This window comes from Daktulosphaira vitifoliae, unplaced genomic scaffold (assembly GCF_025091365.1).
Source record: "Daktulosphaira vitifoliae isolate Bord-2020 unplaced genomic scaffold, ASM2509136v1 Scaffold_5, whole genome shotgun sequence".
NCBI lineage: Eukaryota > Metazoa > Arthropoda > Insecta > Hemiptera > Phylloxeridae > Daktulosphaira > Daktulosphaira vitifoliae.
In genome coordinates, this window is record NW_026099576.1 from 24,476,899 (window position 1) to 24,535,691 (window position 58,793).

Consider the following 58,793-nt stretch of genomic DNA (forward strand, 5'->3'; position numbering starts at 1 on the left):
CTAGTTTTAAAGCTTATTTTTAATTTTTAGTAAAAAATGAATAAATATGATATTTTTAAATTTTCAATATTGCTATTATTAGCCCATTTCTTATAAAAAATATTTATAGGTCGATAACAATGTTAGGAAAGTACTCATTGAGTTATGAGCATTTTAATATATATATAATGAGTATATGTATAAAAAATTGACTACTAGGAAAAGATAGAGTATATCCTTTTATTTGCCTTATGTCTTAATTTATTATGTAATAGTAAATTATTTATAAACACATGCATAGAAATCACTAAAGCGTATGTGTCAAATTGGTAAATGAACTTTATTTTTATTAAGATTTTGTAAAAGGTGAACAAGAATAAATCGAAGTAAGGAGATTACATTTCTATTTCTAATAATTATATACCATTGCATCAATGTTAAAAAATGAATAATAATCTTGCTTAATTTATTATAAAAAGATAATAACGATATATATATACACATATATATAAATTCACCAATAAATAACTTAAATTAAATTTTATGTTATAATTAAAATGTAGAAATAATATATTTACCTGTATTTTTATTTAAATGTTTTGCTCTTTATTAATTTTGTTTAAAATATTAAAATTATTTGTTTCTTTAATTTTAGTATATAAGAAAATATTGGTAATTAAACTTTTGTATAGTTCATTATATAGTATTTAACCGTGTCGGGGTCGATACTCATATGCTCTCAAGACTAGTTTTGAAGGTATATAATTTGTTATAAGTTTTGCACTACAATTTAAAAATAATCTATATATCTATGTATAAATATAAATATATTACAGTTAAAAAACTGAGTCTAAAAATACAACTGATTTGTTATTTTAAATTATTTTAAATTATTTTTCCAATTATGCTATAGAAATTTAAACTTTCAGAGTAGTTTTTATACTAGTAAATTGCTGATTTTACACTCTCTCTATAACTATTTTTATTTTAGTTAAAATAACGAATTTTTTTTATAAGAATATTTTTATATAAGTTTTACGAATTGAAATTTTACACTTTTTAAGCTTTATTTACACAAATTTGAGATCAAAATTTCAGAAATATTGGTAGTGTTTAGAGACAAAGTAAAAATTATATTAACACAAAAAAATTATCTTTAAATTCATTTCTATGAATGTGTTTACTACATCAAAATACTAATACTTTAAGAATAAAGGTGAACTACGTAACGTGCCCAAAATATTAGCATGCAGCTAAAACCATAGATACATATAAAAATGTTCCTAAAAAAATATTCTTTCCGTGAAACATGAAATATTAGTAACAATTTTGAAAGCTTAAATTTAATGATATCAAAAGTAAAAAATGAGATTTAAAAAAAAAAATCAGTTTAAAATATTTAAAAGACCAGGTAGTTTGAATGATCATTTTTGTTTTTAATTTCAGGTATGTTAATATGTATCTAATGGTTCTTCCGTATTATAATTCATTCAAATATATCTTGAAAATACAAAGATTTAAGATCTTTGAACCTAAATACCAAGTTAATATTTTTATAAGTTCAAAATCGTTGTATGACTTTATAATCTAAATCTAATCTAAGAATAATGTTTTATTATTTGAAATTAAAACATAATATAATATTGTAATCCTTTTAACTACAATACCTACTATAAAACAACTATAATATTTTCAAATGAAATTATGAATCCTGAGATAATAAGATTATAAGTGTGAATAGCCCAAAGCTATATATAATTCAAATAATTTTTCTGGAAGTTAAAATAAATTTAAAGTCTTAAATTTCTTGTCTATTTTTGAGCATGAAAATGATATCTTTTAATTAATTTAGTATGTGAATGCGCTCATGTTCAATTATCCTTCATCATTCTCTGAATACATTTATAATTTACAATAAGTTACGGATTTAATTATAAAAAAACAAACTAAAGATAGGTCTCCCTCGAATTGACAATCAAAAAATAAGTGTCTAATAGTGATTATAAAGTAATTTTTTCGAGTATGGCGTTTTTAAGTCCATTGATGATTTAAGCAAAAGCTAAAAAAATCAAAATTATTTAAAACAATAATAATAGGTAAATATTTATTAAATCTAAAAGATCAACATATTATAGACGAAAAAATATACTAATTTTTATGTATATGAACTATATTTTCTTATAATTTTATTAACATGTTCGTTAGTTTAATATAGAATTCATTTTTTTAAATATATTTTCTCGTTGTATAAATAATAAATAATTCATGTAATACACATTTATAAAATAGAACAACATAACAATTTCACGACTAGAATGAATAGTCGGTGATTGGATAAAATACATAATTAGATAAAAATTTGTTCTTAAGTAAAGTTAAACCACATATTATTTGTTAAATATTTTTATTATTAATTGCATAAACCAAGGGGCTTAACACGAGGTGATCTAGTTATCCAGTAAACTTAAAGTGTTTTTCCTCATTCCGTTTACATTAGGTATATTTAGATCAGCATATATTAGTTGGTTTGACATTGAATCGTCTATGTAATGCAATTTTTTTTGTATTTTATCTATAGTCATTCATTCTATCCTAGTTTAAAAAGAAAATAAAAATGTTTTATTGCAAGTTAATTATAAATATCGTTGAAAGTATTCAGTTGACATGGACTAGTTTTTTTAATTATTAAATAATTTCTACCCTAGATAATTGTATTATCAACAGAAATACAGATAACAGATTTGTTAATTAAAAAGAATGTAATTTCACTATTACACTGATGATTTAATCCTTATAAATTTCAGGTTCTCAGTTTTAATAATTAAAGTTATATTTATGATGAATATTATGTTTTATAATAAAACTAGAAAAAAAAGGAATAAATCAATTTTTTTTATAATTTTTTTACATTGCACTATTTTTCCAAGAAATTAATTGAAAAGAAAATTTTTTAATTTTTTTTCTTCTAATATTAAGTATTAGTCTTACATTTTGTATATATTAGCAGAGTATAAGCCAGATTTTTTAGTCTATTAATCTATTAAATTTTCAAATATTATAAATAAATGTAACAAGTAAATTTTATTATGATTCCAATTTTATTTTAGTATAAAGTTTACATAATCTGAGAATAACAAAATTAGTTCATTGGTGTATAGGTAAACGGACACTAATTAATTTTGACAATTATTGTCTCCGATCAATTTTACAGATTATATGTATTGTACTAACTACTTGTATTATGCTAATCAAACAGTACAACATTTTTATTACCAATTTTTTTGTTTTACGGAATATCTAAAAATTAAACTTCAACAACAACTGTTTGAAACTATACAAACTATCTTAGTAAATTTAGAATAGTATGCAAGTACATTATTTTTTGAACATAAATAAAATACTTGCGATAAATTGTTGATAATAAATAGAGAATAAATATTGTGCACGTCATCCTTAAACTGGAAATCATTGCAAAAAGGTCTGCAATTTTCAAACATGCGACGATTTTACAATTATGACCAAAAGTATACTCAAATTTTGTACCACGACAAATTTCATAAGCAAATTAAAGTTAAACTTTTTTAAGTGGTATATTCTCATTAACTTTTAAAATTGACATTGACAAAATCAAACATACTATGACTTCAAAATTTTGCTCTAAAATATGCATTTTTAAATAGTAAATATAAGAATAATATAATATTTTACTTTGGTTGTATGATATTAAAAAGTAATTACTAATAGTTTTTGTGCTCTTTTGACTCTTGTAAGAAATAATCCAAAACTTCCCATACGTCAGCATGATATTTTTTATATACACGTTAGATTTACACACAACTAGTGTAATTTTAACATAAAGTATCGAAAATTTATGCACAAATATATTACTTTTATAACTAATTATCAAAGTTTTCCCTTACATTTATGCATTAAAAACTTCCAATAAATATTTGTGAAAATTTAAACACATTTTCAAGAGTGTGTCCATTTTAACTCATTATTCAGACTTCTAAATGTAATTCTGTTAATATTTTTATCATAAATCAAATTAACATATTTCTATAACTTTTTTTGATTAACACATAGTTATGAATTTATAGTCAATGAATAGGAAATATCTAAAAGTTTTCTTGTTATGATAATCGTAATATAATTAATTAATGAAATAATTTTAAGCAGTGAAAATTATTTAGAATTTTAAAAATTAGTTGGTAGTAGTAAAGACGTTTTATTAAAATTAATTTGACATAATAAATTCTAAAGAGGAATTCATTACAAACTTGTCAAAAATAATACCAAAAAATATGTAGTACTTTTAGTATTCAGAAGAAAAAATTATTAAAAGAAACTTGAAAGGTACTATTTTAACACAATCGGAAAATAAATATTGTTAGATTGCCAATTATTGTGCAATCGATTGAAAAAATGTTTACACACAGACTTAGCATTCAAATTCCATAAGTAATTATGAACCCACTATATAATTTTATGGATTATTATTAAGTTCAAATTACAAAAAAACTACTTTAATTTTTGGAGATAAATGAACTGAAGTAATTGTGTACAATTATGTAATTAATTTGTTATGAATAAAATATTAGCTAATATTATGAAAATTATAAATTGCATGTATTATTACTTTAATTTATATGAAATTCATCAGTGAAAATATGCTCTGGTATTTTTTAGCTTATAGAAAAATTTAANTTAGCTAATATTATGAAAATTATAAATTGCATGTATTATTACTTTAATTTATATGAAATTCATCAGTGAAAATATGCTCTGGTTTTTTTTAGCTTATAGACAAATTTAATATCATAGTACTATCAGTGATTACATTTTTTTTAAATTTTTAAAAGGGTATGCGCTTAAGAGTGTTGAGCGGTTTGCGCTATCAGACAAAATCAGTGAATTATGTTAAAATCTGTCTACCTGTTGTATACAAGCAATTCTTTGGAAAACTGCTCTCAAACCTTATTTCTTTTTTAGACTTAATTATTATTTTTTTTTTAAATGTCTAGACATTATTCCCTTGAAATAAAAAAACAGGATTTTTATAAAATGATAGGGTATTAGATAATTTTTTAGATGCTTTGGAATATTCTAAACATTTTTTGTTGCGGTGGTTATAAATGATTGAAATTAAATGAAAACAGATTTAATGAGATTTTTTGTTTTAATAACTATCGCATGTTGTACTAAAATTATGAAGTTGGTTTGTAATTCAATGTCTTTGTATAACGTAAATAATTATAGTGATACTCTTAAGATTAAATTGTAGAATAATTAAGAATAAGATATAGAAATTATTTAAAACTCTATGAATGTAGTAACTTGCATAATAATATAATCTAAACGAAACACTTGGCGTTTAGCATTGTACAAATAAAGCAAAATAAGATATAAAATGGTTTTATTAGTATTAGCATGATACGTGTATTATAAGAGAAATATATATATATGTATTTTTACAACAGAAGAGTAATTTAATTTTATGTAAATAAGCGATTTTTTTTTTTAATTAAAAAAAAATCGAACTACTCCTATTCACTGGCACATTTACTTATTGAACACCCAAATTATCAATAGAGGAAAATTGTCACCTTGAATTGAAAAATAATTCAAAATTGATTTCTAATTTATGTAAAATTTTGATCTAGGCGTAATGTTCTTTAATCATTGCAAAATAATTATTCATTTGTATAATATTACACTATTTTGATACAATGAAAAATAGTATTACAATACTTAAATAAATTTAGTAAAGGATTTTGAAGTTTAGATTGTTCTTGATTTAATGGATAATACAGTTTATGTGACAGCTATGAGTCACAGCCAATGTTTTTTGACAATACCGCACATTGTCCCTGAAAAAAAATTGTTCTTTATTTGATATTATACCATTTATCAATAATTCCGTGTTTGTTTGTAATTTAATATTTCTTAATAAACTCAAAAATATACTATTAAAGAACAATTGATTCATCAATATATTTTTTTTGAAATACCACCACCGTAAAACCTTCGAAGCTCTTATTGCGAGTTACTTTACACTTGAACAAATCTATTATAGGAAGATATTAATTCAAATTAATTAAATTATTTTTACCAAAATGAAGTAATAGCAAGTGTAAATTTAAGTAATTATTCCTTACATTTGTAGTAATAGTCTTATAAAAACAATATTATTAGTTTTAATGATAATTTATTGTACAAGGTTAATAGATATTACATTGATTAAGAATAAAATTTCACAATTTTATTAATTCTTAACTTACAGTTCAATAATGTTTTTCCCTTTATTTTTCAATACTTCAAAAATTTTTCCAATGAAATCATTAATCATTTTAAACACTTGTCAGCTGGTCAACAAAATAATACTTTCCAAAGCTAATTTTTTGCGCCGATTTTAAATCTACAATTGTATTTATTCTATCATCTCTAGTTTTTAAAGCGATTAAATTAACTAATCAAAAACAACAAATAATTACACGGAATAAAAATGAAATGTATAGTTTTTGTTAAATTATCATTGATTTTTTATTTAACTTCTGGTTTGTAACATAAGCTTTAATTTATCACAAGTTTGAAGCTCGGAATATTTCCGGAACATTTTCAAAAATTAAATTGAAATGATATATTTTTTAAATAATAGTTACTATAGTGAATATTCCCATTTAAATATTATTATTATTTAAATAATAAACCGTTTATCCGTTGCAGTATTTCAATAGACTGAGTTGGTAGGAAACGTTTCTGGAGTGTTTAATTTTTGTAAAATCTATTTAAAAAAACTAAAAAAAATAGGTTTAACATAATATTTTGGAAAGAATTTCGCACAGAGAACTATTAACATATTGAAAATCAAAATTAATAATTATACGAAATTTTATTATTATTAATATTATTATGTGTACCATGATAAAATTATAAATATTGTTTTCACTAATTATAAATCCTTTCAAAAACTAAAGTGTATTTCTTATTTTTTTTTTTATGAGAAGATTTATTTCTTAATAATTTAAAAATATTTATATATTTCTACAAACAAAATTTACAAACTTGTAACCTTTTTAAGATAACTCACACAAAATGTATAATTCATAAAATTCCGTTACTTAATTATGATAAAATGATAAACATATTTTTAACATTTAATAATTTTATCGATTATCATTTTGTATTTTGTATTTTTATAATGACATGTTCTATGATTAAATAATCATATATCACGTAGTCGGAAAATCATCAAACTCATTGATAGATTTTTCATTAATAAATGAATGTTAGTCTTGCTACATTTGAGATAACTATTATGTTTTTACGGAACGCTGAACGTTTTAAACCGAATTCGTTTTGAAATAAAAACAATAGAATATCATGTAAACATTTTGAAAACAAAACTTCATCTTTAAGTAATTATGAGACTGTGTTAATTATTTATGTGAACAGTGATCAATTGATGATCATTTAACCTAATTTTATTTAAAACGTTTTATGTTATACTTCATACAAAAACGGTATTGAGAATTTGCACATAAATGCTGAATTTCTATATTTCTTTTAACCGTTTTGAATTATTTTGAAACGTTTTAGTTGTACAATATAAACATAGTAAATATTTCTGAATTTATTATGAGTAGCATAACTAATGAGTTGTATAATACCTGTATAGTATACGTTTGAGTTACAACGAATAAATAGAGTTGTTCACTCGTTAAACAACTCAATCTTATGTGAGTAAAGTCACGTAGTATTTTTACTGAAACATGTATTGAAATTTCATTAATTTTTATGCAAAAATACATTAATTATAAAACTTTAAGTGGTATATATAATGTAAGTTTCTTTAATTTTTTTTTAACATCTCTAAACATATAAATATCGGGAAATGATCTAAAGTAATCTATTCGACAAATCCATCACTAGTTTCCTGTTCAAAATTAAATAAACAAAAACCACGTGATTGGAGATAAAAATAAATGATTAAATAAATAAAGACAGAAAACATATGATAGTATATTTTAAACATGTTTAGTCTAGAAAGCATTAATACAAAGCTTGTAAATCATAAAGTATTTTTTTTCTCAAATTCTCTAAGTCTTTACTTTGAAATATTTTCGTTATAAAAATCACAGAATCAATTACTAATTTTGATTAATAATATGCTATTTTTTTGCAAATTCTAAAGACATTCATGACGTAAATACGTGATAGACTTTCGATCACAACAGATTAAATCGTTTTGACCAGCATGTCTTTTCTAAACATTTTAGGTTTCGACTTACCAACTTTTTTCTATAAACTACCCCATTTTCCTTAATTTCACTTGGGAACTTTAGGAAAATGATGTGAAGGCTGGTAAAATATAACAGAATGATAATCAAACTTGTTTATTTCTATTTTACCTAGTAAAAAGTACTAACTTTGTCATAAAAAACAGATGAAATACTTAACAGTTATGACGATATCTTATTGACATCTTAGACTACAGCCATCACATATTTAATGTTAAATAAAAACACGGCATGTGTGAACTATACATGATTTTAAGCGCGACAAATTTAAATAAATACTTACAATTTACTACTTTGCTTAAAGCTTATATTTTTTTAATTTATTTGAAAAAGTAATGAAGTACAGTTGTTGTGTATCGTTCGAATCATGTATTCCAACTAAATATTCCTCCCGTAATATGGTTAACCTAAAAATTATTTTTAAAACCGGTTGTTAGCTACTTTTTAATAAATGAAATTTAGTTGTACGTTGTGTAAAAATTAGGGTACATGAGTATATATAAATAGAAAAATCAAACAGTAGTAAAAGTAATTTTATTTTATACATGTAAATTTAACACTTGCATCGAATATTCGTTATGAAAAATCTGGATTATATTTGTCAAAATACTGTGAATCATTCTATTATAAGAATTACTTAAACCAAAATATTCGACAACATTATGGTGAAGTTAAACTGGTTAATACACTGTTCCATGGAAAGATATATTTTAAGTCATTAGTTGAACGTCGATCATTATCAATTTATAGATTAACTATTAAAATATACAACCATAATAAACATATTTTGATAGATAAATGTTTCTATCTTGACAATGTAAACAAATTCATTTTAATTTACGAAAATAAAATATTAATAATTAGTGTTTTTTTCGCTAAAAGAATATCCTGTGTTATGCTTCGGAAAAAAATTAATATAAACTATTATTATTATTTATCATTGAATTTCGTTCCTTGTTCTATTAAAACTATAAGATGAAAAATAAATTATCTGTATTATTGTTGTCTAACTCATAATTCATATCATTTTTGATCCAATAATCATATTACTGCAATTTTTTTTTAACAATTTTTCATTTTTAGAGTAGATTAAAAGCTCATTTTCTATTATTTGCCTCTATAGAAAAAATAATAGTGAAAACATTATTTTAATTTTATAAATATCAAAATGCCCATTAAAAAAAATTAAAGAATAGTTTACAACTTTAGGAGTAGCAGTTTTTGAGTTAAAAATATTTTAATACATTGAGTTGGTATGTAGTGTGGATACAGATTATACAGTCGTGTATTTATAATGCATACACTGTTCGTGTTACATTCTAATTCTATGTATTTTTTGTAAGAAAAAAGCTAAAAAATGGGCATTTAAAAAGTGTATATATTATTATTTTTTTATTAGAGAGAAATAATAAAAAAATATGCTATTAACGTAGCCTAAGAACGCGAACATGGTTAAAAATACATTACGTGAAATAATTATTGGATCAAAAGTTGTTAATTAGATCTGTTTTCCATGTATATACACAATAAAAAAATTTAGTAGCATGTGGAACATTTAATTCAATTTATTTCATTAATTTTTTCAATAATAGAAGCAACAGTTTATTGTAATCATCTGACACTTGTACAGTTTAGTTATAATATAATTTATATATATACTTTATATGTTTATAAAATTGTATATTATTTATCATAAGAACGGAATTAATAGGTTTTCGTCAATTTAATTCATATCTGAGTTCTATATTATATATGTTTTAGTTATTAAATATATGAGCAAAGATACAGTTATACAATAAGACATAATAGTTCATTGTGCATACTCTATACCAAATTTTGTAATAAAAATCGGTTTTTCACTAAAATTAAATGTGTTTAGTTATTAAAGTATTCAATTTGGTTATTTTACTCGCGTGTTTAGTAGTTTAGATTTATTTCCTTAAAACTAATTGATTATTCACCATAAAGTATCCCAAATTTAATGTGGTACATCATTAGTGTTCCTCTATTACTATGGTTCATAATTTGACGTCTCATTTTTAACATAAAGGCTTTAAATTATCCAACAATGTTCCTTGTTTTTACGTTCATGGTTTTACAGAATTTTCTTAATTGGGTCTCTGATTTTAATATGATAATTTCTACTTGAGGTATATCCATCTGGTTTTACTTAGAGTCAAGTTATTTCCACCATAGCAATGTTTGGTACTGTGGCAAGTATATAAAGAGTGATCTATTTAGAAAAAGATACTCATTTATTTAGAAATTTACAAAATATAAAATAAACGCAAAAAAAAATTGTTAATTCCAAAAACTCTACAATAATATGTAGTTAAATAATCTAAATCTTTAAATGATTTTAAAATGCAAAAAGTTTGTCGGATAAAAAATTAAACCGAAAATTGGGGTTCCCAATCAAAATAATTAAAGTTCATGTTTTGATTCCTGAGAGAATGAAAAAACTATTTAACTACATATTATTGATAATTTGTTTGATAAAACAATATTTTTATTAAAAAAAATTGAAATTGTTCAATAGTTTTTTAGAAAATTGGTATCTTCACCTTAATTGATCACTCTGTTTACTGTATGGTGTACTGTGTGTTTAGAGGTGCCCGAAGGTCAACTTCAACTCTTAGTATATTACCCTGATGGCATGTCTATTTCACTTGTAATGGAATATTGAGGACCTATTTGCTGTTTGCAATCATGTTTAATAGTCTCAAATATTGGAAATGACTAGCTGTGTGATCAATGCATCAAAATGATGCATGTTTCCACCATTAAATAACTTGAATCCACAGGGTTATCATTCCTGTGATCACCGAGTTTCCCTAGCAGTAATTACACTGTAATATAATGTAATTCAAAATAATGTAATAATTCTAATCAATCTCAACGTTGTTCAGTTTGTCTTTAAAATTAATACTTATAAACTACATTGATTTCATATTATAGACTTGTACTTGAATAATTTATGATTATAATTAAAATTAAACTAGCTTACTTTTTCAAATCTAACGGATTACCAACAAACGAACTTTGTTCAACCGTCCTTAAGGACACACTATGTATATTTAATAATCATCTTTATTCATAAGTTCATTTGCATGTAAAATTATATTAATTTAATAATTTCCTAAATGTATAATGTAAAATACGATTAATTCATTTTCTTTGTTAGATTTGTGTATTTTAATTATTGATAAGTATGTTATGACGTAAGGAAACTTAAGTTTATAATAGACCGCTTAATTTTCATTTAATAAAGTTGTTTTATTTTTAATGATCAATAATAATAAACATTAACAACAAAAATTGTATTAAATATACGATTCCTATCTCTCTCTCTTAGGAAAATATTATCAATATTATAAGTTCGTAATTAAATAAGTTATTCACATTAATAAGTGGTATTATATATCTTTCTCTTTGGTCTACATTTTTGATATAATGGTAATTCTGTTGTACGTATTGTATGTAGATATTAAAGTCGGTAACTGTGTCTATTTAGTAGTCCAGTCAGTGTGATTATTAAATATCTTCTTATGCTTTAAGATTACTTAAGTAACAAATTGAGTCTTAAAAACATTAGTATATGTGAATAATTAATTAAATTTATAATACAGATGTGTTAGTAATTATGACTGGGTTAATGTTTGATAACTTATAATTTTTTTTTAAGTTTAGGACTATGTAAACTTTAGTTAACAACCAATTGTGATGAAGTGTCGAGTATTGTTGATTTATATTGCTCTTTGTACTGAGAGTTATAGAATTGGCAGTCGCTAAAATGCCATGTGATAATCCAGCCAAAAATGACAAGCAGAACATTTGAGTATTTAAAGTGTCAACTGCTATGCAACACTATGACTCTTATTTATTACTGTCTCTTTAGATGAAAATGTTGGATGCGGTTAAAATATCTTTAAATGTTTTTAGATTTCTAACGTATATGTCAAAACAATACGTAAATAAGATTTGTAACATTAGACACGAATTTTGCAACATTTATTTTATATTTGTTTATAATAATTAATTTAAAATTATAATTTTTTACTGTTGTTTTTACAGGAGCACTCTCGAAAAAAATGGTAGGATAGACAAAATTTATTTTCCGTTCAAATGTTAGAAGTTAGTGAGTGAGAAGGGAAATTTTAGAATTATAACTCCTAAGATAAAAAATTATTCCTTAAAAAAAAAACAAATCAGAAAATGATATGTAATTTTGATAAGGGTAATAAAGCCTAGTTAAGCTTATATACTAGGCTTTATACAAACTAGGCCCACACCTACCTTGTTTCTATATTAATGTAAATTTCGAGGAAGAAAAAATTTAATTTAGTGTCTCGAAATATTTGTGCAGTTTAAAGTTGAGGTCGATTATAAAATTTTTTGTAGACTATCATTCATATAAATTATTATTAAACAATAATTTTAAATGGCTTTGAAATTATTTATAGCTCGCAATACTATGAATAGTTTAACTATTTACATTCACATTTACATCTAAATGTTTTATGATAGAGATATTATTATACACTTTTTATCACTCTTATGGTCCTGGCTGTATTGAATTTATTATTATTACGCTTAAAATTATAATTATAAATGTCCAAGTAAAAATATTTGTACTATTATATTATATTATTTTATTTTATTTTATTTATATATATAAATTATATTTATATTTTTTTTATAAATCAAAATTATCCACCTTATAGTAAAAAATAATAAACATTACTTGAATACGTTTTTTTTAACTGTGAATTTAAATCATTTAAATTTTAAGTTATTAAAAGCTTCCGGCGATTAGTAACTTTTGTTACTATTGAACACAACCCATGAGAATAAACCTTAATTTTTTCGCAGTATACAATAAAAAAAAAAATCAATTCAAATTTCTCAGCTTTACACTGAAGCTAAATAATCCAAATCAAAACTCATAGTGTTTAATTAAAATGATTTTTCACGGATCTTTTTACATGATCATTATAATGAAAATACGTTGAATACTCAGCTGTTTAGTAATCATTGTTTTCAGTAATAGGATAATTCTTACGCCATGAACTACAATATGTTACGTAAAAACATTTTAAAAATCATAAAAGTTTTGATTACCTAGTGCAGAGTTATAATTCAAGGTCTTAGGATGGCGGTTGGCATGCACATTATGTATCTATATTTATTTAACGTTACTTTATAACACATGTAAGTGTATAAATGTGTATTATTTACATGAAACTAACAATCTCTGAGTACCAGAACTGATCATATCAACGAGCTAAATAAACATTTCTGCAGCTAATTGCAAATATTTTTTTTAATATATCTACTTGTAATTAAGATTATAATGATAAATGCAACGGTTTGAATTCTAAAATAAGGTTATAAAACTAGTAGGTAGTATTGATAATCTAAATAGATTATTAATATTATTTCATAAAAGTAGTATTGTATTGTAAAATCAACCATGATCATTAGTGTCTTTAAGTTTCTCAAGGTTATTTATGCAAACACTACTTACTAACCAAAAAAACTTGCATTTATTAATTGCAGATCTCGAATGGTTACGAGTAAATGAGCTAATAGTACTTCCCAGAATGAGAAATAATCATAACGGTTTTGACTGTGTGCGTTAGTTGAAATTTTCATTTTTACCGTATACCACGTGTATGTATCATATTTAATAGATACATTATTACCTATTAGTCAGTTTAGCCATGAAAATTTTACACATACACGCGAATTAAAATTTCAAAAATGATTTAAACCTCTCACATCAAAGCCATAACGCCGTTCGACCGCACACGCTGGTTATTTTGTTATTATGAGAGTTTCAATTATATAACAATGTCTGATTAGTGTTTGAGGTCAATAATAGCATTTACTGATCCTATTGAACTGCCAAACAAACATTACCGTGATCCCTGTACAATGATTAAATTCTGGGTTTTATTGTTCTTGTACAAAACAACATAATTTTCTTAAACAAATAAATAATGTAACACAGTGATAAAGCTATCCATTAGCAAACATTAGAAGCAAGGATTTTCACAGGTATTTGTGTAATTATTCTTAGGCTTAGTTGAGTGTTGTGCAATTCATGGTTGAGAAAATTAACGTGTATTTGGAAGTTCCTTTGTCTTAATAGCTATATGTTTACTCGTTTGACATCAACAGCTTGACAATCAAAACGTGATGTAGTTGAAAAGCGTAATATTATAATATCATTTATTTTGTTTTTGTCACTTTTTAATTATTAAAATCGGAAATAACTATTTATACAGTTGTCGACAGACATAATTCATTAATCTCAATATGTAAATATGAGCAACGGTTTTTTTTCAAACCGGTGTGCTTACATAAATTATGTTTTTTAATAATCGTGAATCCGTGATTCACGTCATAGGTAAACGACCAAAAGTGTTGTACGAAAATTTTACAAAGAAATAATAATACTACGTACTTTTTGATTACCGCAGCTTTTTATTTTTTATCTTGAAATGGACATTTTCAAGTTAAGGAATTAATATCTTATTGGTATAAGAGTAGCTTGTTCAACGTTATCCATTCAATTTCTCTTAAAATAAGTTTTTGGACATTTTTTTTTTTGATATTGTTAGTTACTTAATAACTCCATTTATCTGTTATAAAATCATTTTTAGGTCCATACCTTACATTTCTATAGAGGTATCGATTTAATTTTTTTAAATAAAATACCTATGAAATTAGATAATAAAATAGAAAATGATCTATTTAATAAAATCGCTGGTCAATAACAACTTTTTAGACCAGTGCTACGTATGTTATTACCATTTTAAATTATAGATTGAAGTGAAGGTCGGATGCTGCTTTTTTCATCATTAGTCATTTTTCGGCAACACTCCTTCTTCCGCTCAGGTACAAAAATGTGAATGTCTTTCGAAGTACTGATCAAAAAGTTGTTATCGACCAGTGATTTTCATAATTAGATAATTTTCTATTTTATTAGCTAATGTCATACGTATCTTATTAAAAACAAGTAAATCGATACACCTGTAGGATATAAGAGATGAACCTAAAAATTATTTTCTAACAGCTAAAGTTACAAAGTAACAAACAAAAAAAAAATGTCAAAAGGCAATCGATTAGCCAACATTAAAAGAACTACTGTATATTGAGAAATGATACTAAAAAAGTCAATAAAGATACACCTAAAAATTTTTATATTGTATAATTTTCATAAAATTGACAATATTTTATTTTTATACTGTGAAAAATATTTCATAAAATTGGAACTCTATGTTATTTAATAAATTGAGTCATGGACCACACAAAAAATGTATAATGAAGTAAATAAATATTAACTACTATATATGTTTAATGCATTATTATTTTAACAAAAAAACGTAGCTCGTAAAGATTTTAATTAGAGTTTTTATTTTAATAAATTTATAGAGTAATGCTTGCTTTAATCATTAAAAATGAATTTATTGAAAAAATTTGTATCTTCTCTCATTGAAAATTTATACCACAGACGACTATACGACTGTATATCATTCTTATCACAATGTTTTCAATACCTTACTCAAAGAGTTAACTTCTAAATTAATTATATTATTATGATATAATTTGTAATAACTATTGGGAAAAGGATAATAATTAGTTGAAATTTTCATCACAAAATATCGCCTAATGATGTATTAAAATACTTAATTTAAAAAACGAAATTATGACTGTTGATTACAACAGGTAATTTATCATTCATCTAAAAGCCGTGATTTTATTAAATATATGCAGAGTCATGAATAAGAATTAAACAAAATAGATACCTACAATTTTAAATTGAATACAAAATGTAATCATGTGGATATTTAAAAGCAATGTGGATTTTTTTATAATTTACCTGGAATTGAGGGTCAATGACAAATAAATTGTACAGTAATGATGACGTGTACCATTTACTATAGTTTTATTATTTACTTTGAAAGTATCTTAAAAAAAAAACATGTTAAAATATAACGAATTATTTCATAAGCCAATTTATATTCTTTTAATACAGGCAACGAATTGTTGGAATTTTTTTTTTTTAACTTTGTACATAATCATTTTAAAAATAAGACCATAAGAATCATTCTATGATTTTAAATATTTCATACATTTTATTATTATATTTTATTGTAATAATAATACCATAGAAGTGATTTAAAAAGAATAGACGTTGTATCAGATAATATTATTATAGTTAAAAACTATATATTTTTTTTATAATAATTACAATAATAACATTTGATAAAATTATGTTAAATTTTTGACTTTCATTAAACTGTATAATAAATTTATTGTATATTTACTGCCTCAAAGTTATAATTATAGTATTAAACAATTCAAATTATTATTTAATAGCTGTAGATTTTTAATCATCAAAACACATATGTTTTCTTAAATTATTGGTTAGTTTTATTTTATAGTAATATATAAATTTAACAGAATAGTTAAAAGCTATTTTGTATGAATATCGATCAATTAAGGAACGATCACTTTGGGATGCACTTAATTTCTTTAAAAGTTTAATGAAATTAAAGGATGTTAAATTGTAATTTTTAATACATGATAATCTTATGTGTCACATAATCCATGAAATTATAAGATAAAATATAATTATTTCTTTTTACAATTTTTTAATCTACACAATTCAATTAAAATACAAAAATCTAGTTCTACCTCAGCTTTTTTTCTTTTAAAATTGATTATAAATGTATTTAACTACCTATCAAATTAAGAAATAATCTAACTAAAAAATTACCATTGAATCATTATTTCAAAAGTTATTAACAATTAAAAATAATAGTTCAAAAGTTTTATCTAAAAGTCAATTTCAAGCAAACAAGTATGTTTCTGTTTAGAAAACTAACGACAACACAAACTTAAGAGAAATTAAAAGAAAATTAATATAATTTTTTTCATTTATTAAAGTATCACAATGTAATAGTAATATTAATACGTTTAGTTTAATTTATTATTTTTCTAATTACTTCATATAAAATGATCCAAAACTTGTTTTTAACTTAATAAAAGTCCATTCTATAGCTAAATAATTAATAATAATTTTTTTGTCCTATTATGTGACATATTATTTGTTTATTTACTATGTTGATATTTAGAAAAAACATCGATTACAAATCCAACCCATCAAAAACAAATAAATTAATATAATTTACATTAATACATTGTTATGTTACCTAAACTAAAAGATTTAAAAACTTTAATGATACTTGAGTAGAATTCGCTCATATGTTACGAAATAAATAAGAACCATATAAAGTTTTACAACCGTGTGAAAAGGTTATCTAACTGTAGGTTTGAAAAAATTCTACATATAAAACTTTTGTATATTAATATATTTGTGTTTTAGTTCACTACAATTATTATTTATTTATATTTGTATTAATAATTTTTTTTAACGTGCATTTAGTTAGAATTTTTAGCTTCGATGCGAAGCTGAGAAGGTATTAGTTTTACTATAACGTGTTTTTTATTTGTGTCTGTTACCACTTTTTCTCAGCTCTCACTGGACCGATTTCTTTCAACAATACGTCAAAAGATCACAAATCGTATTTAGTGGAAGACATTACCCTCAAAATTTTCCCTAGTTCCCCGTAAATGGAGGAGACCTCCAAAAAAATTACAAATTTAAAAATTGCCAATTTTCGAAATTTTTTCAATTCTTGTTACTTAAAACTGCCATAACTTTATCAAAAATGATCAAATCAATATAATTTTTTTTTATAGATACATGAGATATCATTTACCTCTAATTTGATATATTTTTTTTATAAATCTTTCCCATTACCTGCCAACCGGGGGGAATTTAAAATGACAACCTTTTCACAAAAAATTTACTTTTTCAACTTAACTTTTGAAAGTGTTCCAGAAAGTCTGATACTTTTATATATATCTTAAATTAAAGCTAATGTAATGTACTTTATTATGGAAAAAAAAATTTTCGGACTTTATTTTGTTTTCACGGTGAAAATGGCTACCGAATGCTATTTTTGTGTGAAAATTCTCGATTTCATAATTTACACTTTTTACTTTATAATGCTATAACTTATTGAAAAGTGTAAGGATCAACACAATTTTTTAATGAGAAATAATATTTTTTAATAATCCCTTTTTCATTCGACATACTTTATCTTAATCAAGATATTAATAAGGAACTAGCAGATCATGTAGCTTTTGGAATAATACACCAATTTTTTTTAAATTAAACATTATCTAAAGATTTGTATCAAAGCGTTTTATATGATAGTGATTTTAAATACTGTAAGATATCATTATACTTGATCCAACTATGCCACGTCACCACTGTGCCGCGACCCCCTTGTGCTGGGTTTTTTTAAATTATATCAATAATCCAACGTTAATATCTATTCAAAATAATAGATATTTACATACTTTTTAATTGAAAAATGTCTAGTTTAACTATAATCCAAAAATATAAAAATTATCAATAAAATTAATCAAGATAAAATTGTTCCTTCTATTGAAAGGAAATACATAGTAATCAATTTTAGGAAAGACACTAATATTTTCAAAAATTATTGAAAATTTTAGACGTTTGAGAAAAATGATTTGGTCAAAAAACTCTACAACATTTTATAGACAGTTAATTTACTTTCCACCCCTTCGTTAGTAAAAACGTTAACTTTAATTTGCTTAAATTAAAACCCTTGTTTATAATTTAATAATATGATAAAAAAAAAAAAAAATCTAACACAATTTTGTTCTTACAATTTGTTTTATTCGATATATTGTTTACGTGTTTAGATAGATTGCAAATTTGTATTTAAAGTAAAAGTTAAATAATTTGGTTTTCTTATAATCCGAGACAGCAATAATCTGATTTAATAGGCCATAAATTATTTCTTATAGTAGTCATCAATAAAGATTTGCTACACCAGTCATCGCATTATACGATATTAAAATGTGTTAAATATAAGAGTATGCAAGTATTAATAGATGTAAATTATTAAAGATAATATTTCTGTATGTTCAATAATACTTTGGTGAATAAAAACTGGTTTATGTGACAAAACAAATAAATGCACACTTCTGTTATAGTAACAATGAAATATCCATTAACAAAGTACTAAACAAAAACTCTCTCTCTATGTATGATAAATCGAATAAGCGAAATTGATTGTCATTTTTTGACTATCATGAAACCAAGTTAAAATAGAAGATCCCATTTTAGAAAATTAATATCAAGTTGATTTAGTCCCGAAGGAAAGAAAAAAAATGATTGAATACATAATTTTGTAGAGTATTTTAAACTAAATAATTTTCCACTAAAAAAAATTAAAAATTTTCAAACAATTCTGAAAAAATGTGTATCTTATCCTAAATCGATCTCCCTGTATTTCATTCCTCATCCATTATTCAAATTTGTTTTAAAAAAAGTTGTATAAATATATTTAAAATTTAAATCATATGGGATAGTTTACTATGTAAATTACATTATACAAATTCGATCTAGTTTTACAAGAAGTTACTCTACTTTAAATGTAAATCTTAAAATCAAGTTTTGAGACATTTATTAACAATGAAGCAAAATAATTAGACTAATTACTACTTAATAATCGTATAGATTCTTATAATTCATTGTAATTGGAAACATTTATGTACAAAAATATTGGTATATAGATAGAATAACAGAATAGTATAACAAATAAATAGAATAATAAAAAACTTATTAAACTTAAAAGAGGAGTAATATTTTTTCTTAATTGAACTCAACATTTTTGAACCACGAATCTCTGATTACATTGATGTACATCATTTTACTATTAATTTTAAGCAAATGCCATTGTGTACAAAAAATTTAAAATGACAGTAATCTACACACTATATTAGCCTTCGCGAAATCTAGTTGTCATATTATACATGTGTGAGATTATTATATCATTTATTGTTTTTAATGGTAATAATTTATGTGCGTACGTGACAAATTGAAATCTTCGGATCAGCCAATAGTAAAAAAGCCAAGGCCCAATTATATTTGAATTTAAGATCCAATAATTGGGATCTGATGTTCAAGGTTGTCCAATAGAACACGCATAAACCAAATATCCCAGATATTTACACCAGATGATGTTAAATTTGTGAGTTTTATTCATATCTGACAATGAGTAAACAACTTAAAATTTTTTTTTTTTCAATTTTATAACTAAAATAATGTCGTGTTAAGATAACAATACATTTTGTGTATGAGTTAAAAGAATTCCGGATAGAAAGTAAACTGTGTCATTACCGTGCATCATATAGCTACAAGGACAGCGCGGTGGTTACTAATTGTTTGTTGTATCTGCTTCTGATCTAATAAGAACCGACAATAATTTGATTATAATGATTTTAATAGTTACTTGTACTATTTTGTTGTCATGCATACAGTAAACACATTGCAATCTTATTGATTTATTTTATACAGAATCTAATATTTGACGTCAATCGCTTTTTTTGATCTTCATCTCCATTAGCAGAACATAGCTGTCGGCAAATATCTCTAATCAGGATGAACACTGACCTCAATCAAGGCCACCGTCTACATCCCCGACTCGTTTTTATACTTTTTTGAATTTTTGTAATTCTGTTTGAAGTAATATCAAGGCCATGTTGGGGCGTCTCCAATCGGTGTTACAATTAATGATATGTTCTCACTAAGAGTATAAATGCATTACAAAGCTGATTAGATAGGATATGATGATTAAGAGGGAATACACAGAACTTTTCAAATGTGTTGGATTACTAAAAAGAATATATATATAAGTAAAATTTACAGTTGCTTTATAAAAAGAGTATGATTACTTTGTATTCAAATCTATGATGTGATGATTATTTGATTTGAATTATGATTGTTCAACTGCACTTTTAACAAATAATTTTATATAGCTTAATATATTATGTCGATGCAATAAAAATTTAAAACTAAATTCTATAAGTTTCTAAAATCGTTAAAAATATATTGTTTAAGTAAAAACTTACTTTCACCCAATATTAACTTAATATATTACCGTTATTTATTAACAGTAACACATTATATTTAGAAAAATTGATAAATAGACCCACCTATATTTTTGAATACTATATTAATATAAAGCATCACATTTTTTTTATAGTAAATAAATTAATCGGTCAAAATAGTTCTTCATAACTGCATAAAATTTAATAGCGAATTAACAGCTTGCAGTGATTATAGGTTGATCGTATTTAACGTTCTCTCAGCAAAAATAAAACTGTTTCATTACACTTCGACGAAAACAATTTGATTTGATTCATCATTAATTTGTTTAGTGTATATTAAAAAAACATCATTTAGTTCTCTGTATTATACTTCTTCGTATAATAAATGTCATCAATAAATAAATGGAAATTAAAAGCAATGATTTATTACCGCTTTGCTGCTATTTAAAGTATATGTTACAAGTAAATTAGTTTCTTATCCTTAATCAATCACCCTGTAGAATGGAGATAAAGCACGTTTAAGACTGTTTTTATCATTAGACATTTCGGCACTCATTTCACTTAGGTATACAACTATTAATAACTACTGAGTTAACTATTAATAAGTACTGATCATTAAGTTGTTATCGATATTGCCATTAAAAAAAATCTTTAAAACCCCTACAAGTTATAAGGGATAACGTTAAAAAGTAATTTATAGCTGATAAATCAAATAATATTTGTAACTTTTTCAATATTGTATTAATTTTTCGAATTTTATTGAATGGATTCAATATAAAATAAATAATATAAATAAATGCATTATTATGTATCATGGTTTATGGTAAATTGATTAATCTGTGTGTGCAAGGAAAACGACTGCACAAAATTTTATTTTAATTACAATTGTGATTTAACTCAATCACAGTTTTAAAACAGTGGATGCTTAAACAAATGATTTATGTGACTGCATTATAAAGACAAGCACAATAAATCAAGACATCAAGTAAACTTATTTTCTGTTAAAAGTAAAGAAAAAGTTATTGAAACGAATATTTTTGCACTGCTGAATATGAAAATTTTATGAAAAAAATATTTAAATAGTTAAATTAAATTTAAATAAACCAACTTAATTTAATGATGTTAATATATATTTTATAAACATGTGTTTTTTATAACTGAGTCACCTTGTAATTTAATACACTTATACTCAAGTTATGATGAAGCTTGCATTACTCATATTAAAATCGCTTAAGACTTATGTTATACATTTGAAATATTAACCAATTACAAAAACAACCTTGTAAAGCTTTATAGGCATATTCCGTGAATTTGCAAACTTTGTGCTATTGCTTTTTTGTGTATAGGATATCCGCATTTAAATGTTTCAATAGTTAAGACTAATTATTTTTGTATGTTATTGTATAATATTCCATAACAAAACATGTTATGATACTGCTATGCCAATATAAATATAACTTCAAATGTTCCATAAATAACATAATAGTAGTATTATGATTTATTTAATGGATACGTAGGTAAAATTTTGCAAGGCCAAGGTCTTTAAAAAATGATAGTACGTACATTAAAACTGAATTCAATTGGTTGAATAAAAATTCTCATAATAATCAATAATTACGAAAATCAATATTGTATTATTCATTTAACGTATTTGATTTTCTATGTATATTTAAGTTAATATTTCCGGTTTTTTTTCATGAAGTTAAATCAAAAATGTGAATTATTATATATATAGTTAAATACGTGAACTTTTTATTTTTGTGTACAGACACACAGGACGAAATGGGACAGCTCGTTTTTTCCAATGCTCTTAATGTCCTGCTAATTAAACATTTTGTCCTTTGTTATAGTAATTGATAGCCCTAAGTTTGTTCACACGATTATAAAGTAATATAAATACAAATTATGTGAAATAATTATTCAGTTATTACAGCGTATTAGAAATGACATTGATTGATAAAATCTATTCATTTTTATTTTAATTAGAAGCTGATACGATTATTCATTGTAAATTATTAAATATATTTTTGTAATTAAACACACAGGACTGATTCATAAAACGATAAAAATAATAGAAGAACGAAGGCTTTTGCTGTAAAAATGTTTTCTCGAATGAAGATAATAGTGCACGTTTTATGAAGTTGTCCTTTTCGTTTACATACCGTCTCGACTTTAACTCGTTGCTCAGTGTTGTAAGGATAATTATTGCTGACTAGTAGAGGTTATAAAATCAAATAATGGACCAGGATAGTTTATCATATGCCTTGACCTAAATAGTCTACTCATATAGTATTAGCCCAAAATTTGTTTTGAACTTGATTGCTAAATATACTTCCGTGAAATTAAAATGTGTTAATAAATAAATGTTCCACAATTTTTTAATTATATAACGTATGTTTTATTTTATTTTTTATAAGTGCAAAAAAAATTAATGATGTGCTGTTAGTCGATAGCTAAATGAATCAATTCTTAAAAAATTATTCAATCGTGTTTAAAATATATAAATTAAGGATGTGGTTTCCTAATTCTAAGTGAATTATTTTGAATGAAGTCGATGAAAAAAAAATGAATGTACTTTATGTTGTTGGTGACACTTAAAATTGAATAAAAGTATTCAAAAAAGATTGTTTGAATTTTAAACATACCGCATTCATTACTGTGGTTTTCATTATTTATCAACTTCATTAATGATTCATTTAATAATTGAAATGAAATGTTTAAAAAAAGCTTTACTTTTGATGTGTATACATACTATAAACAATTTTTGAATAAATAATATTTTATTTATCATCGAGAAAGAGAAAATGATTAAATTCTTTTATAGATAGTTTATCACTATCTAACACTAACAGTTTAACAACAGTTTCTAATACATTTGAAATAAAAGTATGTAATAATAGTTTGGATAATTCTTTAATTGAAATATCTTAAATATAAAATAATCGTATTGAAACATTTTTTACATAGTAAATAATAATTTATTTGTTTGAAATAAAAAAATAAATAAATAACAGCGTATCAAATCTCAACAGAATAAAGACAAAAATTGAAATTTTATTGTGTATTTTAAGTGAATTAAGTATCCATAAAGATCGGGAGATAAGATTTTCAAGATTAGTTCAGTAAACACTAATTAGTCCAATCTTTACGATAATTCTATATTAAATATATTAGATTATTTAGTATCATTAAATATTTAGAAAATTAGTAATTTGATTTTCTAATTTACGTTAAATAATTATTTAATGATATACGTATAATTATGTATAAATCATGTGTTAATAGAGTTTATGATATTCTATTATTTATGAGGTTTGATCCGAAAAACATTTCTACGCTACTATGTAATCCTATGACAAAGTAGCACAAACTGGGCACTTAACAATCAAAATTTATTAAAGCATATAACTCCTAGCCTAAATAATAAAAAAAATTAATTATATCTTTATTTATTAAAATATGGCAAAGATTTTTTTCATTTATAGTTAATTATAGTTCAATTTGATAAAGAGAATAAGAAAACTTGTATAGCTTATTAAGTTAGATTATTTTAAAGTTTGTCACACAATGAACATAACCACGGTGACAATGTCATAGTTCTTTATTTCTGGAGTCATGAGTACTTTTTTTTTTTTTTATTTATCTCGTCTAAAATTAAAAAAATAAAATACAAATAATTATATTGCAATCTAAAAATAATTTTTTTTAATTTAATTATTATGCGTTATAATTTATACATACAATGTTTTTAATGCGCAAACAATACAGAGTAAGTTGTAATTATATAAAATGAAAAAAATTAATTATTTTTTAAGGTTCTAATTAGTGGCAAATATAATAATACACATAGTTACACCGGTTTTGCCGGCATTTACAGTATATTATTTGCATTTTAATTTTTACATACACATGATACAATTAACATTATGAAATTTAGCTATAAATACAAAAAAGTTATATAAGTTAGTAACAGAAACATACTAAAAGTGTCAAGTAAAGTGATAATACAAATATTTTCAATTATAATTAATAACAATTTGATATTTATAGTTTAGCGTTAATAATCTAATTATCACAATTCTGGCCTACAAGGTACAAGTTACATAACTTAATTTTATAAATTAATCATATATTGATAGTTGTTGGGAAACAATAATAATTATTAAAAGCTTAAAAAATATAATATATGAGTTTTGAAATCATTTTCCAAGCCAGATTGGGAACATGATTTTTTATCGCTTGAGGCATATTTAAATATATGTTGTCCCAAAATTTTTTTTTTTTGATTGACAAATAAAAACTTTCATTTGTTCATCACTTTAAAAATGAGGCACTAGAATATCAACAATTTTACAAATTCTTTGCAATGGTAGCAGAGGCTAATGTCTCCAGTATTTTATCCCACGGGTACTTATTAAAAATGTCTCTAATTTAACAAAATTATATTCGTTTTTCAATGATTGCGGATTTGAATTCAAATTGCATTTAAAGCACTCCGAATGAAATGCACCGCTAACATAAGCATGGAGTGTGTAGGAACGTGCGCAATACTTTAATCGTCAAATTAGACTTAACTAATTGTGATTAAAGAACGATATTCATGGTTAAGATTATAAGTACATTGTGTGTAGATAATTTTACCTCGGTAGTCAATTAAAACGGCATTAAACCTAATAAAAGTCCATGAAATATGACTGAGTGTATTGAGCATCAACTCTTTCGATGAGCCAAACGTTTCCGCCGTTTGTTATCTCATTTAATTATCTCTGCAATAAGTTATGTAATCCTAATGAGGTTGAGCAGCTCGAATATCGTAAAAACTTCTTCCACTTTTTTCCCCGTAAGAATTCATTATGAAAGAAATTAATAAAATGCATACAAGTGCAGACCAGTTAACGGATCCCGTAAAGACGGTAAAGTAAATTGAAGTATTGGTCTGTGAAAAAAAAATCGGACGTCATAACATACTCTCATGTGAATGACCTTTGGTTTGGGGAAATGACGGTAGTGTTTTGCGTCCAGGAACGGGCCCGTGCGTAATGAGGCGTGTCAAGGCCGCAGCAGTGCGGAATCGTGTGTTGTGTGACATTGGCCGTTCACGGCCGACTCTGCCGCCTGCGGTATACCGGCAATGCAAGTGACGGTTGCAACGCGTTTATCTGAACTTGGCCCGGTTTGGCTGGAGAGAACGTGCCTGCAAACGTGAGAGCTGACGCAGCCACCGACTCGAGACCAGGGAAGGTACACCGTGGACTCGAAGGTCCGAGACGCCAGCCACCACGGCCAACGGATCCCTCGTGCAAAATGACAGGCGCGAACAGGACATTGACGGCTGGCTATACTGTTGCCTATAATCTTATTTTTGTGTGGCGTGTCGGTTCAGTTGATTCATTGTTGTTGTTTGTTATTATTATTATTTGCAACACTTGTGTACTCAAACATTTATGAGCAAGCGCCTGGATGATAAAAAAACAATATAAAAGTTGCATGGATTCTCTGTCGGGGGGCTCAAGGAGTTTGCAATCATACTCTGAGGGGGGCACTTAAACGTAGTTCCTTATATATGGTTTCAAGGTGAGTACCCCGGAATATAAAATATTCAATAAGGTCTAAAGCTTTACAAAGATATTAAAAGAAGAGAGTTGCTTATATCCTAGTTATATATACTTATATCCTAATAAATACAAGTAAGTTGTCAACCAGCAAACTGTTTACTCTCCAATTAAAATACCAAGACATAATATTATTACGAAAGACCCTATAATAATAAGATCCTTACATTTTTATTAAAAGCATTTGTTCACTTATTATTTGTTCTGTATTCACCATGCGTAATAAATATACCTAGAGTTTGAGGAGCTAAGCCCTTCAAAAATAAAATTAGCCCCCTCCAAAAAAAAAAAAATCAAAGTAATAATATGTAACATAATATAAAATTATTTTTAGGGAAAAACAAAATTTAATTTACATTCCTTATAATAATTTTTCAAACTCCCTTTAAGTAATTAGATCACTCCGTCACACAAGAACAAAAAGATCCAAGAACAAAGAGTTCGAAAACAATTTTTTCTGAACCACAGTTATCAATATCTCTATGCCAATACTGTACAAAGAAATTTTATTTTAAAATGTCAACATTACAGAAATAAGCATTAATAATGCAGTTATTTATTTAAATGCACTTCAAATTCAGTAATATGGATCTCACAAATAAATCTCCAACTATACACTATTGATTAAAGTTTTGATTTAAAAATAGTATCCAATTAATACCACTGAATAATATTGCGTAAGATTTAATACATTGTTAAAATAACTGAGATAATCTGTCACGTAGTCAGAACTCAGCAGTGTAATTACCGAAAATCAATCGTTATTGTNGTAAGATTTAATACATTGTTAAAATAACTGAGATAATCTGTCACGTAGTCAGAACTCAGCAGTGTAATTACCGAAAATCAATCAATAGTATTGTAATGGCAACGATTTCAATGATACACGATATATAATTTAAAATAAAATGTATGAATTGATCTTATCAAATTGCGTAGGCATTGAACTGTGAACAAATTATTAATATGTCATTGTTAATAATTTTTTTCAACCAAAATTTACAATCAAGTTAATAATAAAAAGTTCATATGAGGTGTATTATTTTAAGAGAAAAAATGTTTGTATGAATGAATTAAAATGATAATAAACTAATAACTAAATACGTTTTTTTTTTTGTAATAAAAATAGAGTAATATTAAGAAATTATAAAAATATAGTATCCAAAACAATTAATTTAACTACTGACAAAACTTTATCTAATTGACTTTTTATTAGTATTTTATTTAAATTTTACAATTAAAAATACTACAAAACAAATTCCTTTGGATTTGCCTAAAAATGCCCAATCGTCAAATCCAAAACGACACTGGCATCCAGTACATTTCAGATTGAATCAAACAAAACTTCCACAACATACTTCAGAATTCAGAAGACGCAAAACATTTCCGACTTTGTGAATAAATCATTAATAGGCGTCTGAAGGCCCGTCTCCCACAGGACATCCTGTTGTCAGACTCCTCCAGCTAAGATTGAAACGAAAACTTGCACAATATATATTTTTATGTATACTTATACAAATAGGAATTATAAATTATAAAAAAAAAAAACTTAAATTATTTGTGTCATACTTGTAAAAACTTTAATTTGTTAAAACATTTTAATTTAATCAAATAAAAAAAAAATTAAAATTTTTCGGGTAAGTACCAATATGTTCTTCTCGGAAAGATGAATTTTAAAATTTAAACGATACAGCAATTACGTACACTCATGTATCACACACACTCATGTGTAATAAAAAACCCAGTACAGTCGGGAACCTATATAATCGATTCCGAATACTAAAATTTCGAAAACTGAGAGTGATTAACATAATTATTACTCTAAAACACTATTTCAATTGACTACATAGATGCGTACATGCGTTTTGTCATCAGTGCTATACAATTATTGACATTTGTTTTTTTAGCTTCTATGCAAATTTCAGAAGGTATTAATTTTACTATAATTTGATTTGTATTCGTGACAATCTTCACTTTATCTCAGCTTTCACCAGACCGATTTCTTTTAACGATACGTCAAAATATCACAAATTTAACTAGTTGAAGTCATTGCCCTTGAAAATGAAAAAATTTCATTCAGTCCCTGTAAACAGGAACTATACACGAAAAAATTACGGTTATTATATCGGAAATTGCAAATTTTTCTTAAAATCGTCAAAACTTTTTGAAAAATTAACCAATCAAACTAATTATTTTTATATAAATATTTTAGATATTTCTCATTTATTTTACATACATTTAAAAAAATTCTATTTATTTATCCACAGCGGAATACAGAATGGTAACTTTTACATGAATAGTTAACTTTTTAATTTTCAAAAGTTATAAAATATGTTAAATTAAAGCTTATATTACATACTAAGGGTTAAAAAAATATTCTATCCTGAATACTTATCTTCTATGAGCAAATTACTACTAAAATTGAACAAAAAATGTTATTTTGGCGTAAAAATCACAATTGTCGTGTTGTTCTAATTTTCTATTTCGATTAATTTATTTCTATTTTAAGTCAAACATTGAACTGATATGGAGAGGATAATTAACCCATTTATACCCCCTTTTACAAAAGAGAAAGTTATATTCATAATTTAAGTGGTTTAAATAACATATTTTATTTGAAAATAAATATTTTCAGGGAGAATTTTTGAAAATTTTAATGTTATTCCAATATGTAGATTAAAAGTAAGCGGCTACTCTTTTAAAATTAAATCTTTTAGCTACCAATGAATTATGATGAAGAGAGGTAACAACAAACAGGACGATCATTAAATAACCACTCTTAAGCACTAAATTTTTTTTTTTAATAATAATTATGTTAAGAAAATCATTTATACTTTTTTTTTTTATGTATTTGTGATTTATCGATTATACTAGTTTTTTTTATTTCATTCATTATATCTTATGAGGATGTCAACTTTATTTTATGGGGACAACATATATATTTATTAAGGAGATTGTTGGTGAGAGTATGAGTAGAATGCCAGTTATCTAGGAAACCTGGTGGTGGGATAAGGACGAACAAAAAATCATAGAGAATAAGAAAAAGCAGATTAAAGTATGTCAAAAGTGAAAAATAAGAGACTAAAAGAGTGACTAGAGAAGATAGGAAAAGGAACGAACATCTAATAGAGAGTATAGGTGTAATGTCAATCGTGGATAAGATGAGAAAAAGGAGACTTAGATGGTTTTGTCATATTATGAGGAAAGAAGATATAGAAGCGGTAAGAACAACTAAGAAAATAATTGTTATAAGAGGTAAAGGAAGATCAAAAATATTTTTAATCCCTTGTTCTCCGTAAATAGAGAAAATCCCCCCAAAAATTACAATTTTAATAATCGGTAGTTTTCGACATTTTATCAATTTGTTTTTATGGTGGAAATGGCTTCAGTATTCAAAAATATGTTATTTTTCTGTTAAAATTTTCGATTTTATATTTCTATAACTATTTTTTTATGAAAATACATCATTAAGTGTTTTACATAGTAATGAGTCAACTGATTTTTATAAAAGTCACATGAATCTAACTATAATCGGATATAAATTTTAATTTATATTTAATATTTTGCCTCCTACGTTACGAGAAACGACTTTGAATTTTTGAACTAACTTAAATTGTCCTTTTTATCTAGTAACGTGTTTGATGTACGATTGTCAAGTCAGTTAAGTCAAGTTACACTTCAGTCTTTCACGCTCGAGGCACTAGGTTCGTATTCCGCTCGACAAAATAATTTTTCTTATTTTTTTTTTTGTGTTTTCCAATAAAATTCAAAATTCTTTTAATTTTTACGTAGTTTAGATTGAATAACTTTAATGAATATCAAAGACCCCATCACTGTAATTTCCTCTTATTAGACGAAATTTCTTATTCCTATTAAAATCAATTTACAATGTGGTATTTGGTAACAATGGATTTTTGCAATTATAATCAATTTTTATAATACGCTTTATTCAATACATTTTTTTAACAACTTTATGTTTGTTTTTTATGTCTGTCCATAAAAATTCTCAGTTCTCACTGGTTCAATTTTGATGAACAATACGTATATAGAAAAGATTTTTATCAAGTTGAACTAACAGTCATCAAATATTGGAAAAAACCATTAATTTTAGAAATTTAGACAAATATCTATTGTAAAAAATTAACAATTTCAAACAAAACTTTTTTTAAATAAATATTTCAACAAATAATAAGAGTATAAAATTTTTTTTTATACAAAACTACACAATAAATCAACTCAACATTTTTTAATCAGCATAGACAAAAAAATACTTTGCTAAACCACGTTTTTACGATCATTTAAAATAGCATAAAAATGCAACTAGAGTTTTTCCATCATATTTTTTTTTTTTTGTTTATTAGTAATTTATAAAAACTAGTATTTACATTTAACAATTGTCTTTTAATATGTTAAATATAACCGTGTAACATTTTGATTTAAGATGTCATGTTAAAATTATTATGAGATTAAATAGTACCACTGAAATTTTTATCTTTTATTCTGAAAAATTATTATTAAAATTAATTTTAAAATCTAACAAACTGTAACTATAACTGAAAGTGATTAATTTACATGTGCCTATTCTAAAATCTATAGTGATTGATAAACCTAATTTTTTGGTTCTTTAAAAATGAATTGTATGAATGTTTATAATTTTTAAAATATTGAACTTTTAACCTTTTTTTAGTTCAACTTGCAAATTTATAGTTTATATCATTAAATAGAAAATGTTATGAAGATTTAAAAAACAGTTTTGTTAAAATTAATATATGTCCAGTTATACATTGTTATTCATAATATTAAGTTATACAATTTATGAAAAAAGGCCAAAATTTTTGTAAAAATCACTTACTATATATTTTCTATTTATATCGTAATACATAATTTCAATACAAATACTTAACATTTTTATGTAACACTTGGTGTTTAAAGAGATATTACAATTGAAATATTTAGAACTATATTCTGTATAGTTATATTCTATAATTTTTAACTAATTAGTCATAGTATCAAAAATTAGTGTATTGAAAAAGTTGAGTTTTGTGAAAAAGTTTCTATTTTAAAAATATTTTTTTACCTAATTAGTTTTCATGACAATTATATTATATTTAATATAAATCATTTATAATGTAAAAACAATATTTCGAAACATGAAATTATTTGATCGCTAAAACAAAACGCAAAAGTGTCTACAACACAAAAAATATAATTTTATTTTTATTTTTTAGTTATTAAATTTAATAATACATATTTTTAGTTTTACGCTTATAGGGTTTCGCGCTCTACCCGCAAGTTCAGCAACTACTTACCGCCCATATCGCATGGTCGGACTGAACTTTTCCTCCCTTCTCTTCCTTATCAATGTTAATGTTAGGTTAATTAAAAATGTTTAATCATTATTAATAAGTTTTTGTTTAATATTTTAAGAGCTTTCCAAGTCAATGTAAATAATGATCAAAAATTTTGATTTTATTATTATTTGTTAAAAAAGAGTATTAAGTTTTAGTAAAACACTTGACACTCCAGAAACTGCGATAGATTTTATTGTTTATGATCTGTTAGAACCACCTTGACTAGTAGGAATATAGTCAAGAAATTCAAAACTCTTTCGTAATTTATTCACGACAATGCTTCAAAACTGATAGTCGTATTACATTTTCATAAACTATAATTTTACCTAAACTTTTTTGTATGTTTCAGAGTGTTGGTCGGTTGACAAGAAAGTAGAGCAGAGAATGAGTGCAACAGAGATGATAATGCTCAGATGGATGAGTGGTGTGACTAGAGAAGATAAGATAAGGAACAAATTTATAAGAGGAGTATAGGTGTAGCGTCAATTGTGGATAAAATGAGAGAAAATAGACTTAGATGGTTTGGTCATGTTATGAGGAGAGAGGAATTGAGAGCTGTAAGATCGGTTATAGAAAAGAATGTTCAAGGAAGAAAAAATAGAGGAAGACCAAAACAGAGATAGAGGAAATTATTGAATGCAATATGAGGACAGCTGAAGTGAGCATTGATGTTGTTGAAGATCGTATCAAGTGGAAGTATGGCATAAGGATGGCCGACCCTAAGTAGTTGGGATTAAGGCGAGAGACAAAGAAGACTATTATAATGTAATACACAAATATTGACATAATTAAATGATTTGACCATTTATTGCAATATTTGTAGGTTTTATATTAGATAAGATATCACTTTTTGTTATTGTCTTACAAACTTTTACCAATAATTTTGTTAATTAAATAAATATTATGTTACTGTAATTCCAATTTCAATGTTTTTAATTGATTGTAATACTAATTTATCGTTCTATTCAACTCATGTATATAAACTTGAGACATAAATCAGAAATTTTATGTAAGTAATTCTTAAACATGATTTTAGTAATATAAACGAAATAATAAATCAACTTATACAAGTATAAACAGCTGAATAAATACTTAACAACTTAATTCTACAAAAATAAAATATGAAATTAAAAAAACACAAGTTTAAAAAATATGTTTTATGTTCATGAACAGCTAGATTATATAATATCCATGATTTTAAATGTATTTAAGTGGAAATTAATATTCCTTATATTATGAAACTTACATCTCTAATTAGAATACTGATTGAAAATTATTTTTCGACTATGGGGTTTTCATTTATTAATTCTATTTTATGGCTGTAAAATTTTAACCGTTATATAATAATTGAAATATTTTGGTAGATAATAGTTTTGATCTATCAAGAACTATTTGTTACATAGTAAATTAAAAACATAATAAACACATTTTAATAAACAAAAAAGTATCACTATGAAATAAATAATTCAGTTTATAAATCTTAAATATAATTATTAATTAGATGATTTATTTTATAATTGTAGTAATTATATTATGTAAGTGATTATAAAATGATTTTTTATAAAAATACCAACTTACAAATTGGGCGAAGCTGAGAAGGTATTTATTTAACTATGATATTTTTTTGTCTTTTACCACTTATTTTCAGTTCTCACTGGACTGATTTTGAAGAACAATATATCAAAAGATCACAAATTGTATCTAATCGAATACATTACCCTCAAAAATTGAAAACATTTCCATTGTTCCCTAGTAAATACGAGAAATCATCAAAAAAATTTTGCGATTTTAATTTTTGTAATTTTTAAAATCAGCAAATTTCGACATTTTTTTAGCTTTTTTTTCTTTAAACTACCATTAATTATTAAAATATGAATAAATCAAAATGATTTTTTGTTATATTAAAACTCTCATTTCATATAAATTTTTCGATAGTCTAACTCTTTACCTGTCGTCCTCAGGGTGGACACAAAATAGCAACTTCTACACAAAAATTTAACTTTTTCAACTCAAGTTTTCCAAATGTTCTAAAAATAGAACAAACTTCAAACATCAAATAAAACTTATCTTATATACTAGAAGTTCAAAAAAAAAAAAATTTTACTGACGACTTATCTTCTATGAACAAATGGTTGCCGTATTTAAAAAACATGCAATTTTTGTGTTAAAATTTACGATTTTATATTTTATTTTTTCAAATTTAAAATACTAAAACTTTTTAAAAATGTATAGATGAATATAATTTTTTGTTTTTCATAAGTACTTTAGTTTAAAGTTAAAATATTTTACTTTACTTCATTCATTCGACATACTTGTAAATCGGAGCATTTTCCTTTATACAAGGGGGAGTTAAAAACTTTAAAAATACCAGTAAAAAGTAGAACTTCTTCAACTTAACTTTTGAAAATGTTCCGAAAATACTCCAAACTTTTAATATAAGTCAAATTAAAGTTCATGGTAAATACTATTTGTTCAAAAAAAAATAAGTTGATCATTAATAACAAGTATATTCCGGTCTTGGCGAGTAGCCGAATCTACTTTTAAACAAAAAACTATCNTCCGAAAATACTCCAAACTTTTAATATAAGTCAAATTAAAGTTCATGGTAAATACTATTTGTTCAAAAAAAAAAAATTGTCTCGACACCTTTTCATCTATGAGTAAATGGCCGCTGTACAAAAAATGTAATTCTTATATACAAATCAAATTTTTATTATTATTCATAAATTTTAATATATATTGTGGTGCCCTAGTGTCATCATGGCTTAAGTGCATATTTATATATATTTTATTAATTTGTAATAAGTTGATCATTAATAACAAGTATATTCCGGTCTTGGCGAGTAGCCGAATCTACTTTTAAACAAAAAACTATTGAGTATATCAAACAAGTGGCTAAAATTAAAAGAATTACTCTGCAAGTAGAATTAAAATGTGTTTACAAACACAATAGCCTAATGGAAGGCTATACAATTATAAATTATTATCAAATATAATTTTCTAACATAATAGACATCATCTAGAAAATTTCGTGTGACGGATATTGTAGTAATGAGATTAGTGTACACTACTAATATCGGACGCTTATACATGACGTCACAACTAATATACAAAATGATTTTTTCACAATAACCTACTCATTTACAGAATAAAAGAAATTTTAATATTTTTTTTTTTTGTTAGCTTTTGTTACACATTATTCTTTAATTAATAACTTTGTAATACATTTTAAGTTCATTCTTTATTCCTTGTACGGGTGCCAACTTTGTTTTCTTAAATGGGAATACATATTTCGAATTTAATAAAATTTTTGAGTTTTTGATTTAATAGTAAATGACATTTGTAATTAAAATAACTTTATTCGTTTAATAGATATAAAATTTTAGTTTCAATTAGACTTGATATACATGTATAACACACGAGGGATTCCAAACATAGGAATCTAATTGGTTTTTGTGACGTCGCTATCAACATCACGGAGAGTTTATTGTCATATATTACAATCAATAAATATGCTTTCTGTATGGCCAGTTTGTGTATTTTTAAACTCACAACAATTTGCCTTGACTCAAACTACAATTAATAATAAAGGCTGCGCATCTGCGATTATCTACTGATTTGCATCCAAGCGTCTTTTGTGATGATAATTTTAATCACTGTCAAATAACAACTATACCTGTCGTATCTATATCACGTACCCACTATGCCACTGTGCTAGGTTTTTTAATAATTGACTTCTTGAACTATTATTTAATCGTGCTTTAATTTCTTTTTTAATTTTACTTTCTTAAAATTTTCGATTTTATATATATATATTTTTAATAATTGTGCATTATTGAGATTCATACATAAAATAAAAAAACAATAAAAAATTGTATTTGAATTCCTTGCAAAATATTCTATCTATTGATAGCCATTTCATTTTTATGAGATTGAATAGTTCCATTAAAATTTTTATCATTTTTCTGAAAATTATCATTAAACTTAAATTTTAAAATGTAACAAACTGTAACTGTAACTGAAAGTGATTAATTTACACGTGCATTTTCTCAAAATTGTAGTAATTGATAAAACACGAGTTATTTATCATTATTTAATTACTTTGTACAAGATATTATTTATTTATTTACACCTATACTTTCCAGATTCGCATTAAAGATGAAATTAAGAAAAAAATTATGTGTTAATTAAATTTAAAAAATCCCAAATAGAAAAATTAAAAAAAAAATATCATAAATTCTGTGTAAATAATTTTACTGAAAATAATTGGTTAGAAAAGTAAAATAAGTCTTTATAACCAAATAAGGGGAGTCTAGCGATCCCCAGAACAATCTTGAAAACTTTTTCAAAGGTTTATTATTCTAATTGTCTCTAACTATGAACTGTGCGTACTATGCACATTAATGTTTTCCGGTCTAAAAAGTAAGAAATGAATAATGATAGCAGTCAAAGAATTCAACAATAAATTTAAGACTCTAGTCTCACCTATGTATCAATATGATATAATAATGAGATTTTACACGTATTAAAGAGAAAAAAAAACGGTAGCACAGTGGGGTCGAGGCACAGTGTGGACGAGGCATAGATGGGACAAGTATAGATGATATCTGACAGTGATTAAAATCACTATCATAAGAAACGCTTCGATGCAAATCTGTAGATAGTGTTTCCTTTAGAGAAATTGGTGAAATATTTTAAAAGCAACATGAACTCTTATTTCTTTAATTATATCCTGATTAGTAGTTCTTTGATTTTAAAATATAATATATGAATAAATACTAATTATAGTTTTTAAATTTAGTATGAAATTGTGAGGCCAGCTATGATGTATGGTTAATAGTGTTGGGCGGTTGATAAGAAAGTAGAGCAGAGAATAAGTGTAGCAGAGATGAGAATGCTTAGTTGGATGAGTGGAGTGACTAGAGAAGATAGGATAAGGAACGAGCATATAAGAGGAAGTATAGGTGTTGCGTCAATCGTGGATAAGATGACAGAAAATAGACTTAGATTGTTTAGTCATGGTATGAGGAAAGAAGAATCGAAAGCTGTAAGAACAGTTATAGAAATGAATGTTGAAGGAAGAAGAGATAGAGGAAGACCAAAAAAGAGATGGAGGGATGCTATTGAATGCGATTTGAGGACAGCTGATGTGAGCGTAGAAGATGTGGGAGATCGTGTCAAGTGGAATCTTAGGATAAGGGTGCCCGACCCCAAGTAGTTGGGATTAAGGCAAAGAAAAAGAAAAATATTACCAGATATTCCGGTGGCAATTGACATAATATGATTGTTATTTCGGAATGTACAATTTAGCGTTTAGTTGGGTTTAAATAATATAGCGTCAAATCAATTACCTACTCTATCGGTTGTATCTCAATATACACTACACTTTAATGATACAATAAATAAATAAACTCACACATACACACATATGCATTTATAACATTGTGTCTAATGTAAGTATAACATGATAAAAAGTAACCGTAAAATGAAAAAAATGGAATATAAATTTTATTACTCATATTAAATGTAATGTAACTCGAAAAATATTTGTTTAAATGAAAAAATATAAGATTATATTTTTATTTATAATTGTCTTTTAAACAACTTTTGTGCGAAACTTTTTTTTGTAAGTTAAATATTTTTTTTTGAGAAAATTAAGAAAGCTCATATTTTTGAACTTTTGCGAGGATTTAAAAAAAAAGCTCAATTCCAATCTTGAGGACTATTAGTATGTCATTATACATATTTTAATTCAACTTTTAAAAAAACAAAATTTTTTCCGCAATTTTTCCTTTGTTGACTGGCCTAGATGTCAATTTTAAACTTGTAATTGAGCTAAAAGTTATGGTAATATATTCAATTTATTTTACTATAAACTTTCATAAATCTTTATCAAAAATTTTTCATCAACTTTAAAGAACCAAAAAAATAGGTTAAAATTGAAAATTTGGACTGATTATTTTTAACATATTAAAAATCAAATCAGTAATAATTTGAAAACAAATTTTTTTTTCTTTTAATTATTATTTTATATATATAATTAGTAATAATATAAAAAATTAGAAGTGATAGAAATAGTCTACTTGCAGATTTGAAAACAACGCGAAAAGTTGATTTAGAAAAGTATATTTTTGCTTCTGATGAAAGTTCCTTGTAGTCCAGTGCATTTTTTTATAGTAACAAACAGTTTTTATTGAAAATTATTGTATCAAGCCCTTTAAATTTTTATACACGTAAAAGTAAAGCAAAATATAACTTCTTTATTATTTTTATAATTTCTCCGTTTAAATTACAATATTAAATATCAATTTCATACTAAATTTAATAATTATAATTAGTATATATTCAAATATTATATTTTAAAATCAAAGAACTACTAATCATGATATAATTAAAGAAATAAGAGTTGATGTTGCTTTTGGAATAATCCACCAATTGCCTAATTAAAACAAAAAAAAAAAAAGTTTGTTGGGAATTTTTTCTGCTATTCTGCAAAATTACTCCTTCGTTGACTAGAATGAATCATTAAATAGAAAATTTTATGAGAATTAAAACAATGTTATTTTTAAGATTAATATGCAGTCAGAAAGTTTTATAATTATTATTTATTGTAAATTTATCAGAAAAACTCATTATTTTTTGCATTTTTATCGTAATAGAACACTTAAATAGAAATCATAGTAATCATTTCTAAGTAATTTTTGATATTTAAAAAGATTCTACTATTGAAATATCCAGAACTGAATTAATTTTAATGATTTACTTTAACTAAAAAAAAAAAAGTTAATATTTTGAATCCCTCTTGTGGGCAGGTAAAGGGTTAGATTTATAAAAAAAACCAAATGATAGATAAAGACATGCATCTAAATAAAAAAAAATATACTGATTTGGTCATTTTTGATAAAGTTATAACAATTAACAAAGTTATAAGTTTTATACACTGGACTACAAGGAACTTCCATCAGAAACAAAAATATACTATTCTAAATCAACTTTTCGCGATGTTTTAAAATGTGCAATTAGACTTTTTCTATAACTTCTAAGTTTTAATATTATTAAAAAATAGTTTTTACATATAAAAAAAAATAATTAAGAACAAAAAAAATTGTTTTAAATTAATACTGATTTGATATAATATTTAATATTAATTTGATTATTAATAAGTTAAAAATAAGGAAAATGACATATTTAACCAATTTTGTTAATCGTTTAAAGTTGATTGTTGTAAATGTTTATAAAAAAAAAAAAAAATTTATTTTACCATAACTTTTAGCTCAATTGGTAAGTTTGACATTGACATAATTAAATAGAAAATTTTATGACAATTAAAAAAATTGTATCGTTAAGATCAATATGCAGTCAGAAAGTTTTATAATTACTATTTATTGTAAATTTATCAGAAAAGCTCAATATTTTTTTGCATTTTTATGGTAATAGATAACTTAAATAGAAGTAATAGTAATAATTTCCTAGGAACTTTTGTTGTTTGTTGAAAAGATTCTATAATTGAAATATTGAGAACTTAATTAATTTTAATGATTTACTTTAACTAAATGTACCAATCAAAACAAAGTTGTTAAAAAGATTTACTCAATTGAGTTTATTATAAAATTTGATTATATTTGTAAAAATCAATTGTTAATTCAGGAGAAAAAACAATCATTTTTTTTAGAAATGATTTATATAGCAACACGTTAGAAAAAAATTTGAATATTATAGTCTAATAGTAGCACACACAAACAGAGTAATAAAATTATTAAATTACAAAGTAAAATGATTTAATTTTGTAGTTGAAACCTATCATATCAAACTTCATTCGTTAATAAATATTTTGAAAACATTAGAAATTAATGATTTTAATTGTCTTTATGGAGACGATGTAATAACTAACTGTTTAATTGATAAATTAGAATTTTTTTTTCAATTTTTGAGAGTAATATCTTCAACTAGATACGAATTGTAGTAATTTGACGTATTGTTGAAAAAAGTAGGTCAAGTTAGAGCAGAGAAAATAAATGATAGTCACAAAAAAATATCTTCTCGGCTTTGCATCGAAGCGAAAACTTAAAATATAGTAAAATAATTTTAATACGAATAAGAAATTTCTTCTTGCAAGGGGCGACTAAAGTGATGGGATCCTTGATCTTTATTGAAGTTATTGAATCTAAATGTGATAAAAATCAAACGAGTTAAAATTTATACTAACTTAAAAAGAATTAAGAAAAAATGCAAAAAATTCATTGCCATATGCGGGTTGGAACCTCGTACCCCAAGCGTGTAAAACATAAATTTTACCAACTCGGCAACCGTACGTTGCTTCCGGCGGTTGAAAAATTGGCTATTTAAGCTAGTTCAAATTTCAAAGTTATTTTTCTCGACTTAAAAGAAACAAACATATTTAAATAAGTTTAACTATCTATACTATATCAATTTTAATTTATATAATATTTATGAAAATCTGTACTCCCCTTGTCAGGTATTTTAAAATAAAATAAAATACAAAACCCAGAATTTTAACACAAAAATAGCATATTTTTGCATACGGTAGTCATTTTTACCATGAAGACAAATCCAGAGGTCAAATTTTTTTTTTTCACATTAAAGTATATTACATAAGCTTTAATTTAAGATATATTTAAAAGTGTCAGTATTTCCGGAATACTTTCAAAAATTAAATTGAAAATATCGTAGTAACAATACGCATGTTTAAAGTTTTGACCCCCCTTGTTAAAGGGGTATGATCCGATTTACAAAAAAAGCGTGCCAGATGAAAGGGGTATATAAATATTTATTATAAAAAAATAATAATATTGATCCATACATTTTTCCAAAAGTTATATAAAATATAAATTAAATAATATAACATATAAAATCGAGATTTTTTTCACGGAAATCGTACGTTTTTCTTTAACTTTGATGTCCGTTTTCACCACGAAGACAAGTCCAGAGGTCAAATTTTTTTTTTTCAAATTAAAGTATATTACATAAGCTTTAATTTAAGATATATATAAAAGTGTCAGTCTTTCCGGAACATTTTCAAAAGTTAAGTTGAAAAAGTTCTACTTTCTATACGCATTTTAAAAGGTTTGCACCCCCCCTGTATAAAGGGAAATGGTCCGATTTTAAAAAAAAGTATGTCGAATGAAAGAAGTATATATAAAGTATTTATCATTAAAGAATAAAGTTGATTCATGCATTTTTTAAAAAGTTATAGCAACATAATGTTAAAAAATGTAAAATATAATATCAAGAATTTTTTCACAAAAATAGCATATTTTTGCATACGGTAGTCATTTTCACCATGAAGACAAGTCCAGAGGTCAAATTTTTTTTTTTCAAATTAAAGTATATTACATTAGCTTTAATTTAAGGTATATATAAAATTGTCAGTCTTTCCGGAACATTTTCAAAAGTTAAGTTGAAAAAGTTAATTTTTTGTAAAAAAGTTACCATTTTGAAACCCCATCCTTTGGGCTGTTAAAGGGTCAAATGTTCACAAAAATATATAAAATGATAGGTAATTATCTAAGGTATCTATAAAAAAAAAAATTATATTGATTCGGTCATTTTTAAAAAAGTTATGGCAATTTTAAGTAAAAAAAATTGAAAAAATATCGAAAATTAGCGATTTTTAAATTTGTAATTTTTTGGGGGATTTCCCCCGTTTACGGGGAACGAGGGAATTTTTTTCAATTTTTGAGGGTAATGTCTTCGACTAGATACGATTTGTGATCTTTTGACATATTGTTCATCAAAATCGGTCCAGCGAGAGCTGAGATTGAGCGTTCACAGACACAAAAAAAAAAATAAAAAATAAAAAAACACATCATAGTAAAATTAATACCTTCTCAGCTTCGCATCGAAGCTAAAACATTGTGGTGCTTTAAGCAACACAAGAAATGTGTTACTTTACTTTTCAGTTGTCATAAAAGATATAATAGTCTAAATATACATAAATTTACTGACACAATAAAATTTATATTCTATGTTTTTTCACTAAATAATTTTAAATATAATTAAAAAGAAAATCTTATGCTTAACCCTTCTAAAAATTTATTTATAAATATTGAAAATTGATCCAATTTATATGTACAATATGTAATCCATTAAGTATACAGGGTAGGGATAATAACAATAGTTTAGATGGCATCCATAACTATTCTCTATATTTTTCTCAGGATGATTTTGATACATTACAATTTTTTTTTTTCTATTTTCGTCATCGTTGGCATTACCTTTTTCTTTGACATGGCCGATTTGAGTGGCAGCATCGTATAAAGATGTGTAATTATCTTTAGTTCGGCATAAATTTTCTAAAAATAAATTACGATAATAATTTTATTTGAATATGATATACTTCAAAATTGGATAGAAGACATAAATCCTGTGATTTTAAGTGCAGAATATATAAAACTAATTGATTTTCACTGTAGTTTAAAGAAAAACTTTATCACTACAGGAATTATTAGTAATGAAATCGTCAAAAAAGTATTAATTAATAAATATTCTTTATTCTTTATATTATTTGTATAACCAGTACTAATTTCATTTATTTTATTTTCATAAATGATTATTAATATCTACTCTAATAATCTAATAATATAGGAAAAATTGATAAAAAATTGTAATTGTTTCAAATTAAATTTTTAAATAAAATACTTAAGTATTATTATAAAATAATAATACCATGTTTCAGAAATATCAAAATATCTCAGAAATGTCAGGTTAATCGAATTTTCTGAATCAACTTAATTATTTAATATAATAAAATAAAATAAATAATTATAGTTACCTATTATTTTTTTATTAAACATATACGTGTATTGATAATGTAATATGTAATTAACACTAAAAGATGTTTTAGTGAATTTAAACAATTTATCATGTTCTTTTAATTCTCTTACGAATTCTTCTGATTGTTCCACTTTCACAGCCAATTTTTCCAAGAGTTTGTCAATATTGTCCTCTATAAAAATCTCATTTGGAATATTAAGGACCAATTTGTTGTTATATATAAATGATTTTGTTGACTTTTGCAAAGTAATGCATAAACACATCATACAGCTTTTCCTATTATAAATAAAATGATCAAGGCAATCAGAAGTTCTACGTAAAAATGAAGAAAAGTATAGTTTCGACTTGTAGCCAAAAAGATTCAAATCGACAAACTTTTGAAAACATTCAAGTATTCTATTACCGACAGAAATAATATTATCATAGTATTTTAAAGGTACTTCTTGGTCATTTATTTTGTTGTATTCATTAAGAGTTTTGACAAACAGTCTTACTAGTAAAACAATAGGACGAAATGTTGCTGTTAGTATGAGTGTATGAAATGCTTGTACTTCTCTTCTGTATAATGAATATTTAATGTATCTAAATATATCAAAAATGGTTATGGGTCTGCTATCAGGACATTTATAGACGAGTGGTGCAAATCTAATCATATCTAAAATAGATTGTTTCTGCTCGTTTATTAATATTGAATATTGTTCATCCTGTGAACTTATCATTAGATCTTTTTCGGGAATTTTACGATCACTCGTCATAAAGTCATATAATAATAGATTTTTTGGCAAAAATTTCCAGTATTCAGACCGTTTAACAGCTTTATTAAAAACAAAATATATTTCACTGTGTTCTAAATTGTTTATATTATCATCAGTGTCGTTTTGTTGCTTATCACTTTGTAATAATCTGTTTTTAAGTCTATTTGCAACATATTGAAAATTTTCTATAGTATATTCTCCTGATTTGTTGTAATCAGGACAATAAACAAATACTTCGTCATATGTTATATCACGACAAATATTTAATATCATTTTCTCAAACTGTTCTGAAAAATAATCATGAATCATCAAGTAACCTCTAAGAATACTGGAAGTTTTATTTGACGTATCAAATATTCTGTCATTATTTTTTGAATAGAAATCTAAATGTTCAGAAACATTATTTAAATATAAATTGAGTGACATTAATTCTTTCGAGAATGACTTTTGATTGGCTTCCCTTAAGACATCNACATTAATTCTTTCGAGAATGACTTTTGATTGGCTTCCCTTAAGACATCTAACATTACTAGTACGATTTCGCCATGGGTTTTTATTGCATCACCATATGTGTTCAAAGTAAGCACATTATATATTTCTAAATTTTCACTAATTTCAGTCAAATATCGATTATTATGATAAAAAAAATTTGACATATACTTGATAAAAGTACAATGAAAATCATCAAAAGATAATCCAAGTATTAAATTAATGAGTAATAATGATATAAATTTTATTAAAATCATTTTTTTAACAAAAAACTAATAAATAAAACTATTATATGTATTTTCTTGTACTTTTAAAAGCATATTACATATTTCATTTATTCTTTTTTTATATTCAATTACTTATCATATAAATAGTATCATTTTATGATGTTATTTGTTTTAGTGTTTCTATATTTCTATAGAAATATATCATATGGTAATAATTTAAAATATTAATCAGTGATTGAATAATAAAAAATTTAGCTATACAAAGTATTTTAATTCCCCTCCTACAGGCAGGTTAACACGATACCCTATATTTTGGGATACGTTTAATAGACAGACACCTCGTCTCTTTCAACAGCCGCCTTATTACATCACAAGCCCAACTTGATTAGAGTACTTCTGCTATTTAGTGTTGTACATCGGTAGTACCCCTAAGTAGACACAAAGTAGTACACAAGTCAACTAATGTCTTTTGACAACGAGTTCGTCGTGTTTAGCTCTTCTCGAGTCCTCCCGTTGGATATACTGGTCAGCCTCAATCCCAATCAAAAAGTGAACTACTAAAAGGGTAGAGTTTAAACCCGTCAGCACGGTCTAGCTCAAAAGTAGCAGACTGCACACTAATTATTTAGATCGACTAAAGGACCAGCAGTCCAACCTCGACTCTTGCCGCACACAAACAATTTTAACAGCTCAGTGAATATAAGATATTTACGCTAAGTGCAGGTGTTTAAATAGTTATTTTATTTACATAACGTAATAAGTACAAAGTCAATATGTAATATAAAAATATAACAAACAATAAATTAAGTCGTACAAAACACAAAGTTACTCGCACCCAACTTCATGACCCGTAACTCGACGTTTTTTCGTCAAAACGTCAATCCCCTTATATTTTTAATGTCTCCCTTTAAATATTCTTTTTCCCACCGGTATTAATTTGCTTACCCTGCGTTTTCCCTTTAGATAACATTATTATATTGCTTAAGAATTTAGAAATTGCCTACTGCTGTGACAATCATTGTGTTTGGGATGGACTTAAAATACGATATGGTTGAACATCGTAAAATACTTGATACTCTTTAAATTTCTCTATTTTTTGACAACTTGTTTTAAATAAATTATATATCACAAGATAGATCTTCTTATATATACAAATTGTCAGCAAATCTTTTAATTAAATTTTATGGCTACATATATATAATCAGTATCTACTTTCAAGGAAGAATTTTATAAACTTTGCTGGAATATAGTGCTAATGTGTAGCAAATATATTATTGAACCATAATTCCAAAAAAGTCTTCTTTAAATTGACTAACAACCCAATTTCAAGGTCCAAATGCATCCATTAAACGCAAAGCTTATATTATTATTCAGAGGAATATTTTTGTTTTTCAATGGTTTTAAAAAATAAAAAATAAATTCGATGTTTTTAGTATTACAAGAATAGGAAAAATTAGATTATTAATTTCTAGGGTCATAACTAAAATAAGCTACTACTAAATATTAAAGAAAATGTTTTTTATAATTAACCATGCCATAAAAATATTAAATATAGAGATAACTGCATACTTATTAATTAATTAAATCTGAAATTTATGCTCGATGATATTTAATGTACACTAAAACCGTGTGATAAGTTGTGACAAAGCCATGATGAAAGGAGATGCCCTTATACAAGGCCTGTATCTTATAAACAAGAGGAAGATGATTTTTAAAGGGACAAACAATACCCGCCGGTCATCAAGCACGACAAAACCGCTAAAACACTGCGTGTATACGCCCAAAGTAAACAATTGGTTTTAGACAGTTAAGTAGGCGAAGTAAAAGAAGAAGATTTATCATAAATTAGCAATGTAAGTAATACAGATGATGTTCAAGAGAGGAAAAGAGCGGGGTGAGTGTACACATAAATGCCGCCCGAAGTAGTACACCGCTGACCATCTCTCATGTGCACAAACAAATCACAACACTTATATACTTTTATCTTTGTGCTGTAGACAAAAAATGCCGTCGCAATATGCAATCGGCTCAACAAAAGTATAATTTTTAATCAAATTTGCGAATTTACAAAATTAATGAGGAGTGTTTTTTGTCACGTTACAAAATATTAAAATATTACCGTCATTAAAGACGAAAATTCATTATGCTATCATTATTATTTTTTAGTTTAAATAATGTTGACAAAATATTGATCAATATTAAAAAATGTATTTTCAATGAATTATTGCTTTATTTTTTTTTAATTAATAATTAAATATTTATAAAATGTGTATCTAACTTTGTAATGCTACAAATATAAATAACTAATTGAAAAACACAACTATAAATAATATTTATTATTTTTTTAGTTAAAACGAAAAACAAGCCATCGATAATACGTAAAATACATTTTTCTATGACATTTTTTCTTTGAAAATTTATATCCGAACGACTTATTTTAGTAACGTTTTTAAATATTGCACTTTTAATTCGAAAAATCTTAAAAATACTTATAGTGTATAACAGATGGTAAATATTAAAATATAATAAAAATTTGTTAATAGGTATACATATATCTTGTCTGTATATTCTGTTTAATTTATTAATTATAATTCAAACATAAAATTAGTTAAATAAAGTAAGTTTTTACTATTGAGTAGAAACGAAAAAAAATTATAACTCTAACTTAAGTTCACATAAACTTCCTATAAACGTATTCAGTATTTTGAAGTTCGAATAAAGTTATAAACAACAAAATGATTTTTACAAAATTACTCAGTTTATTTTTTGTAAACTTCTGCATGGCAAATTATTTCAAAAATATGCAATGTAATTTTTCAGTGTATTTTTTAAATTATTTCAATCATAATAAACATTTTTTGCAAGAACTGAGTGTAAACAAAAATAATTACAATGAATTTGATGTAATAACATATGGTGCTGCTGTACAGACTCACGGTGAAATTGTTATGGTCATGTTAGATGTTTTAAGAAAATTCAATTCAAGAAATTATTCAAGAGAGTTAATGACAATCAATTTATATTTGAATAACGTTTCAAATACTCTTGACATGATTGGTAAAAATGATGATGGCACATTTGATTATTCAGACAACACATCAAACCTAATAAAAGGATACACGATAATGCATCTATATATTGAAGAACAATTAGAAAAATTTATTAAAAAAATGTGTTCTAATGAACCTTTAGATGAAGAGTTTGTTAAATTTCCATATTATAATACATGTGAAGACTTGCACCCAAAGAACCTACAATATATAACAGAAAAACTTAAAAATAGAATATTCGACAAGAATTTGCATACTAATATAGAACGGAAGAATAGAAAATTAAATAATAATTATGTACTGAATGAATTAATATCAGCCATTAATCGATGCAAATACGAAGAATTTCATCCAAAAAATTTACTGTTTTACGATTTAATGACAAACCAACATGACTTTATTGAGAACGGTGTTAATCAAATAAAAAAATATCGAATAATAAAAGATGGACAACCGGAACATATTTTAGATCTGCTCCGATTTGCCCCTTTAATTGAAAAATGCTCTGATGGAAGTACTTTAACAGTTTTGGATGTGTTTCGATACGTAAAATACAGTTTTGAAAGACTAAATATTAAATGTTTTGAAATGTTAGTACAAATTGCAGCATTACATCCTATAATAACATTTATACAATATTACAATTCAATATTTGTTAACTCAACTGATGTTATTGGATTTAGAGATCATCATGAAAAAGCCCAAATTTTTTATAGAAATATGATTAATTTAGGCTACACATTAATTATACATTTAGAGGAATTTATGGATTTGAAAATGTTTGCAGATTTTTTCATAAACGACATAAAAGATATACTATCAGTGGTTGAAAGTTTAATGATTCAGTTTAAGCAAGAAACTATATCGCAATTCAACGAAATGAGCGAATTACTGACCAAAAAAACAACAAAAATGTTGAAAGTTAATAAATTGGATTACAGTTTTGAGATAGTAAAATTAGACGAAAATAACATAGAAATCTTTTACGACAAATTAATTAAAAATTTTGATCAAATAAAAGCATATACAGTAGAATTAGAAAAACATAAGAACTCGTTTTTTGTTGTCAATAATACAATGACTAAAAAATTCTTTGCATTTCATAACAGCACTCACTTTTTAAAATCTAAAATTATAGGTAAGGTATTTTTGAAATTTGTAATTTTTTAAATTGTATATTAATTACATTTCAAATATTCATAATCATAATTTTTAAATTAATTCATTTGATTAGAATAGAGCTTTTGCTTTACACAACTATATTAAAATAGATTTTTTAATAAAACTAGATTGTGTATACAGAGTGGCCCACCATTCACTGACAACTTAAATAACTTTTGATCCAGTTAATATTTTTAATTGATTTTTTTTTTTTAATAATAGTTGTACGTTATGTCTATAGCTATATCTCAATAATTAATTTTTTTACATTTTATTAAAAATATTAATTATTTTTAAATTTTAAATAAAATGTAAAAAAAAAATCTAAGATAGCTATTTTGTAGAGTAGAATTTAAGAAAAATTTTAGTAAAAAAATATCTTATTAATATTCAGTAGTAAATATTCTGTAGCGTTTTGAAGTTTGTGAAAATTTGAATTTTCATGTATTATTTTACGGTATTTAACATTGAAATACGTTTTGAGAAAAGGACAGAAGAAAACGCTATCTTTTCATGATTACTGTGTATACATATGATGATAGTGTGTATACATTACAAACTTGGCATTAATACCATGATAAGAAATTAGATAAGGCAATTATTACTTATCACTCTCATTCAAAAGTATAAGTCATTTTCATGGAAAAAGTTACACACCTCCAAATTATAGTAATCATGAAAAGATAGCGTTTTCTTCTGTCCTTTTCTCAATACGTATTTATTGTTTAATACCGTAAAATAATACATGAAAATTCAAATTTTCACAAACTTCAAAACGCCACAGAATATTTAATACTGAATATTAATAAGCTATTTCNATTTCATAACAGCTCTCACTTTTTAAAATCTAAAATTAAAGGTAAGGAATTTTTGAAATTTGTAATTTTTTAAATGGTATATTAATTACATTTCAAATATTCATAATCATTTTTAAATTAATTCATTTGATTAGAATAGAGCTTTTGCTTTACACAACTATATTAAAATAGATTTTTTAATAAAACTAGATTGTGTATATACTGTTTATAGAATGCNAAAAAAAAAAATCAACTAAAAATATTAACTGGATCAAAAGTTATTTAAGTTGTCAGTGAGTGGTGGGCCACTCTGTATACTGTATATAGAATACAATTTGATTTATCTAGAATACTAATACTCCCAATTATTTTTGTTAAGTTGTGATTTTTTAATGAAAATGTCTTTAATTATTATTTTAATGTACTATGAAAAATATCACAGATATTCCAAAAAAAATATATATATATATTTTTAAAACACATTACTTTCAGAGCTGGCTTTATAAAATTGAAATTGGAAACATATAATCATTTTTATACCATTTATTTCAGAATAGACTAAATATAATTGCGACCTTTTGATTGCCAGTTTGTCATGATATTTTATGAGTTATTAAAATTTTTAAATATAGACAAGAAGAGTGCGCAACACGTTATTATTTTTGTTCATTCGTGTGATAAAAAGATGGCGTGTTTAACACCATTTCACTCCTCATTTTACTATAATTTTTGAAGGGTAATATTTTAAAAAGTATTTTTAACAGCCTGTATCAAATATTTTTAGATCAAAAAACAATATATATTTTTTAACCTAAACATTTCATGCACATATTAAATTAAATTATATAATTTAAAGCAGTTTAGGAGCCAGTTATTTCTTTAAAATATCATTCTATTAAATAGTTTTGAAATAGTAACAATTATTTTTTAACAAAAATTCTGATTTCAGATCGTATGTGTGAAGACAATATTTATATTTCATTAAATAAAATAAACTCGAACTATAGTGATGAGAACTTTAATGATGCAATTGATAGCTATGACTTAAGTAAGATAAATAATGAAATAAAAACTGTCGAAAGTCAACATGATGATGAATTTGAAAATGAAGAAAATAAATTAGATAACTCAAAACATTTTCCAGATTATATGATTGATTATTTACTTTTTAGATGAATCTATTAATTAATTATGACTCAGAAATTTTTGATAAATTTAATATTAATAAGACTATTGTAATCAGCTAAATTTACTAAATTAATAATCTGAATAAAGACGATAAAGCAATATATTAAATACAATTAAATATCAATCTTTATCATTGATTAGTTCGTGCTTATTAATAGACACTTTGAATGGACATTCCAGATAGCTCAGCTGTTTCAGTGTCTAATTAAATAGTCTTACCTTAATAAAAAGGACTATAATTATGTTCTAGCTGTATCTACTCGTTTTTATTGAACCCTCGGACTCCACGATCTCGATAGAATGTATTCATACATAACAACCCAATAAGTCATTACAGTAGTTTTGATTTTTTTGACGTTATAAATTGATGCTCTAAAGATCTTCTTCTTTTTCTTCCTCGCCTTAATCCCAAATACTTGGGGTCGACCACCGCCTAAGTTTTGTTCAGGATTCCTCATACTTTTTTGATAATAATTTTTACGCCTGCTGTCGACCTGACGCAACCTTATTAGTCGCCTCTAACGACTGGCAGAGGGGCCATGGAGGTATTCTTAGCCCCAATCCACAGGGAAAATGATGCTTTAAGGTAATTTCAAAAAAAATTTAAAGAAAGGTGTTTATTGAACTTGACCCTTTTTTTTTCATGTATAAATAGCACATTCAAATATATAATTCTCTACATATATCAATACATATAATAATACATATTAGGACGGAACCATTAATTTCGAAAACCGGAGCTTATAAGTTTTTAATACTTGAAATGTATATATTTCAAACGAAACGTCGAACATCCAGTCAAAGTCAAAGTGGCTATTATTAAATCATGGACTAATCAATAGTAAATTAATTTTAAAATTGTATTTAATTTATTGCTTTTTCGTTCTTTACTAATAAAACTAAAAGCCAAATTAATTAAATCTTTTAACAATCTTAAAATGCAAACAGTTTGTCTATAAGAAAAATTATAAGAACTTAATTGTTTTAAAATGTTTTTTCTATCAAATTGACATGGTCCTGCTTAGCAATTTTTTACACGGAGCCACACGACTCGCGTCACGGTTATCAGCCGCCGCCCAACTCTACGTGTAGATAGTAGTTTGACTGACTAACAGCGCGTGCCACATGCCACAGTACAAAGTTCAGCGAGTGTCTCGCATCCGACGACGACGACCTGTCGCAAAGATACGTTGAAGTCATTTTCGCGGCACCTCACAAAACGAACCGTTCCCCACCGAGCCCTGTGCCATAACTTTCTGATACCAATTAAAATAAACGTCACTTATCGAACCTACGTCTTTTGTGACGAATACGTTTCGTTCAATCTCTTCCTTAATTTAACATGGTCCCGGATCAATATAATCAAACAAAAAGTAGGGATTTCCATTTAAGAGAATTAAAGTTTAGGCGTTTTTATTCCTGAAAGATTAAACAAAATATATTTAACTACATATTATTGTAGTGTTGTTAGAATCGAACTATATGTTCCTTTACAAAAATTGAAATATTCAATAGTTTCTAAAAAAAGTGTTTTATCCTTACTTGACCTGACCACTCTATAGTATAAAACATAATATTAGACTAAAACCATTATGTCAGAAATACAGTTTGTTGGAGCTATATATTTCTATTTGATATTTTAATTTATATCACTATTTCCTAAACATGAAAATCATGTTAATATTGGTCTAGTGAGAACTAAGAATTTTCATGGACAGATATAACAAAAAAAAATACGTCATAGTAAAACTCAAGGCTAACCATGTTATCGCATTTTTTTCACTCGTTAAGTTAAGTTAAGTTAATTTCGAAAAGATTGTTAGAAACTTTAATAAAAACTAGACAAGTACGGCAAAAATCAAAAATTGGCTTTTGTCAATTAAAATATAATGAGCAAAAATATGATGTATTATAAAGTATGTGGTTGTCTTTTAAGTTCCCATTTACTATTTACATATTAGAATGTCTTTAGAATATACTTTTGGTTTGTTAACCAGTTTTAATATGATATTTCAAGGTGAAGGACCTTTGTTTACACCTGCTAAAACCAGAAATAGAACTGCTATTGAAAATAGTTGCTCTAAATTTCATGTCGGTAAATTACATAAGAAGCCTCGGTTGTATAATGAATATTGTACCTTAAAATGATCATTTCATCTCCCACTTAATGATGTATACATTTGAGTATTGCAAATTGAATCTATTACACCTTTAAAACTTAATAATTTGGGCAAATATTCAGAAATATTTACATTTTTAAACCATACGAAAAATTGTATATTGAACTATTTTTAAATATCAAATAAAGATTTGTTTTTGATGATAATATGTATAACCGTTTAGCTGTAACTAATTCATCTATAATTCTATAACTAATTCTAAGTTATAAAATACTTTAAAATAAAATCTCTAACTTTTGTAATAAAAATAATTCTTATTTTGTATTTTTATATCAGTAGTATTTAAGATCTTCATCAAAAGTGAAGACAATTTACACTAATGGATATGCAACATCCTTTAACTATTGAGAGAACAACATTTTAGAAGACTAGAGGACGATTTTTTTAGTGAAAAATGTTATAAAATAAATATAAACATTTTTTATTCTTAACTATTTATTTTATGTAAAACTTCATTATCACTACTATGTCTCTATCTCCAATTATTTGAAGTCAGCTCTACCTTTCGATTCCACAAGATATTTTATTATTTTAAATTAATATTGTATTGTGTTAATTATTAAATTTACTTTCATTAATTTATCATTTTATATCTAAATTCAAAATAGACTTGACGCTTCTTTATACTACTCGTCATATTATTGAAATTATTAGAGTCATAACTAAGGAAAGACTATTGGGATAAGGATATATAAGCGCGGTTATTATATTACAAAATACTTAATAAATATAATTCAATTATAAAACGTTATTCGATTAATTATAACCAACTTATTATAATAGATTGTATGCGCCTTGGAAGTGAGAAACCTTATTACATTTATCCTGGGACAATAAGAAATAAGGAGCCTGGGTTAATGTAGTTAAGACTGTTAATAAATGGAATATTAGATCGTTGGATCACAACAAGTGTACATTAATAAAATTAAATACACTTCAATAAATAATTATAATTCAGTAATAATATGTTTTTTTGCACAATGATTAGCTATATAACTCAATAAATAATTAGCATAAATACAAAATGTCAACGTGTGACTGAAACTACTAAATGAACTTAAATATTACAATAATTATTTTATCTGCAGGTTTTTAACTTTGGCGTGAATTGTGTATAGCTCATATAGTTAACATGAATTGCATATCACAATATATATATTTAGATGAATTTTCACAAGTACAATGTACAATGTAAACTGTAATCAATAAATTTCACTGACAATGTGTAATAAAATGAACAATGTCGCTACATTACATGAAAATCTAGCAATTACTTTTAATATTCTTAATCGAAAAAACCAACTTTATTGAACATTAACAAAAAAATTTGTTTTAATTGATACTACAAAAACTTTATGTTAAAAATAACTAAATGTGTATTAGTAATAGTGTTGGGTTTAAGTGTTAAGCCTAAATATACTACCGGATGATAGTGCAACCATCACAAATCGCATGAACTATTATAACTTCAGTACTCTGTATTATTAATGCATTATTTTATTATTACCATGTGTATACATCTTTAGTACATAATTAATTTTTTTCTACTATGTGATAAATAAATACAAATTTTATATTTGCTCAACTATATTTAATACATAATTATCGTACACTCGTTTTCTTGGAATCTATTGAGAATTTTTAATTTTCGTAAAAGGAATTATTATTATTATTGTAATGTTTATTTGATTAAATCGTTTTTTCCTTGTACGAAAAGACCTCAAAGGTTGAAATAATATATAAAATATTATTAAAAAAAAAAAAATTATATTAAAGGGTTGGCCACCTTTAAATTTTTTTTATGTATGCCAAGACGGAATATGATGAAAAATTCAGTATTTTAATTAATAAGTTATAGCAACTCATCCTGACTAACATAAAATCTTAAGCCACACCTCCCCAAATCAAATTAGACATTATCAAATGGTTTCATAAAAAATTATTGAAAATGGTTTAAATTACAAATATTGCAGATTATGTTTTTATCCTTACTTTCTTCCCATATAATACTTACGACACTGCACAAGCACTTTAAATTGGCAAAGGGTTATTTCAAATTATTTATGCACTCCAATCGTTTGAGAATAAAAGTTTGAAAAATATTAATAATTTTTTTAACTGTGAACTTTATAAATACATAAAACTGTTAATTATATGATGCATGAAATATTACAAAAAAAAAAATTTAATATGTTATTTAAATAGATTTACAAAGTGATTAGTTTATCATTATTACTAAATTTCTCCTAAAACAATAATAATCTTAAATAATTTTTTTATGGCTTTGATAATTAATGTAATATTAATTTATAAGTGGTTAAATATGTTTTAGATCCGCCACCTACCCCTTATAATATTACTAATTTAAATGTTTAAAATAACTGATAAAATAGTCAACTATTTAATTAAGTAAATGACTAATCGATAACAATTTTTAGACCAGTATTTCGTATTTTATTAACATATTTATACTTAGGCGAGTAGAAGTATGCGACCAAAAATGTGTAATGATAAAATCCGATTACTCATATACTTCAAGAGAGCAAAATTTAAACATTAAATTGGCGTCAAATCCATTGATTATTTTTAATTCGACAGATATTTGAAAAAGTTAATACTGAAGTCAATCAATTTAAGCAATAAGAGCGACAAATTCAAATAAATGGATGAACAAAATTAGAGTGCCATAAATGTATAATGCAGTTGATATACTGCATGAGAAAACGTAACTCGGCGGCTGAATGATAGAATAGAAGGGTCCTATCTTTCTCAATTATTACTCGGTTACGTTCTTTCGTGTCCCGCGGTTTAGAAATAAGTTCATAAGCAAACTGGCAACGTTGCTATCACTTATTCTGTATAATTAAAAGGGACAGATCGTTCAAGTCATTCTTAACGCATATGAATTCCACACGTTGCCAGTTTGCCAATTAACTTAGATTTTATTTGAATTTGTCGCCGATTGTTACATCTGCTGAAAATGATTGTTTGAATTTGTCGCTCGGTTGAGTTATTTTTCTTTTTCTTATTTATTGTTCATTAGTACTGTATATAAATTGCATTTATAAAATGTATGTTGTTTATTATGTATGCTTAGCCATTATGTCGGATTAGTCAATTTTTGATACAAATTATTCATGCCCCACTTTTATTACATTACAGTTATACTTTCTTGTTATATTTTTAACACAACTGTTTGTTATGTTTGATAGAAGTTTTATATTTTTATGATTTTATTTTTTAAGTCTGTCCTTTATCCCTTATAAGGGTACTTACTTAATTTTTTTAAATATAAACATTTATTTTTAACTTACTTATAAAATAAGAAAAAGATCTAATTTTAAAAATATTATTCGATAATAACATTTGGACCAGTACTACAAAAATTACTAGTATGTTAAATTTTATCAATAAATTTTCAAATTTATTGATTATTTTTAATTGGATGGACAGATATTTGAGAAAATTAATACAGAAAACAGTCGAGCTAAATAGTAAATATACTAATAATATTGCTATTAATAGACGTCTAGTTGAGTTATTTTTATGTTTCTTGTTTATCGCCCATAAACGAAAGCATCTGAATAATCGGCTACACGTATTAAGACCCTTATTTTTCTCTAATCTTCACATGTCAATCCGGCTCATATTATATAATAGTTTGCTACAACCAATGTGGTCTTACTATATTCTATTTTGGAGAACTGCTGCACTATCAAATACAAAAATCATACAAGCGTTTCAATCAATATGACTTCGCATTTTTACAAGGGCTCCTTGATTCGTAACTAATAATCAACTACACAGTGAACTAAACATTAAAACTGTAAGTGAATCTGAAACATGATTCTTCTTCTGATACTATTGTAAACTATCATCCTAGTAATTTTATAGCCCAACTTAGCACCAAAACACTTCCAAACAAATTAACGCGACGTCTTAAACGCAACTGGCGTAGTGACCTATTACCAAACAACTAAATAAATAAATAAATAAATTATATAACATTAACTAACGATGTAAATTATTTTATTGTGAGGGGGTTGTAATGTGAACTACCCATTTATCCTATTCATGTAATTAATTACTTTAACAAATTTACTTATTGTACGAATTGTATAGATTGTAAATAAACAAATAAAGTGAATATTAAAAAAAAAAATTATTGTAAATAAATTGCATTTATTAACTGTATGTTGTTCATTATGTCGGATTAGTCAATTTTTGGTACAAATTATTCAAGTACCACTTTTACTGTAATATTGTAGTCTTTCTGTTTTGTTTTTAGCAAAAATTGTTGTTATTTTTTATGGAAGTTTTAAAATTTCTTTTTAAATTTTATTTGAGATTATATGTGTACTATAATTTTTAATAATTAAATCAGTTATGCACTGTAATAACTTTTAATTTAAAAGTTTAAGTAATTTAAACTTAAAAAATGTATAAAACTGTTATATAAAAATTGCATGAAATATTACTAAATATATATATATATAACATGCCATTTAATTATCTTTACAGAGTGATTGATTTATCATTGACCACTAAATTTTTTCTAAAATAATAATAAAATATTTTTTTTGGCATTGTTGAGTACTATAGATTTTTCAATTTATAGTACAATAAATACACTGGATGAGAGAACGTAACTTGGCGGCCAAATGGAAAGATAGAAAAAATTCTATCTCACTCAATAGCCACTCAGTTGTATTCTTTCGCATCCGGCGGTTTAGAAATAAGTTTATAAGCAAACTGGCAACGTTGCTTTCACTTTGTGATGGTGTCACGTTACCATTATTGTGAGAATTATTTTAATAAAATACAGACAGCACATCCGCTTTCTGAGACTGATGAATTAACAAATAATATTTATTGCCAAATTGGCAATAGTTCTAATTATTATAAAAACCCAAAAGACCTGACCATGATGGTCAGTCGACTCCAGTGCCTTGTGTCATTCATCAGTCTCAGTACTCGGTTGTCGCTGTCCGACTTACTACTTAAAGTAAAGTCTTTGTTTATTCCTTTTTAAACCTATCTACTCTCTTCCACAATATTTCAGAGTACTTGTGTCTTGCACTTCGTCTGCACCTCATACCTAGGCGTTACCCTTATTCCCTTCCTATAACAACAGCCTTTCGACACCCACAGCTATCCCGGAGTGTCAGCCGAGCACGGTGACTGCTATACGACAACACGCACGTGAATACCTAGACAGCAGGCACCACATCCTCATCTTCATCTTCGCATCACAATTACATTTACACCAGTTTCCTTTCTTTTATTGTGTTACGACAACTTATTCTGTATAATTAAAAGGGACAGAGCGTTGAAGTCATTTTTAATGCATAGGAATTCCACACATTGCCAGTTTGCTTATTAACTTACTTTTTTTTGAATTTGTTGCCGTTTAAATAATATTTGTTGCATTGCTGAAAATGATTGTTTGAATTTTTCGCTCAAATCAGTTATTAAGCAAAAAATTCATTTTCGTCTATCGATATTTGTTGGTCCGTAGGGGAATTTATAACGTGACAAATTTTCTACTGAATGGCGCTAATCGATTACTCTCACTCTTAAACTGTTCGAAAGATCAAAATAAGTTATTTTACACTTTTTTATCCATGCATGGGGTATCATTTAGCAGTTGCTAATCTAAATTTATAAAAACATGTTATTATTGACGGGTAAATTTTTAATTTTACTGTGTTAATAATATTTCATGAAAAATTTGAGTATGAATTTTAAATTTACCGGCATTGAATATATTTATACGTAGTATAGGGTATTACTCAAGACCATTTTTTGATTATTAGAACTCGTAATGTGTCATAAGAAATTCTAAATTGTCAAGCGCATAATTAATATTCTCTATATACATTAAATTTTATAGGATAAATTGCGA

General features: G+C 25.0%; 2 protein-coding genes and 1 long non-coding RNA gene across 3 annotated transcripts; 1 reads left to right on the top strand and 2 right to left on the bottom strand.

Moving 5' to 3' along the window:
• Window positions 1-5,398: 5,398 nt before the first annotated feature.
• On the bottom strand, window positions 5,399-8,856 carry LOC126908409 (uncharacterized). The gene is made up of 3 exons (XR_007704764.1): window positions 8,563-8,856; window positions 6,261-7,744; window positions 5,399-5,849 (listed from the first exon to the last, which is right to left on the bottom strand). It is a non-coding gene; the product is annotated as an uncharacterized LOC126908409 (long non-coding RNA).
• Window positions 8,857-40,032: 31,176 nt separating this feature from the next.
• On the bottom strand, window positions 40,033-44,263 carry LOC126907333 (uncharacterized). Its single transcript, XM_050688529.1, has 2 exons — window positions 43,040-44,263; window positions 40,033-42,560 (listed from the first exon to the last, which is right to left on the bottom strand). Exons 1-2 carry the CDS (start codon window positions 44,220-44,222, stop codon window positions 42,331-42,333), a joined length of 1,413 nt encoding a protein of 470 aa, XP_050544486.1. The 5' UTR covers window positions 44,223-44,263; the 3' UTR covers window positions 40,033-42,330.
• Window positions 44,264-47,128: 2,865 nt separating this feature from the next.
• Window positions 47,129-51,705, top strand: LOC126907139 (uncharacterized). The gene is made up of 2 exons (XM_050688232.1): window positions 47,129-48,700; window positions 50,470-51,705. Exons 1-2 carry the CDS (start codon window positions 47,248-47,250, stop codon window positions 50,694-50,696), a joined length of 1,680 nt encoding a protein of 559 aa, XP_050544189.1. The 5' UTR covers window positions 47,129-47,247; the 3' UTR covers window positions 50,697-51,705.
• Window positions 51,706-58,793: the final 7,088 nt, after the last annotated feature.

Coding starts and splice junctions, on each gene's coding strand:
- LOC126907333 (XM_050688529.1), bottom strand. CDS start 44,222: ATGTCACTCAATTTATATTTAAATAATGTTTCTGAACATTTAGATTTC. Junction 42,561..43,039: donor GTTTAATAAAAAAATAATAG/GTAACTATAATT, acceptor ATTTATTTTTAG/AAAATTTATGCCGAACTAAA.
- LOC126907139 (XM_050688232.1), top strand. CDS start 47,248: ATGATTTTTACAAAATTACTCAGTTTATTTTTTGTAAACTTCTGCATG. Junction 48,701..50,469: donor TTTAAAATCTAAAATTATAG/GTAAGGTATTTT, acceptor TTCTGATTTCAG/ATCGTATGTGTGAAGACAAT.